The 72,089-nt window shown below is 34.3% G+C and overlaps 1 protein-coding gene across 4 annotated transcripts; it reads left to right on the forward strand.

Moving 5' to 3' along the window:
• Nucleotides 1-11,606: 11,606 nt before the first annotated feature.
• On the forward strand, nucleotides 11,607-16,581 carry LOC111892403 (ADP-ribosylation factor GTPase-activating protein AGD5). 4 transcript variants are annotated; one of them, XM_042901085.2, is made up of 12 exons: nucleotides 11,607-12,092; nucleotides 13,154-13,255; nucleotides 14,157-14,227; nucleotides 14,326-14,416; nucleotides 14,488-14,542; nucleotides 14,684-14,774; nucleotides 14,855-15,059; nucleotides 15,146-15,332; nucleotides 15,452-15,585; nucleotides 15,803-15,901; nucleotides 16,016-16,077; nucleotides 16,179-16,581. In XM_042901085.2, the coding sequence occupies exons 4-12, from the start codon at nucleotides 14,369-14,371 to the stop codon at nucleotides 16,330-16,332; spliced, it is 1,035 nt and encodes a 344-aa protein (XP_042757019.1). In that variant the 5' UTR covers nucleotides 11,607-12,092; nucleotides 13,154-13,255; nucleotides 14,157-14,227; nucleotides 14,326-14,368; the 3' UTR covers nucleotides 16,333-16,581. The 4 variants fall into 4 exon arrangements, with proteins under 4 accessions (XP_042757019.1, XP_042757018.1, XP_023744220.1 ...); XM_042901084.2 differs by having other exon boundaries at nucleotides 14,157-14,215; XM_023888452.3 differs by lacking the exon at nucleotides 13,154-13,255 and having other exon boundaries at nucleotides 14,157-14,215.
• The last annotated feature ends 55,508 nt before the right edge of the window (nucleotides 16,582-72,089 follow it).

A 72,089-nucleotide genomic window follows, 5' to 3' on the forward strand; every position in this document is an offset into this window, starting at 1 on the left:
CACGATGGTATCAACCTAGAACATCCGTAGACTGTTCATTTACCTCTGTTGCTAACAGCCGGGTTTAGGAATAGTTAGTCCCTTATGTATACCCACGATGGTATCAACCTAGAACATCTGTAGATTGTTCATTTACCTCTGTAGCTAATAGTGGTTGTCGGAATGGTTAGTCCCTCAAAGTATGATGTGGTACTAGGAGATAAAGTCCCAGTCTATCTCGTCGATGATGTGATTGAATCACAAGGTAAAGATAGAAAGGCGAACGATATAACCGTATCTAGACATATAACATGTAATAGTAATTTGCCATATAATGTCTATGTAAAAGTATTCATGTAAGAGTATTCTTTCATATAACATGTAGTCTGGACTCATGAATGAACTGACTCTGGTGTAATTTCTTGTAGTAGGGATAATGTTTTGTTTACTCTAAACTATTCCTATAATAGTTTACTAGAATGTAATTGATGAGTGTTCAAGTAGGTTTATACACCTTTGCTACCCAGGAGTATCGAAACTAAATTAACTGGTGGAACATTTATGACCATATATGTATACATGATATATAACTAATATTTAAACGACCTTCGGAGGAGTACCCGATATCCCACCAGACCACATCCAAATCGAGGAAAAGGAAACAGGGTGGATAGCCTTTCTAAGTCTTTTAAACATTTCTTATATAACTATACATATAGAGGCATGCAATTTATAATATAAAAGCATAAAGAAGTTTTGTAAAACCGTTGAAAAGTCTAATAAAGAATTTGTGACTTGATGTCAGTTTATGAAATGATTGAAAGTATTTTGTTTGATAAGACAGTTTAAGTACACGTAAAACCATTGTTTGAAAACACCTTTGTAACCGATTTTGAAAGGAAGCTTATAGTATGTAAGACAGTTTGATAACGAGCTTTAATCATGTAAAAACGTTTAAGAAAGTCATTTGAAGTAATATGTTTAGTGAAACTGTTAAACTTGTAGTAAATCCATTTGTATACTAGTTATAAATCACATAAGATTGATTTATTAACAAGAAGTATCCCAAAATATTGATGTTTTTCGTGCCAAAATAATCGTATGTTTGTAGTATGATAGGTGGACACATATACATACAGTATAAGCAGTGTGTTTGATTTATATATAAATAACAACACTTTTCATTTCAAAAGATATGATGTTATCGTGATACATTTTGCATACGAAAGTTTCTTTATAATAATTATAAATCACATGCGATTACGTTGATAAAAAGTATAAAACGAAACTTTATATAACATACGATAATCATCGTGTGTTTTACTTGTATTCCCCCCCCCCCCCTTAAAAGCATATAAAAATATTTATAAAACATTTAAAAGTGTGGATTATAGGGGTATGAACTCACCTGAAAGTTTGAAGATAGCGAGATGGAAAACCGGGCAGAGTTTCGTCTCGGGAAATGGATTTTTCTCGGGATTCTCGGGAGTAAAATCGACCCTCGGGTCTTGAGCAAAAAGGCCAGAGCTTCGGGTTTGAACGGGCACGGAAAACGAGGCAAGACCGCGAGAGAAATGAGAGAATTGAGCAAATTTTTCGGAAAGCCTCGCATCCTATTTATAGGAAGGCTGAACCGCCTCGGTACGCGGGGCGTATGCTCGTACGCAGCGCGTACGCGTACGTCATGCATGACCGAAGCCTCGACTGCCTCGGCTTCGGATGGGACGGGTTGCTGGGGAGGCGGGTCGGATGGGTCGGACGGGTCGGCGGGTCGGACGGGTCGGGCGCTTCGGACGGGTCGGACGGGTCTGATGCCTCGGATAGGGCGACGTGGACGATCCGAGGCCCTTGATCTCAGTACGCGGGGCGTACGAAGGTACGCAGGGCGTACTTCAGTCCTATCCGATGACTCCCCTTCGGATAATACCGGGGGTTTTTAATTAAATTTTATAATTATTTTAATTAAACTTCAAAAATTCATATCTCCTTCATACGAACTCCGTTTTCGACGTTCTTTATATCCCCGCGAAGGTGAGACTATGACCTACAACTTTCGTTTAGATTCCGTTGGCAAATTATGAAATAATTTTTATTATTTATTTATTAAAATGACGTGATTAAGAAATTTCTTTAAAAATTCATAACATCTTTATTTGACGTCGGTTTTTGCTAGACTTTTTACCGCTGAAATACCATTGACGAGACCTTTAATTCTCGTTTAGGTCATTTCGGCCAAAAGTCGCTCGATCTCCGATTCGAGTTTTACGTAACTTCGTATTGTCGTTTTTCTGACGGAAAAACTTAGAATGGTCATAACTCCTTCGTTATAACTCGGATTTTAGTGTTCCTTATATGCTTGGAAACCTTGATACGATTCCTTCTACTTTATTTAACCCAAATAAGATTTTAGGAAAGTTAAATTTTGACCTAAATTTGACTTGCGTCCTAACATATCGTCTTGAAATATCGGGTTGTCACATATTTATAGCAGAATCTTACATGTTAAAAATAAAAAAGTTATGGCATCTTAAAAACATTATACTAACAACTTAAAATATGTTTTTTTGATGAGTTTTGGAAGCTCAAAATCATGTTATTGTTTATTGTATTTATATAATTAATATATGTAAATAAATGTGTAATTAATTAACGGGGACCCCATCGGGGTTTCGGGGCGGGATTGCCTACCCCCGCCCCCGAAATTAAAACATGGGTTAACCTTTCCCCCGCCTCCGTCCCCGCCCCCGATTTTTTTTAAAAAAATCCCCCAAACGGGACGGGGACCACACGGGAACGAGGTCCCACGTGACTTTTTGACATCCCTAGAACATCTAAATTTCACTTCATTAGAGGAATTTATGATTTTTCTATGATTCATCATAGGAGTATACAACTAAGAAATTAAATTTCAGATCGGTTAATTTTTGGTCGAAACAATCTAAACGAGAATTGAAAATATCGTTAATAGGAGTGAAATGATATAAAGATAGTTGAAAACGGACACCAAATGAGAGAGTTATGCATTTTATATAGGCTTTAACAATCTAAGTCTGTGTAAAATAATAAAGTCAAATTTAGTCGACGGAATCTAAATAAAAGTTGTAGATCTTGTCGATAGCTACACGTTGATATAAAGAACATCAAAAACCGAGCTCGTATAAATAAGACACACAATTTTGAAAATCTAAAAATCGGCACGAGTGCGCACGTCACACATAGCTTGCATCCCGAAGTTAGCCACACAACCCCAACCATATCAGGACACGTGTTAACCAACCAATGGACTGACGTCATCATAGTGTGCAACACACATGTGTAATTTCCCTCCTATAAATAGCATTTCGTATGCAACCCCTTTCCCTCATACCTTAAAGTCTCTCTCTTGAATTCCCTCTACTGTAGCCCCATTTCCAAAGTAGCCCTGAAACCCCTGAGAGCCCAACATCTAGTAGCTAGTAGGCCGAAGTTCTTCCACCACGATTTCCGAACGTTTGCCAAAAAGACCTCTATAAGTTAAGCTACACTTTATCACTTTAAGTGTAACTTATATTTATAGTAATAAGTCGTTATTATGAACCTATAAATAAGATTTATTAGTAATTCCAAGTCGTTATACTAATTGATCTACTTACAGGAGAGGTGTCTAGAATAATCATGTTGGCTTGGTTATTGGATTTCAAAAAAGCTAGTATGCCAAAATGATCCTGCCTCTTAACTATCATGCCAGGTTAATCATTACTTGATAGATCTTGATGTAAACATTTAGATTAGTGAGGAATTTAGTCTATAATTATCACCAGGATTACGAACTAAACTAAGGCTTAGTACTTTATGCGTCTAGGTATTTTCAAAGTACAAAGCGAAGTGTTGCCGAAATCATCAGTTATCCACTCTCTCAGGTGAGTGCATAGTTACTTTCAAACTTACACATAAATACAAGTATTCTAAATGCTTAATTGATATGTATGTTGTATTTGCTATGTTTAATGTACTTGTACATGTAACATCATGTGTTTCATGTATTTTCAAATCCTTCCTTTGGTTTTAAATTATGTCATTTTGGTCCTTGGATTGTAAAGATGTATCCCTAAGAAGCCCTAATGGCAAAATTGTAATTTTAGGAGCAAGAGTTTTACGTTGAGCGTACATGTGAGTACGCTAAGCGTACTATGGCACGTCCTAGTACGTTGGGCGTACACATATGTACGTTGGGCGTACTTATATCCGAGTGAAACCCTAATTTTTAGGGTTTGAGGGGTATTTAAACACCTTTATGGATCATTTAGCCTCATCCTTTTCAACCTCCAAGCCCTTGAGTCGTTTTTGGCAAACCCTAACCCCATAAGAGAGTGTTTTGAGCTAAAAGTATGTTCTTTGTGTGATTAAGGAATAAGGATTGCATCAAGGAGGTTATAATTTGAAGCAAGCTTGTGGATCTTGGATCATCACTTTATTAGGAAGATCTAGAAGTTAAAAAAGTTTCTACCTTTATATTTTGTTTGCTTGGATCTCTCTTTGGTAGCTTTATGATGTTATTCTTGTCACAAAAGTCCCATTGTTATGCATGTTTGGTTTGGACGTTTTGGGTTGTTCTTTCAGGCCCTAGGAAGGGTTCTAAGTCATAAAAATGAGGTCCCTTTAGCTTTTTTGGATCCATGCTTCTTGAAGAAGGTCTTAATTGATTAAGACCATGTATTAAGGACTTTTTAGATGTTTAAAGTCATAAATTTTGTGACTTTATGACTCTGGGGTGCATTTGGACCATGGATCTGAAGTTTGGGCTTAAGTGCTTAAGCCATTAAGCACTTATTGAAGTTTTGGGCTCTACGAGGGTACATCCCATATAGAAGGGAGTACAGCCTGCGTACTCGGTGAACGTCCCCGTATTTCGGTCAATACAAAGTTTGTGTACATTGCGTGTACCTCCGGAGTACGCTCCGCGTACTCGCATGGTTCAACCATTTTCGAGTTAACTCGGCTTGGTTGACCGGCTGGGTTGACTCAGTGGGTTTATGGGTTTTAACTGTTTGACCAAGTTTGAATTTTAAGGGTATTTTGGGCATTATTGGGTTTTGATGGAATTTGTCACTTGGTGGTTGTAGGCATTTGAGTTGAGAGCTGAGATTCGAAGTCGGACCTTATCAGTTTTGTGCTACTTGGGAGATGAGTTTTCCTCACTATACTTTTGGGTCGAAGACACCAAGGCCAACCCATTGGTTTGATAACCTGATATTGTTGATACACTGAGTATGGAATATATATGCATGCTAGTTTTGATATGCTAGTCTGGTAGGTCTGTAGGACTACCTGTAATATTGTCTGTTTATCTGTATATGATATTATTTGTTATATGTCGACATATTGTGTGGGTTGGGTTGAGGTTGTACTACTCCATGCTGTAGCCAACAAACCCTAGAGCATACCAGTTATGAGTTGAGGGTCAGGGAGGGTATGCCAGACTCATATTGAGGGATCATAAGCATTCCAGATACGAGTTGAGGGTTGGGAAGGGCATGCCAGACTCGTACTGAGGGCTTAGTGGTAGTCAGTCCGATGAATGATCAGAACGGGGAGCAAGCCAGACATAAGCTGCGGGCCCAGGGGCAAGCCATACTTATGCTGTGGGCTTAGGCGTAATCCAATCTATTAGTTGTGGACCCATTGCATGTTGTTATTATGTTTATGCTATTTGCTCGTGTATTGGTATTTTGAGGGAACTCACTAAGATTTGGGATTACAGTTTTGAATTATGTTTCACGTACCTTAGAGGATCGCGGGAAGGCGAAGGCATGACCGTGCACCTCCTCATGTTTTTTTTTTCATGATTTTGGGATTTCTCTGATATTGACATATTTTGGAAAACTATTTGTAAACAATGATGATTTTTGGATTGTTATAAAAGTTTAAAGTTTTCATGACTTTTATGGTTGTTATAGTAGATTATGATTGTTATTTTATTTAATTGTATATTTATCATACTTATTAATATGATTGGGTAGTGAAGTATTGCGCGAAATAACAAATGACATGTTGTGATAGAGCTGTGTGAGATAGTGGTTGTGATAGGTTAGTGAAAGTCGTGCGAAATAATAATTCGCGTCTGCCATGTTTATCCAAAGTACTTTTGTACTGTCATGCTAAACCAAAATACTATTGTGCTATCGTGCCTGCCATGACTATCCAAAGTACTAAGGTACTGTCGTGTTTACACGAAGTATTATCATACCGCCATGCCTAATCATCTAAGAATTAAAGTTATTTGTTGATAAAGATCCTATAAGAAAGATCCATCGAGATCATCATATTATGATTAGTAAGTGAGAATAATATGAGTAGGGTAATTAGGTTATTTGAATGCTGAAGAATATATAATTAAAGATTATAATATTGTGGGTTGAAACCCTTATGTATCTCACCAGGTTTCCTAACCTGACCCACTCAATTTCTTTGTATCACAAGTAACTATATATGGACAATGATGTATGTTTCTATTGAGAGATTCAATGAGATGTTGGCCGTTAGTGTAATGAAAGGTAGTAAGTCTTCGTGTATGCTTATGTACCTTGTATTAGTTATGACATCCCGAGTTTTGAAAATATGAATGAAAAACATTTTTTCTAAAATGTTTTGATTTGATATTATAGCATATGAAGCATATTTTGGGTCCAATTCCGCAATAAAAGAAATACTATATTTTTAAATACACATAAATACATTTTTTAAAATGAGCGTAAATTTTGGGATGTCACACGCCGGTAGTCCTTGTGGTTTTAAAATCATGCATAATTGGTCCTTTTAGCTAACCCTGTTAAAAAAAGTTTATATATATATATATATATATATATATATATATATATATATATATATATATATCCTCCTTAATAAATGAAGGTTTTTTTGTCATATGTCAATCTCTCATGAGTTTTGATACTTATCATTTTATGGTATTTTTAAAATAAATATTATCCACTTGTCAACTTTTGGTTTGTTTCAATTTTTAAAATTAAACTCATATACTTATATATGTAAAGTATTAAATATCATATATATGATATTAAATTGCAATAAATATGGTTCTTCTTTTCTTATTTTGAAATTGTACATTAAAAATACTTTTTATTTACATTTTAATGTTTAATCTTTTTTTAAATCAACCCGTGTATTACATGAGTTTTACACCTAGTGTGTGTGTATATATATATATATATATATGAAATTACCTATTTACCCTCTTTATTTATTTTGTCTTTTTTAATAAGAACCTCTCTCTCTCTCTCTCTCTCTCTCTCTCTCTCCCTCTCTCTCGAATCAATACCATCCCTCTCGATCCTCTCTTCTCTCACCGAAAACACTGACTCCTATTATGAGTGTTTAGACTCACAACTCTCTAGTTGTTCTTGTCACCAACTCACCAATTATTAATGTCTAGACTCACAACACTTAATGTTGATCTTGTCGTCAACTCAAACCTTAGCTGCAACATAAAGTTGGTCTGTACGCATATTGACATTTAACACAAAGTTGGAATGCCTCAACCCCCACCACATATGTCTAAACATACATAATAATAGATAAACATACATTTCGACATCATATGTAATAGCTTATAAGTCTACCTGCCTAACAACATACCACATTTTGATCACATCCTAGCACTTTAGGACCCATACTATAGTAAATAGTATAGTGAGAAAACACACCTCACAAACAAAGCATGTAATCTCTACAGCTCGTACGAAATGTGAAGGTTGGTCCCACAACCTTCTAAATATTGACAAAAAGGTAAACCATAGACAATGATCTAAACCATAAAGTTTGACTTGTGGTCGGACTTTAACAAAAAGTCAAAAAGTCAACAATTAGTCAGAAGGTGCGTTACACATACAAACACACACCCTGCGTCTCTCAAAACAACAAAATAGTCGGGTCCTGGACTTAAACAGACACGTCTTCTGAAAACTTAAAGGCGAACCAGTTCCCAAACAGGCATGCCACACCCAGGCAGTCCCAACTTAATTTTTTTGACTTAATCCGTTATGTCCATGTATCTAGTTCTTAAATATGGTCATGAATGATGTATTAATGGATAAAGTTTCCAACTTTATCCATTCAAACCACCCAAACTCACTAGAGCTAAAAGCCAAAAACCCTAGTTTCCTAAAAGTCTAAGATCTCATTTTCAACATGAAAGGAGTAAAGAAATCTCTTTACATGCTCTCAAGCTCAACCAAAAGATCATATCTAAAGTTTATAATGATTCAAAGATCACGAAGTTGTCTAAAGTCCAAAGATTAAACCATTAAAGGGACCAAAACACTAAAAAATGGACTAAAACACCAATATCTTCTAATTTCAAATATGAGATATCAAAAAGCAAGGATCTTTCTTACTTACAAAGGTCTAGAAGATAGATAAATGTTAAGATCTTTGGTTGCAAAGCTCCCTAATACAATCTTGCAATAATCCTTCACTCTAGAATCACCAAAAGCACACCATTTAATTTAGTTAAGAAGAGAGAGGAGAGGCTTAAATCTAAGAAAGGGAGGCTATAGTTTCTAAAGAATCGTTCTAAGGGTGATGAATATTGAGAATGAACAAACTCTAGGGGTTAATGGCCTTTAAATACCCCCCCCCCACCCCCCCCCCCCCCCCCAAAAAAAAAAAACCTAAATTGAACAATCAGTCCATGGGCCTAAGCGCGCTGCACCCTATAAGTGGTGCCCCATGCTCACTTGCGATAAATTCTAGATTCTTAGTTTTAAAAATTTAACGAATTAAACATATTAAATTCAGAATAAATTAAGTACCAGAAAAATGGATGTTACAAATCTATTTGGTGGCTTGAAGAAAAAAAAACCAAAAAATATTAAATGTTAATGTGTGTGTTTTTTTTCCTAAAAAAGGTATATAAAAATGAGATTTTACTCGTATTAATCAAATTACAAAAATGGTCCACGTGGTATATTACATTTTTCATAGTTAGTCTAAGGGTAAATGAGTCTTTTTTGAAAATATTAACTGTCAAAAGTTAGATTTAACTGCCAAAAGACCAACCACATAACGTTTAGAAACCACAAGGATCACCGATGTCTAAGGGTAAATGAGTCTTTTTTGAAAATATTAACATCACAAAAGTTAGATTTAACTGCCAAAAGACCAACCACGTAACGTTTAGAAACCACAAGGATCACCGATGTTGTGTTTCCTAAAGATATCTTGAAAATGCAATTTTTGAGAAATCATAGGGACCATTTATAAAATTTATAAAATAGAATAAATTACAAATTTGTTCCTTAAGTTTTACATAAAATTTAAGTTCAGTTGAAATTTTGAAATTTTAAAGTTATAAAAATATCATTGTTTGCATTTCATGTTTATATGATCTATGTGCTTTACTTAAAATTACATGTTTAGTCCAAATTTCAAATCTAGTTTTTTTTTTGACAGGGATCATACTGTAACGACCCAAAAATACAACCCGAAAATTTCATTTTTAATATAACTAAAAATCATAAACTGAGTATAACATAATAAAACCATGCGTTGCGTAGCTCAAAACCATACTAAAATATTGTGAGAAAACTGTGTCACAACTGTATCAAAACATGTCTAAGAAAACTGAATCAACTCCTAGGATAAAACTGAAGCTGTGGTGCGTGCGATGCCATCATCCCAAGCTCTTCCCTTTGCTTGCGGAAGTACCTGAAACCAAAACTGAAACTGTAAGCACGAAGCTTAGTGAGCTCCCCCAAACTACCACATACCACACAATAACATATAAAGCACATACTGGGCCTTGCCCACTGCATCGGACCGAAGTCCGGCTAACCGGGGCCTTGCCCCCTACATCGGGCCAAGTCCGAAGCTGATTGGAACATCGGACCGAAGTCCGAAGCTGACTGGGACCTTCATCCCCTACATCGAACCGAGTTCGAAGCTGACTAGGACATCGGACCGAAGTCCGAAGCTGACTGAGACATCGGACCGAAGTCACCCACAGTTGACCTGACTCGCCGAGTTGGGCCGCCAACTCGCCGAGTCTCTAGTCTCATATCACAACCCCACTCGTGGCTACTCGTCGAGTATGGCATCGACTCGACGAGTACCCTCTCGATCCAAGGACTCAGACAATCTGCATCCGACTCGCCGAGTCATATGAACAACTCGACGAGTTGTTCTTGAGCTTAAGAAGATTGCCTTGGACTCGCCGAGTTGTATGAACAACTCGTCGAGTCCCTCCATTACTGAGTCTGCCCTCTAACTCACCGAGTCCACTCTACTACTCACGGCTTCCACTCGACAACACTCAAAAAGGGGAAAAACGGGACTCACGACTTGACTCGCCGAGTCGTTCTTCCGACTCGCCGAGTCACAACCATGCAACTACTCAAAACTCGATTCCGCTTGAATCCAGCGCATACAAATGATAGATCTGAGTCCAATAAGCTGATCTACCACGTAAAGTTTCCAACTTTACGTGTACATACACATGAAAAAGGAGATAAAGGCTAAAAAGGCACTTAGAAGAGTAGATCTAGGGTTCTTATGCAAAGCATCTTCAAAAAGGCAATAGATCCGGGCTCTACAACTCTTAAATGAACAGATCTAGAGATATCTCGACCTATTAAGGCATCCATACAACTATAAGGCTTGGAGAATGCATCAAACTAGCCCTAGAAGAGTTCTAATGGAGGTCTAAAGCATAAAACAGAAGGAATCCGAGAAATACCTCAATGAACTCTGATTTTGCCCTTGGATCTTTGCTCTACACCTCTTCTCCTTGCTCCTTTCTTCTTCTTCTTCTTCTTCAAGCCTTCAAAATCCACACAAAAGCACTTAAAACAAATAAGGGATGGATTAGGGTTTTCTCACAGCTCTCTGAGGGTGAAGGAGGCGAGTTTGGGGCACAAAGCATTGCTTAAATAACGAGCAACCCGGGGATTTAGGGTTTCTTCCAGACAGGCAGACTCGCCGAGTCCCGAATATGGACTCGCCGAGTCGCCTACTAACACGTGCTCGAAAACTCGACCCTACTCGACGAGTCAGGCCAAAGACTCGCCAAGTCCCTCAATAAAACTTCTAAATAAATGCCACGGGGACAACATACCAGAGACGGGGCGTTACACATACCTACAACCAAATGCCAATATAAAGGTAATATTAGGATAATTTAAAATTTTGTAGGGAACTATTATTTTTTTGTAAAGCATAAAGACCACATTTATAACTTACTCTATATAAGAATATAGAATGAATATAGTTTCATATTTAACTTTGGGGTTTTTTAATAGTTGTTAATTGAGTCAGATCTAATTGAGTTAATGTATGATTGAGTCAGACCTAACATCTTATCAGATCCCGTAAAAGGTATATTAGAGGCTATAAGACCGAATCAAAAGGATTCTAACTCCGATATCAAATAGTCTGAAACCGAGTTAGACACAACCTCTTAGCAGACCCAATACAAATCATATGACTCCTTGTATTGTTCCCGTGATTTGAAAACTTTTTGTGGTTTCTAGGAATATCAAATTTGATTCCTAATTATTTTTGTCTTTAAGTATGACTCGTGTTTTTTTGTTTTTTTGTTTTTTTTTTTTTTTTTTTTTTTTTTTTTTTTGTGGATGGTCATTTTGGCTCTCTCCGTCAAACTGGATTCATTAAGTGACATCACGGACAAAGCAGACGAGAGTATTTTGGTCATTTGACTTAACCTCTTCCAATTTAACGGAATGGGCCAAAAGGACCATCCACCAAAAGTATTCAAACCACAAGGACCATACTTGAAGAAAAAGAAAATTAGGAATCAAACTTAATACTACTAAAAACCACATAGACCATTTATGAAAACTAGTCTTTCGATTTTAATAATAAGTTGTAAAATAAAATAAAATATTTAAAAAGAAGAGAGGCCTGCATATCCACGCAAGCCCAAAAAGCTCCAAACAGACCAAGGAATCTCTCGTTCTCTCACGCGCAGTTTAACATTTCCCTTCGACAAATTCTTCTTCTTCTCTTCTTCAATCTACAATTCCACATAGCCACACAACTGATTCTGCAACATGAATCAGAAAGCGCGCGTTAGTAAAGAGCTTAATGAAAAACACAGAAAGGTTTGCTTTCTATCATTCGCGTTCCTTCTCCGTTCATTTTTTTTGTTTGCTTGCACTGTTTCATAAACCTTTTTTGGTAATTTTATATGGTTGTTTGGAGAAATTATGATTGATTTGGTGTTTAATTATATGATTTCAGTTTTGACTTTTTATTCCAATTTCCAAACGATTTTTATTGTGCATCCATTGCTTTGAAATCAATCAATTTCGCTTGTAAATTCTTATGTGAGATTGCCGTAGTTTCTGTATGATTTACTATATCAGCTGGTTCCCAAGGTTACGACTAAATCAATAAAGAAACGTTTTAGGAAAAACATATTTAATTTCTATAATTGCCATTGCTTTTTTTTTTTTTTTTTTTTTTTTTTTTTTTTTTTTCCATTTGTGGGGGTGTTTAAGAATTAAGATATTATTGTTTCTTAAAAATGGATATTTCTATGGCTGATTGTCGAAATTATCTGTGATTTGGTGTTTAAGAATATGATTTCAGCTGTGATCTTCATTAATTTTACCACCATCACATTTGCTTCAGCTCTCTATACACTGCTCTTCAATTATCAATTAGGTATTTAGATTCATATGTGCTTGGTTTATCAAACCTTACTTTTAGAATTCAGAATTGAGTTTTGATTTTTCAAATTGATGTTGATTCTCATAACATATCGTAAATTCATAATAAATGGTTTTAATTTTTGTGGATGTCCTTTTGTGCTCATTAAGCTATACTTGGGTGCAATAAAAGTTGTTTGAAAAGGCACAAAACCAAAACTTGCATTTCCTTATCCTACAACTTTTGATGCATGATATGTAATAATATCCTATTGGAATAGTTGGTTGAAATTTGGCAAGAAAGAACATTCTTTATGAGAAAAGTTGTCGTAATTCACTTGTCAACATAGTCAAAAGTTCCATCTTTTAGTACAACTACTAATGCATAGAGTACAAGTCATGAAGCATAAATGAAAGGTTTCAATTATTGGGTTGTTGATACTTGATAGGGTAGTTGAAATTTAAAGAGTAAATAATATAATGAGCAGTTGTCCAAATTCTTTTATCTACAGAAAGTCAAAATATCCAATTTTTATTAGAAGTACAACCACTTATGCATGGTGCACAAGCTGTAAAGTACAAATGAGAGGTTACAATAATTGTGTCTCTAGTAGGTAAAGCATCTTCTCATAGCAATAATAGACAACTCCAAAGTGATTATGCTATAGTGCTTCAGCTGTAAAAATTATATATCAAGAGCAGTTGTCCTAATTCGCCTACAAAAACAATGAAAAAGAAAAGCTCAGAATATGTGTCACACCTAAAATTGACTTTTGGCATACATATTTTACCATTTAGTAGAAAAAGTCGGAATCTTTTTCAGAAAACTGAAAAAAAAAGAACTTAAAAGAATTCTAGGAATTATCGATGGAGTTTGTTTTCTTGCAAATCGGCAGTATTAAGAATTCACAAAAGGGTCACATGATATATTAAACAAAGAGATAAAATCATTAATTAAATCAAACAGTTATGTGAGCTTCTTTTTTGTGTTTGTATTCAGTTGTGAGTTGGTAACATAGCTGTCAAAGAATGTCAGTTGATGCCAAGATGGTATTGTCACCAGGGCCCACTTTTTCAATGAGTTGTAACTCTTATAGGACACAACATCTCATAATTCATAATAGTAGTACTTTTAAGGAATATCAATTTGTTTGTTTTATTGTTGAAAATTATTGATTCTCTTTCAATTGTTGGTCTTTACTGCTAGGTAATAAGTAAAATCTTCTGGATGTAAATTAAGATTACCTTTAGTAATAACTAGGGACCAAACCTGCCAATATAGAAAAGTGTTGGGGTCAAAGTATGAAATACAAAACTTATTGTGGCCAAAGTATGAAACTTATTTGGATGACATAGCTATAATTGTAAAGCATAATTCTGTGTAGTGGGAAGAAATGAAAGTAGGATACTATAATTAACAAATCAATGAAAGTACATTGCTATTTCTTGCATTTAACTTTATTCTTTTAATTAAATTTTTGCTTAATTTACTTTCTTATTGGTCTCATCATGCAGATACTCGAGGGGTTACTTAAATTACCAGAGAACAGGGAATGTGCTGAATGCAAAAGCATGTAGGTGGCATGGTATTTTAACACAGTAAAAAGAGAAATTCTTTTGTTATTTTTCAAGAAAGTAATTAGATTTTATGTGGATTATTCAAAATGTTACATTATGATTTCAGGGGTCCAAGATGGGCGAGTGTAAATCTTGGGATTTTTATATGTATGCAATGCTCTGGAGTTCATAGAAGTCTTGGAGTACACATATCAAAGGTTAACAAGAACTTTTAATTATAGAAATTATTGAATCTTTTATTCATTTTTTTTTTTGTTTTTTTTTTTAGGTGAGATCTGCTACACTTGATACATGGCTACCAGATCAGATCGCATTTATACAGAGTAAGTTGTTAACATTTTTAACCATTGTATGTCTTTAGATTTTTCAAAGAAATCATTGTAATTTGTAAAATATTGCTTAAAATAAAAATAAAGGGTCGATGAATTTATAAAAAAAAAAAAGTTTATTTTTGGTTTTTGCAGGTATGGGAAATAAGAAATCAAATAGCTTTTGGGAAGCCGAGTTGCCTCCTAAATACGATAGAGTTGGGATTGAAAATTTCATTCGTGCAAAGTATGTTTTCTCTTTCTTGCTAAAATAAAAATAAAAATAAAAATAAAAATAAATAATAATAAATAAATGATTTTGATCAGGTATGTAGACAAGAGATGGATTTCTCGAGATCAGAAAGTTGAAACTCATTTGAGTATAATACGAAAAGAGAATGTTCCACTTTATAAACCCGGGACCACAACTAAGGCCATCGTTCTTTTCCCTGAGCCAAAACAGACCCCTCAACTTTACAATTTGAACAAAACAACACCTCCTCTTCCTTCTTCTACAGTTGTTGACCAACAGGTACTGTTTTGGTTGACTTTACATTATTCACTTATTTCAAAGAATTTGGTAGTAACATTGGTTCAACCCACATGCGATATGTCTAGGTCATTATACAACCAAAACAAATCGAACCCGAGTTTAAACCAGAGGAAAGTAAAGCTATTGTGGTTGTACCAGATCAAAAGGTTAATAATGACTATAATGCCACTGATCTTTTTGATATTCCCCCTGTCGATGCAAATGGCTTCAAACCTTCTTCTAGCAATGAGGATCCACAAGCAAAAACCCAAAGTAAGGATCTTTTCTGTTGTTTTAGCTTGTGCCATGTGTATTACAAGTTGTACCTTAAAGGGTACTTTAGTCTTTTTCACGAAGCGGATTAAAAGATTTCGTTGATGTAAATATTTCAGCGTTAGACAATGATGCGAAGAAATCAAGTAACAAAGTGAAGTCCGAATTTGAGGATCTTTTTGATGGATTAGATTGGGTTGCCCAAGAACCTTGTACACAAGTAAAAAACGACACCATGAAACTTTTCGAAAAGGTATTGCTTATTTTTTAAAGATATGACAATGACGATGGGCGTTTATGTCTTTTTGCACGGATGAGAGTTTGAGAGGTAGTCTATGTCAGATGTCCCATCTTTTTTGGGTTAGACAAGAAATTGCAATTTTTGTCCCATTGACATCAGCCCCTGTCTCCAAATCGCAATACAACCTGATCTGTTCTGACAACTTTATATTCTTTAAACTTTTGACTAGTCAACTACAATACAACCGCTTCCGGTCCCGCAACAACAATATAAGGTGATGGGTAATCATCAAAATGGCACCAACGGTTTCCACCGTCTTCCAAATCAGGTTCGATAATAATAAATACGATTTTATTCAAATTATCAAATTCATCTTGTAAATTATAAGTATTTGTATTCATTTCAATATCAAAGCTAAAATCAGTTTGTTTGACCATGTTAGCAAATCGGAAACATCAAATCTTCACAACCTATCGGGAATCCCGGTTTTTACACAACATCGAGGTATCTCATTGATATTAGTTCTAGACTCAGTCCAGTGCATGTCAAACACAGTAAAAGAATGTTAGAATATTTGTTTATTTATTTATTCTTTTTGTATGCAGTATGTATGGTGGAAGTCGAGTTGTCCCGAGTACAAAAACTTTAGGAGGAAGTAGACCGTCCACGACATCCGCGGGACAGCTAAGCCTTCCGACTCAATTAGGAGGTGATTACGACTTCTCGTCGTTAACACAAGGGATGTTTGGAAAACGATGAGCATATTTTTATTTTTATTTTTATCGTGGGGGTTTAAAGGAAAATAAGTCATTAATTATATAGAAATAGAAATTATAGTAAATTCAATTATTCCTTTCAAGTTGTATATCGGAAACAAGTTTACTTATTGGTTTTCATTTGGATTTGTGATTGATTTGTTTTGAATATACGAGGAATAATGTAACGAAAAATAGAATTCCTTTCATTAAAGGAAGAAAAGAAAATAGATGGTATTTAGTTTGGTTTTTCCGTCATACAACTTTTAAAGCATCGTCATTTATATCAAACTTTGCTAAAATGGTTATTACTTATTATGCCATTCATTATAGTTTTAAATTAAAAGATTCTTAAATGAAATAACATCAACCTTTTACACCCTGCGAATACTATTCATACTATCATACACCAAGATTGAACTCGTGTCGTACATATTTGATATTTCAACAATTATCAACTTCCTTATGTTGATTGTTGATGGGGGTGGAGGCACATTGGGCTTGGCTTTGGGTTTGGGCTTAGGCAAGAAGGAAACAATAAGCCAATAAGTAATACCATTTACCCACCCAAATATACTTTGCAAAAGTGTTCATATTTAGGGGTGTTTGATTTAGCTTTTTAGAGGCCAAAAGATCTTTTTGAAAAAGTTATGAAAAGTCAGGTTTTCCTGACTTTTCCAAAAAGTTGATTTTCCTTCTTTGCAAAATTCAAAAGTAGCTTTTAAAAGTCTTTTGTCAAACATCTTTTGCCTATGATCTTTTTCTAAAAGGACTTTTGGTCATTCAAAAGCCAAGTCAAACACCCCCTTAGTGGAATGATGACGGCATTTTGCAGAAAGAAAAAAAAAACACAATATGAACAATTTCACGATATAATTATTTCTTTTCTAAATTTTATTTATTCTTTTTAAGGTTTTGTGGTAGGGACCAGTCATCAAGCAATTATGTAATTTGCAATCGATCCCATTGTAGATCTGATGGTCATTTGTTAAGAGGTAAAATAAGCGGTCTATTTGTTAAATGAAAATTATATTTGTGATTATCACTTAAAATATTCTCCCTCCCACAACCAAAAACAAACATGATTTATTACATATTCGTTAAAATTTGTTGAAGTGGATTTAAATTACACAACGTGGAACTAGAAAAACATAATAACCTTGATCATAAGAAATTACAAAGAAACAAGTGATCAAATTTAGTTGAATACCTTAGCACATGATCTCAAAGATTGGAGATATTCTTCACGACAATACATTTCATCTCAAAACATAAACACTTAGATTTCATGTGTAAGTATGTATAATTTTTTAACCTTATATGTACAAGATAACAGATAATATATATCACTTCCAAAGCCTTTTGGGATAATATCCGATGGGGTTTATGAACAAACAGAATTAATGTAATTTTAAAATTTGTATTCAGCTTTTTTAATGGGTTTTCAAACTGAAAACCGAATGAATTATATTTCTGTATTATAAAAACAATATTATAAATTTGAATTCTGTTTTATACATAAACTTAAAAAGATTACACCAAATTAAAATTAAAATAAAAAAAAAACTCGGTTTACTTGGTTTGCAAGGATTCTCCCATGCAAATAAAATTACAAAGTCAAGTCGAGATAATGGACGGCGTGCTTTGACTTTTGTTTTTGAACCCGTCATCCTAGTAACGAAGGTTTAAATTTACTTGACATCTGTTACCTAGAAAATTTATAAAATTTCTTATCTTAAATCATATCCTCTTTATTTATGTAAACAAAAACGTTTAATTTAATTAATGTACGTGTTGTCATATTTATTTAGTTGATTAAAACGGTTTAAGCACCTAAAGATCTTTATTTTTTTTAATGCCATGCTTAATTTATTATCTAATAAAATATTAGAATGTATTAGTAGGCGAAATATTTTAAAATAACTCATTGATTTTAGGATTGAGAAAGTATAATTTATATATTTATATATTAGAATGTATTAGTAGGTGAGATATTCTAAAATAATATATTTTTTTTCTACGATACTAAACAATCGCTTTTAGAACTATGTTGCGTCTTTTTTTCTAGTACACCTTTAATTAAAACCTCAAAGTTTGAAATTAAGACATTCCTATGGATAGCCCAAGTTTTACCTATGAGCCAACAAAATGATAGTCTATAATTTGTATGTTAATTTTCGTATTTTTTTTCTTCATATAAAAGAATATGGAATATGATATGTAATGGATACTTTAATGTTGTAGAACAATCTATTGTAATAATGCTTGAAGGTTGATACGAAGGTTATGTCATGACGTAAAAAGAAAAAAGTCGGTCAAAAAGTCAATTTAAGTTAGTGTGAATTTATTCACTTGTTATCGTGTCAGATCATATCCAACGAACTTCTTTGAAAAGATGAAATGTTCAAATTTGTAGAATCTTTGTTATAAGTAGTAGCAATAAATGAATATATATATATATATATATATATATATATATATATATATATATATATATATATATAGGTGAGTTCAATTGAGAAAATAAAAAAGGTTGAGAATGGGGGAATCATTCTCAGCCACTCATTTAATTTAAGCATAAAAGACACGGTGACAAACTTGTAAATATCGTAATAACCTTCAATCTCAAATATGTAACTATAAAGAATTTGATAATTGTTCGTTCATCATCAAAAATTTTCCTCCAACCTTCAATAATCATCCAGATTTCTTCAACTAAACCGGAATTTCTTCGCTGTTCATGAAATTAGAATCGGAGTTCTGGACTCGCAGTCACAGTCGACATTGAGGGACTTGGAATCGGTACTCACAGGTTCCCAATCGGATTTTCGAAAATCAAAATCAAATTGAGAAATCGATCAGAGATATGATGTCGCATCTGAAGTCGAAATCGGAAGTATATGATGATTTTGGAATTGATAACTTGATGTTTTTAACATTTTTAAAATAGTTAACTTGTTTGCACTTCAACTGTTTGATGAAATGCATAAACTAAATTACTACGTATATTCACATATGAATATGTTTTCTCACCTGAATCAGTATATGATTATTAAAAACACAAAACAAATATGCAAGTCTGTATGTTATTCATATGTGAATAACATATAAAAATTATATATATTTGTCAAAATACCTTCATTATGATTCATAAGTGAATATACCTTGTAATATTCATATATGAATATACTGTGTAATATTCATAAGTGAATATATCATCTAATATTCACAAGTGAATATACTCTGTAATATTCACATGTGATATACCATGTAATACTATGTAATATTCACATATGAAATATCATTTAATACTCATAAGTAAATATACCATCTAATATTCACAAGTGAATATATTATGTTAATATTCACAAGTGAATTCATCGTATAATATTAAAATATGAATATACTATGTTTATTATATGCTATATTCATATATGAATGATACTTAAATTGTAAAAAAAAAAATCATACTTTTTATTCATAAGTAAATAACGAATGTGCTGTAATAAAACCTGATGCATTGTTATTCATTTATGAATAACGATAGCTGAAAATATAAAAAAAATAATTTTTTTATTTTATCTTAAAACTATATCAATATGGATGTCTATTTGTAGAGAATAAAAAATCATGAATTTTGGTATATTTAAAATCATTTTTTGATAAAAATAACTTATAAAAATTAAAAAAAATGAAAAAAAATTATGTTTTTGTATATATTAAGGTAATGATTAGCATAGTTTAAGAAAATATGTTATGTTGGAAAACACATGTGCATTAGTTTCCCATTTCCGCCGGTACGTTGGAGGCATTTGCGGCAAAAATAAATGATTGGCTGAGAATGATTCCCCCGTTCTCAACCTTTTTTTTTCTCAATTGAACCCTCTCCTATATATATATATATATATATATATATATATATATATATATATATATATATATATATATATATATACACACTAGATGTTTGCACACGTAAAACGACGGGGATAAATAGCTCTTTTAACGAATAGTTTTCTTACGGGAAAATAATTATTAGATTTTATTATTAGTTATTATGTAAAAATTACTATTTTTAAATAAAATGATTATGTTTAGACCTTATATTTATATTGCATCATTATTTGTATGATTATATATTTAATTTAAATTAATTAATACCGATGTCTATTTTTAACAACACAAAATTAATACCGGTGTCTAGTTTAAGAAATTTAAATTATTTATATACATGAACTTAATATTTTAAATTATCATTTTGATCCAAATTAGTTGTCTTAATAACTTTCTTTAATTCAAGTCTTCAAATTTTTGACAAGTAATAATGATATTTATTTATTCATAATTGATTTGTACAAAAAGCTTTATAGCTTATACCTCTTAAACTTCAAGATATGATTAATATGATTTATATATCCACTTCCTTTTTAAGACGAAACAACGTAAAATTTAGAAATAACTATACCTTAAATTATCAAATTACGTACCATTTCAAATTGAAAACCGATAGTAATAGATGTATTTTTTATTTGTTTAAAATTATTTGATAAAAATAATTGCTAATTTTTAAAAATGTAAAGTTACATAAAAACCAAAAAGTTAAAACTCTTAAAATCTAGTTGAATTAATTTTTGAATTAAAAGATTGTTGTTTAAAATTAAAATAAAAACCTCATATTGCCGAGCAAGTTTTTCTTTTTCTTTTCCGAGCTTTTCTTTAAAAGGAAAACGACTTGTGAGGATAATTACTTTTCGTCTTGTGTAACACTTGTAAATTCAGGTTAGACAAATAACTATAAGCCATAATAATAACTTTTAAAGAGGAGATTATTAAGGATAAATAATCTTAACCAAGTTATAATATATGTGTAACACCCCAAAAATCATAAAAATTTAAAACTTTTCAAAAACAACAATTAACCATCATTGTTTACAAAGAACCATTATTTCAAAAGTAAAATTATATCAGAGTGTCTCAAAAGTCAATGTCATGAAAATATGAGGATGTGAACGATCAGACATTTGTTTTTCTCACGATCCTATGAAGTACCTGAAACAATAAACTAAAACTGTAAGTCAAAGCTTAGTGAGTTTCCTCAAGTACCATCACACAACATAACAAACAAAGCATGAAAATATGAGCTTTCAATTTGACCGGGCCGCCTTGCAGGGCTTACATCATATCTGGACTGATCTACGGGCCTTCAGCCTGACTCGACTGCCTTGTAGGCCCGACAAGCTATCTGGACCTCCCCGGGTGTCTTGGCCTTCAACACAAAGCAGGACCGTCTCAACCCAACCACAATATGTCGACATATGTAACAAACAAACATAAGCACAAAACCAACAAATATAGATAACCATACAGATCTACTAACTAATCATATACTAGCATATCACTATCCTATAACCAGGATACATAATCTAGTGGGGCCGGCAATGGTACCTTCGGCCCACAAGTACAGTAAGGAAAAATCATCTCTTAGTCTGAACACAAGCTGAATAAATCTCTGCTCCTGTCACACCCCCGAACCAGACAGCGAAAACGTCCGAGGGCTCGTGTGACTATAAATTGAAATATCATCACAGTGATTATACATGAAACATAACACAATCATCACCAAACATTACATAGTACAACTAGTATTTTTCACATCAAGTACATTGTTGTACATTACATAATCAAAAACATAAATTGTTCGATGGTTGACTTTTGCATAAAAGAAATTCCAAATTTCACTTGATGATTCACCAACTTATCGATTATCTGAGAATACAAGTTATTTTGAAAATGGTCAACATATATAATGTTGGTGAGTTCATAAGTATGTTTGAATGAAAGTCTTTGTATTGTTTGTAAAACCCAGAAAATCTGATATTTTCTGTAATTAGTCAGAAAATGATGTGTAAAATTGAGTATAAATGCATGCGTGAATTTCATAGTAAAAAGATGTATAAGTAAATGGTCCATTATTTCCTTGTATTATGTCCGTTGTATGTAGAAGTTAAATAGCAGTATTTTTCTCCCAGAAAATCCGATATTTTCTGCTTTATAAAAATGTGGTAGTCCTTGCACATCGAATGCATTGTTTCGTATTAATATGATTTAAGAGTTTTGATTTCCATAGTGTTGTGATGGTAATGGATCTCTATGTGAGTCGTTATAACCATGCATGATAATAACTAAATCGCCTGTCTTGGCATTTTTCCAAACGCCGGTTTTTATCAAGGTTTTGTCACCCTAGACTGGCCCAGTCTAACTGTAGCGAACAGCTCAAGTGTGGGGGAGTCACCCCCGTATAGATCTATACACAAACTCTCGCTCTCCCTCTAGGAGACTCTGATTATAATTACAGGCTACGACCATACACTCAATGGTGTCAACCGAGAAGTCTCACTAGATCCCAATGCTTTGTCACATGAATATGTTTAATGTTTAACGTAGTTTGATTTACTAACACCTGATGATATTTGAATGTGAAAGACACGGCCCAACAAACATGAATAAGGAAAGTTGCGGCCCATTAAACACGTAAGTTATTTCTAGGCTTGATGGCATGCAAACGGACACGTTGAAGCCCATTAAACATACAATGAATATCTCCGGCCAAATTTAACATGCGAATGGGCCACTAAGGCCCAATAACATATACACATTTATTTAGACCCATTGGGCATGTCATTGGGTCACTAAGGCCCAATAGACATGAATTGAATATATTGGGCCCAATAAACTTGCATTTGGATCATGAAGGCCCAATAAGCATGTTTTACAAGTACCAGACCCAATATTTGTACCATTGTTCTATTTTTGTATGTTTGATGTGGTATAGTGTTTTTATATGAAGCATCACTTATGATTTTAAAATTAGGGATGTCAACGGGACCAAACGCGAGCGGAAATAGTTGCCCCCGCTCCTGCCCCCGATATCAGTTGTTGCCCCCGCTCCCGGTCCCTCCCCCGGTTCTCCCATTTACATAGCCCCCGGTCCTGCCCCCGGTTACCTCCATCGCCCCCGGTCCCGCCCCCGTTCCCCCTGTTCCCCCAGTTTATAGGCTTAAAATTCAGTTTTTTTTGCTACACAACTACTTTGGTTTAGGCTAAAAAGCCTATTTTTAATAACTTTAAAAGTTTAAAACATAATCTTTTAGAAACTAAAAAATTAAAAATCCAACATTACGAATCCAATATTACAAAACGACAATTCCAACAATCTTAAAAATATAAAATATGACAAATCCAATATTACAAATATAAAATACTTACATATCCAAAAATATATGATCAATTCACCATCTCTTCAATATCCATTAATTAGATACGGGAAAGTGAAACCTAACCTAAACCTAAATTTAGAAAAATCTATTTTGTATATGTATTTTATATTAAATATATATATTTTACAAAAATATACAACCGGGGCCCCTGCGGGAGTACGGGACGGAAATACCAACTCCCGACCCAGGTCCCGAAAATAAGTGGGGTTTAATTCTGCCCCCGATCCTGGTTCCGCTCCTGGTTTTTTTTTTTTAAATTTAGTATCGTACGGGATCGGGGTCCCACGGGAGTTTTTGACATCCCTAGTTAAAATACCCAACGTTTGATATATAACGATATTATTAGTTTATAAAAAAATATACCATTTTTAAATCCTTATAAAAATTTATGTCCTTGACCCAATGGTTTAATAATTGACACATTCGACTCAAAATATTTATTTGACCATTTCAGCCCCTTTTTCACATGAAATTACATTTTCTGCCCCTTCTTAGTATAAAATGACATTGTCAGTCCATTTTGATGAAAAATGACATTTTTAGTCCTTTAAGTCATTTTACTTGGCATTTTCGGCCCAATTATAATTTAAATTACAATTTCAGCTCAAAAGGCAATTATTGACATTTCCAGCCCTTATTTGGCAAAATTTTACATTTTTGGCCCATTTTCCGTGAATTTTACATTTTCGGCCCAAATTTCCAAAAACTTTGCATTTTTAACCCAATTTAGAAATAATGCCATTTTTAAACCTGATTTTGGTTTATTTACATATTTGGCTCAAACTTTTGATCAAATAACATTTTTAACCCCAAAATTTGATATTTTTGCAATTTGGGCCCAAAGGCTGTAAGGCCCAATATGCGAAATATTACACTTTTGGTCCTTTGGAAACTATAGTTGTTATAAAAACTCATTTTTTTTTATACAAATGTGACCCTTTTGATCCTTATAAAACCGTAGGTGTCACTTTTGTCCCAATATTTTGCTTATTTGTCAAAAATGGACCATATATAAGATTTTTGTTTTGTTTTTCACATCTTAGGCATGTATAACACTTTTGTCTTCATAGTATGATGTATAGAGTGTTATAGTTTATGAATCTCACCCATTTATGTTTAATTTTTATAGATCCATCGAGTTTTATCACACAAACACAACATAAACCAAGAAAGTCACACATAACATGCATAAAACACATAGATCTACACATTTTTCTTGAATTCTCCCCTAAAAACATGTAAAAACAAAAAACAAGGGGTATGAACTCACCTTTGCTTGTTGTTCTCGGTTTTGAAGAAGAAATGGAAGAGGTTTCGGCTCTAGCAAGCTTTCTTGAGTAGATTTCGAACTTAAAAAGTTCTAGGAAGCTAGATCATGAAATAGAGTATTTATAGATGAGAACTCTTGCATGAAATGGAGACAAATCACTTAAATGTGTTAGCAACTTACCTAGAAGTGATCTTTGTGGAAGAATTCTTGGACACACCCACACAAATCATGAAAATTTGAGAAGTAAAGAGGAGTTTTTGGAGAGAGTTTTTGAGACAAAATGAAGATGATGGGGGTATTGTGATGTTAGGCCGAGGGTAGAAGAAAAGAGGAAGAGAAAGGGTTGAAATGATAGGTGCATGGTAACCCACCATGCAAAAGTGAGGTGGCAAGTGCACAATTTATCCCTCTTTTTTTTACTTATACATATATATATATATATATATATATATATATATATATATATATATATATATATATATATATATAGGCCGATCAATTGGGCTAGGAGGAAGGAATGGGTTATCTTGGTTCATTCCATGCCTTTGCTCGAAATCATGAGGCCCAAGAATTATTTTTCAGCCCATTGGGCCCTTAGAATGGTTTACGGCCCAATAAAATCCATTAGGGTAAATGGAAATCATTTATGGCCCAATAAGGCCCATTAGGGTTAGAATGAATCATTCTAGGCCCAAATGGTCCAAAATGTTATAGATTTATGAACCGGGTCCATTTACAATCCAAATAGGGTTTCTAAGCCCAATATATTTGTATTGAATGTTTATTGGTCCATTAGGCCCAATAAGGAAATCCTAGTCCATAATAAACTTGAACCGGGATTTTTAGGGTTTTCAACTCATTATTGAGTATTTGAATACTTTGTATAGAGTTTTGAACTTCACTTGTGAATCTTGATTAAGTTTTGTTGTCATAAAATGAACATAGTGCATGGTATCAAGTTAGAGTAACAATTTTTATCATAGATGACGTTTACATGGTCACAGAATTTCCTGGCTAAAATGCCAGTTATGACATAATCCCCCCGTTAGAGGGAATTTCATCCCGAAATTCTTTTGATAACTAGGATTATGAAGGAGAGAATAGGTGAGGGTACTTCTGCTTCATTTGATCTTCGTGTTTCCATGTGAATTCCGGTCCATGCTTGGCGTTCCATCGAACCTTCACAATCGGAATGCGGCTTTGCTTTATACGCTTTACTTCCTTATCCAATACCTCGACTGGCTCTTCGACGAACATAAGATTCTTGTTGATCTCGATCTCTTCTAGAGGAATGGCAAGAGTTTAATCCAATAGGCACTTCTTCATATTGGAGATGTGGAACACAGGGTGTATGTTGCTGAGCTCGGCAGGTAGCTGCAACTTGTAAGCCACTGGACCAATCCGGGCAAGAATCTCGAATGGTCCAATGTATCACGGGTTCAGTTTTCTCCATTTACCAAAGTGGATCATTCCTTTACAAGGAGATACCTTCAATAACACTCGATCTCCGACTTGAAATTCTAATGGCTTTCGCCGCTTGTCAGCATAGTTCTTCTGTCGGTCTCACGATGCTTGAAGTCAAGCTTTGATTTGGATTATCTTTTCGGTCGTTTCACGAATGATTTCTGGTCCAGTGAGAGAATTGGCTGGCGATTGTCCTTTTGCTAGTTGGGTGTCACCCACCTCGGCCCAACATAGAGGCGATCTGCATTTACGACTATAAAGAGTCTCGAAAGGAGCAACCTTGATGCTCGTGTGATAACTGTTGTTATAAGAGAATTCGATCAAAGGCAAGTAGGTATCCCATGACTTTCTGAAATCAATTACGCAAGCTTGGAGAATATCCTAGTGTGTTCTGATGGTACGCTCGCTCTGGTCATTCGTCTGTAGGTGGTAGGCAGTGCTCATATCTAGTTGTGTTCCTATTGCGTTTTGGAGAGATTGTCAAAATCTTGAAGTGAACCTACTATCTCAATCCGAGATAATAGACACTGGCACTCCATGGAGTCTTACGATCTCCTTGATGTAGATTCGGGTCAGCTTTTCCATCTTGTAGGATTCTTTTATTGGTAGGAAATGAGCGGATTTTGTTAACCTATCGACGATTACCCAGATAGCATCCAATCCGTCTGCTATCTTTGGTAATTTGTTCACGAAGTCCATAGTAATCCTTTACCATTTCCACTCGGGTATCACTAGCTGTTGCAATAATCCCGAGGGATTTTGGTATTCCACTTTCACTTTGGCGCAGGTAAGACACTTGCCCACATAAGTGGCTATCTTTGACTTCATATTTGGCCAATAATAAAGTTGTTTGATATCCAGATACATCTTATCTGACCCAGGATGAATAGAGTATCGAGTCGTGTGGGTTCATGCATAACTATTTCTCTCTATCCCCCAATCTTAGGAACCCAGATTCTGTTCATGAAGTAGTGAGTTCCGTCCTCTTTGATTCCAAACCCCTTATCCATTCCTCGTTGTGATTCGCTAGTGACGTTCTCCAGTTTCAATGCATCCAATTGGGCTTCCTTGATCTGTGAGGTTAGGTGAGATCGAATGGTGATTGATCGAGTCTTCACGCGACGACTTGAATACTCTTTTCAGCTCAAGGCACTGGCTACCACGTTAGCCTTGCCTGGGTGGTATTTGATCTCACACTCGTAATCATTTAACAGTTCGACCCATCTTCACTGCCTCATGTTTAGTTCCTTTTTATTTAAAATGTGTTGAAGGATTTTATGATCGATGAAAATGGTGCACTTGGTACCATAAAGGTAGTGCCTCCAAATCTTCAAGGCGAAGACCACAACTCCTAGCTCGAGATCATGAGTGGTGTAATTTACTTCATGAGTTTTTAGTTGTCTGGACGCATACACAATTACCTTACCATGTTGGATAAGGACATAACCTAAGCCTTGATTCGAAGCATCACAGTAGACTACGAAGTCTTCAGTTCCCTCCGGTAAGTATAGCACTGGTGCACTAATGAGGGCTTGCTTCAAAGTTTGGAAGGCAATCTCTTTCTTCTTAGTCCAGTTGAAAGGTACGCCTTTTTATGTCAATGTGGTGAGAGGTTTGGCTATCTTAGAGAAGTTCTGAATGAACCTTCGGTAGTAGCCTGCAAGGCCCAAGAATTAGCGAATTTATGTTGGTGTTGTCAGAGTTGCCCAGCCTTCAATGGATTTGACCTTGGAAGGATCTACATGAATTCCTTCCTTACTGACAACATGACCCAAGAAATTTACACTGCGGAGCCAAAACTCACATTTGGAGAGTTTCGCATACAACTTTTCAGCCGCAGGGTCTCTAAGATCTTTCGGAGGTGTTGGGTATGCTCTTCTTCGCTTCGAGAGTATACGAGAATATCGTCGATGAAAATTATCACGAAATTGTCAAGGAATGGGTGGCAGACTCGATTCTTGAGATCCATAAATGCAGCGGGGGCATTTGTTAGACCAAAAGGCATCACGACAAATTCGTAATGGCCGTAGCGGGTTCGGAAGGCAGTCTTAGGAATGTCCTCATCTCGGACTTTGAGTTGATGATAACCAGATCTCAGATCTATCTTCGAAAAGTAACTAGCCCCTTGAAGCTGGTCGAATAAATCATCTATTCGTGGAAGTGGATACCGGTTTTTGATGGTGAGTTTGTTTAGTTCCCTATAGTCGATACACATCCTGAAGGATCCATCTTTCTTTTTGACAAAAAGGACCGGAGCTCCCTAAGGAGAGAAACTTGGTCTTATAAATCCTTTATCCAGGAGTTCACTCAGTTGGCTCGATAGTTCTTACATTTCAGTGGGAGCCAACCTATAGGGTGATTTGGCGACCGGAGTGGCTCCAGACACTAGGTCGATTCGGAATTCAACTTGTCTTTCTGGGGGTATTCTCGGAAGATATTTTGGAAACACATCCGGGAAGTTACATGCCACTGGAATGTTTTGAATGTCCACTTCCTCTTTGGTTTTATCCACCACATGAGCAAGGAATGTGTAGTTCTTCTTATGTAGACACTTTTGTGCCTTGATACACGAGATGAGACGAAGATTTATGTCGGGTTTATCTCCGTAGATTATTATGGTTTTGTGATTAGGGAGATGAAGGCGAACAACCTTCTCGTGACACATAATATCAGCATGGTGGGGGTTTAACCGATCCATGCCAATTATCACATCAAAACTCCTAATATTCATAGGCATCAAATCTATTTGGAAAAAGTGGTTGTTTAGTGTTAACATGCATCCTATATAGATATGTTTAGTCGATTCAGTCTTCCCATTAGCCATTTCCACCATGAAGGCTTCATTAAGCTTCTGGGGTTGTTGTTTAAGTAAATGTTTGAACTTATTACTCACACAACTTCGCTCTGCCCTACTATCAAACAAGATGCATGCATATGCGTTGTTAAGTAGGAACGTACTGGTGTCAACTGCAGGGTCCTGGACTACTTCACTTTGTCTCAAAGTCAAAAATCATCCTGGTCCTCCAACTCCTTTGTTTTTAACATTGGGGCAATTGCGCCTGAAGTGCCCGGTTCTCCCACATCCATTACATGTATGATTGGCCCCAGAATTGGCGTTGTTGTTATTGTTGTTGTTGCGATTGTTGTTGTTGTTGTTGTTGTTGTTTGGCGTCTGGTTCTATTGAAGCTGATCCCTATAATACTTTGTCGTATGACCTTTCCGGTTGCACCTTGTGCGAATCATTTCTCGACATTCCCCATGATGATGGAAGTTGCATTTGTTACATTTGGGGAGATTTCCTAAGTACTGTTTCAGGTTAGTCTGTGTGGATGAGGCTGGAGCATGTGGTGTGGTGACTGCTTGAGTAGAAGCATGGACAGTCATGGTTTGTTGTTTGTTAGATGATTCTGAGTTTTATTTTCCCTTCCACTTGTTGTTCTTCCCTTTCTTGTTCTGACCTTCTTTCTTAATCTCAACTTCTCCTGTTTTGGCACCCTTTTTGTTACCGTGATCATACAGTTTCTTGGCCATCGTTTTCGCACTATCATACATCTTAGGGTTTGCCGTAATGACATTCCCTTGGATAGGTGCGGTTAATCCCCAGATACACCTCTCAATCTTTTTCCCTTCCGAGGTGATCATTCCGGGACACAAGAGATAACTCACTAAACCTGGATATGTATGTGTCTATATCGGAGTTTTGAACCGTGAGATTCCACAACTCTTGTTCCATCTTCTGAATTTCGCCTCTTGGACAGTATTCAGCTAACAAAATCTCCTTAAGTTCTTCCCATGGCATTGCGTTCACCACCGGGAGTGTCATGGCCTCTACGTGGCCATTCCACCAGGAGAGAGCCTGATCAATGAATGTGCAGGATGCGAACTTGACCTTGCACCCATCTGGACACCCGCAAATTTCAAAAACTTATTCCACCTTCTCAATCCATCGCTTTAGGGCTATTACGCCTCCTGTTCCATTGAAGGTTCGAGGCTTGGCGTTGGTGAAATCCTTGTAGGTGCAACTTCTTACGGTTCCTTGGTTTGTTCCTTAATTTGTGCTTCCGGTTCCCTGGCTGTTGCCTTCTCCGTTGTTTCCGTTGCGAATTTGGGCAAGTATTGCAGTGACCGCAGCGGACACTGCTGCTTGGAATGCGACTGAGTTAATTTTTGGGGGCGTTGGTGTCCTGTGGTTTCCACGGTTTGGTCGTTGAGGAATCTTTCTGTCAAGGAATCGGAAAGATGTTGAGTACATATCGTATTCCGAGTTTAGAATTCCATAGACGCGGCGTATCGAGTGTGCATTTAAGTGATTCCATGTATTTACATAAAACAAGGAAATAATTCACATAGCTGGTAACAACATCATGATAAAAACATAAAGCATCTCCATTAATACTAATTGTTTTTAATACATGAAAATTTGCCAAAAGGCATACAGTACATGGGGAAACATACAATCTGGCGGCATGACGACCCTATGAATAGTGTAATCACTTAAACATATGGTCGATAGTACATAGAGTTGCGTACATATAAAAGGAAAATCATAATGTTACTAGTAAGTGGGGGGGGGGGGGGGAGGGTGAATCCTAATCGTGACGGGGTGCGTCTAACAATAATAGCGATATCATATCCCAAAATGTTGTGCTACTAAAGTAAGCCATCTCAGTCATTTCTCTAATGACCTCATCCCTTTCCCGTTCTGCTTGCACGACTCGCGTCTCCATTGCCAGCAGCTGTTGTCGAAGAGCGGAAATTTTCTCTTCCGAAGAGAGAGTTCCACTAGCAGAGTCCCTTGGCGGTATAGGGTGGTCCTGATGCACTTATGTGGAAGGGGGCTCGTCGAGAACTTTGTCGATGTCCTTATCATCCTCCTTATCGTCATCAGTCTCGTCAAGCTCGTAGTCCATATCTGTATACTCCTCACCCTCAAGTTTAGGGGCTGCCTCTTGCCCTACTACGGGGTCTTCTTCGATCTCTCCGTGAGCCACTAGGTTCTGGTAGAATTGGATGCCCTGATGCGCTCCATCCATGGTGGCCGTGCGAGAAATTGGGGGTGGGAAGTGTGTAAAAGGGGTGTGAGGCGTTGTAAAAAAACTTAATCACGTATTCATATAGTATTTCCAAAATACTCATATAATATTTTAATTATTTATGTTTGAATTCCTGAGAAGTTTTAAATGTTAGGTGAGTTTCGAGGTTAACTTCCCGCCATAATTACCCCCAAACACATGTCGATCATATTTTGAATAAATATAGTTGATCATGCTATATTTACCCCCAATATAACTACATGACTACCCGGGTTTAACCACAGTGTTCCATTTCCCTTGGAAACTTTTAATGTTATTGTTATAGTGTTTGCACTTTATTCAGAGCGTTTTAGTCCCATTACATTTGTAGTTGCATATCATGTATGGTTAAATATGCCGGTTCACTATAAACTATGCTCTGATACCAATCTGTCACACCCCGAACCAGACAGCGGAAACGTCCAAGGGCTCGTGTGACTATAAATTGAAATATCATCACAATGATTATACATGAAACATAACACAATCATCACCAAACATTACATAGTACAACTAGTATTGTTCACATCAAGTACATTGTTGTACATTACATAATCCAAAACATAAATTGTTCGATGGTGGACTTTTGGATAAAAGAAATTCCAAATTTCACTTGATGATTCACCAGCTTATCGATTACCTGAGAATACAAGTTATTTTGAAAATGGTCAACATATATAATGTTGGTGAGTTCACAAGCATGTTTGAATGAAAGTCTTTGTATTGTTTGTAAAACCCAGAAAATCCGATATTTTATGTAATTAGTCAGAAAATGATGTGTAAAATCGAGTATAAATGCATGCGTGAATTTCATAGTAAAAAGATGTATAAGTAAATGGTCCATTATTTCCTTGTATTATGTCCATTGTATGTAGAAGTTAAATAGCAGTATTTTTCTAATTATAACTACAGGCTACGACCATACACTCAATGGTGTCAACCGAGAAGTCTCACTATATCCCAAGGATTTGTCACGTGAATATGTTTAATGTTTAATGCAGTTTGATTTACTAACACCCGATGACACTTGAATGTGAAAGACACGGCCCAACAAACATAAATAAGGAAAGTTGCGGCCCATTAAACACGTAAGTTATTTCTAGGCTTGATGGCATGCAAACGGACACGTTGAAACCCATTAAGTATACAATGAATATCTCCGGGAAAATTTAACATCCGAATGGGCCACTAAGGCCTAATAACATATAAAAATTTATTTAGACCCATTGGACATGTCATTGGGTCACTAAGGCCAGTAGACATGAATTGAATATATTGGGCCCAATAAACATGCATTTGGATCACGAAGGCCTAATAAGCATGTTTAACAAGTACCAGACCCAATATTCGTACCATTGTTCTATTTTTGTATATTTGATGTGGTATAATGTTTTTATATAAAGCATTATTTATGATGTTAAAATACCCAACGTTTGATCTATAACGATATTATTAGTTTATAAAAAAATATACCATTTTTAAATCCTTATAAAAATTTATGTCCTTGGCCCAATGGTTTAATAATTGACACATTCGACTCAAAATATTTATTTGACCATTTCAGCCCCTTTTTCACATGAAATTACATTTTCAACCTCTTCTTAGTATAAAATGACATTGTTAGTCCATTTTGATGAAAAATGACATTTTTAGTCCTTTAAGTCATTTTACTTGGTATTTTCGGCCCAATTATAATTTAAATTACAATTTAAGCTCAAAATGAAATTATTGGCATTTCTAGCCCTTATTTGGCAAAAGTTTACATTTTTGGCCCATTTTCCGTGAATTTTACATTTTCGGCCCAAATTTCCAAAAACTTTGAATTTTTAACCCAATTTAGAAATAATGCCATTTTTAAACCTGATTTTGGTTTATTTACATATTTGGCTCAAACTTTTGATCAAATAACATTTTTAACCCCAAAATTTGATATTTTTGCAATTTGGGCCCAAAGGCCGTAAGGCCCAAAAAGAGGCCCAATATGTGAAATATTACACTTTTGGTCCTTTGGAAACTATAGTTGTAGTTTATATTCTTGACCGTAGAAACAAAAAAAAGATAATGATCAATTTGTGTTTGCTCTGTTAATGACTTAATTCAAGGTGCAAATTGTTTACCAAATTTGATGTTCTTGAACACCTATAAGAATTTCATGTACTTTTAACCAATAAATTATAATTTATTTTAACAATTTCCTGTTACCGATGTACTCCTTCAAATTTCTTTTTGTACTTTTCAGCTATGCACTGTTTGATATGGATAGGAATCAAAATCCTCAAGAATTAGTCTCACAGGTTGGAAAAACATTCGAGATCATATTGGAAGAGGCAAGTTCTTCTATCACAACTGTTATTATTAATCAAATTTATTTCTAAATATTTAAAACTTTTGTTTTCTTTCCTTATTGGTCTCTTGACATGCTGCTTTATGTATTTCAGACTAATAAAGTAAGGGAGGAGTTCCCTGAAGACATGTCTATAGAGTAGGCAATATCAATCATGTTTGAAAGAAACCCAAATCTAAGGTATAACCATCCCCCTAAATTCATAACACACTTCAATAACATAATGTTAAAGATATTAAAATTCATTTTGCACTATTTTAAATATTTGTTATAAAACAAAAGAATTAAGAACTTGTTATAATTGACACTTGAGTGGATTGAATATCTGAATAATGTTCTAAATTTGATGAGCTCTACATCATATACAAGAACTAAACAATTGTTATCTAAAGTTAGAAAATAGTGGTAGTTGTATATCATATCATCCATAAAGTTGTCTAGTAATAAAACGTCTTATCTTGGCGAATGGAAATTTGATTAGATTACAATGTCTTATATATAACTTTTGGTTGTTACCTGTAAGCCTGATGAGAAACAACTCCAGAGATCCAGTATCAGTCTTCCAAAAAGCGGTTGAAACGCCAGGTACGATTCTCTGATTCATATGGATTTGTTGTGGTAATTTAGTTTTAAGCTTTCAAAGTTAAGACTTCATATCATGTTTTCACATGACTTGCATGAAAGCATGAACATTGTTCCTTTTTACAGAATTTTACCATGAATGTTAACATCATATCATGTATGTTCTTGATGCAGGACTATGTAACCCAAGATGCTTAAAATCTGGTTAACCAACCTAAAGTATATGTCTTAAAGCCCCATTTGAATGTATGTGTGATGCATCACAAATATCATTCAGATTTTTCCATTCAGGTTCCTATCAAGCTGTAGTTGTAAGAGCTTTCTACAATTGCAGATTTCTTGGATTTCAGGTAATTCTCACATAATAACAAAAAGTTTATACAGAAAAATGTTGATGAATAAAGAGATTTACATGTGAATCACTTGTGATTCACATGTGAATCACTTGTGACACATGTGAATCATTTGTTATTTACATGTGAATCACATGTAATTCACATGTAAATCATGTTAATTATTTATTTTTTCTAACCATATAATTTATTTTAATTGCTTCTATATTGAGCTTCATAAATCACTTGTGGTTTACATGTGAATCACTTGTGATTCACATGTGAATCACAGTTAAATCACTTGTGACACATGTGAATCATTTGTGATTTACATGTGAATCACATGTAAATCATATTAATTATTTAGTTTTTCTAACCATATAGTTTATTTTAATTTGTTTCATTTTAGCAATATATCACAAGTGAATCACATGTAATTCACAAGTAAATCACAAGTGATTCACATATGAATTACATGTGATTCACATGTAATTCATATATAAATCACAAGTGAATCACATATGAGTTACATGTGATACATATGTAATTTACATATAAATCACATATAATTCACAAGTGATTCACATATGAATTACATGTGATTCACATGTAATTCACATGTAAATCACAAATGAATCATATATGAATTACATGTGATTCACATGTAATTTGCATGCTAACCACATGTAACTCACAAGTAAATTTCATATGAATTACATGTGATTCACATATAAATCATAAGTGAACCACATACAAATTACGTCTGTATGCACACATGTATTTTTGTGAGTTTTCTTGTATTAATAATTTTTTTTCTTATAGATTTGTAAGAATTTTTGGAAAACATTGAAGATATGAAAAATGATAAATTAAAAAAAATAAGGAACACGAAGACATAAAAACGCTTTGAAATTTTGTAGTATTTTTTGGTTTTTTTATATTTTATTTTATATCGGATAAAATACTCGTATTATTGTGTTTATAAACTATTAAATAAAAATGGATTTTTTATATGATTACTTACGAATATTATAGTATAGGAAATATATATATATATATATATATATATATATATATATATATATATATATATATATATATATATATATATACTTGAAAAATAAACATATATGCACCTAAAACGTTGATTTTTTTTGTTAAAAAAATTAGAGTTTTTTTTTTTAAATATTCTAGTTTTTTTTTAAATTTATTGATTTTTAAAAAGTTACTTTTTAAAAAAATACAGTGTTATAAAAAAATTACAGCTTTTTTGAAAAAATTACAATTTAAAAAAAAACACAGTTTTTTTAAGAAAATTATAGTTATTTTTTTTTGAAAAAAATGCAGTTTTATTGAAAAAATTGCAGTTTTTTTTAAATGCAGTTTTTTTTTTTAAAAAGTTACAGGCTTTTTAAAAAAATATATTTTTTTTCAATTAAAAAATGAAAAAAATCTTCATTTTTTTAAAAAAATCAATTTTTTTTTTTTAAATCCGAAATTTAATTTATTATGTTAATTTTTAGAACTTTTTATTAATATTTCCAATAACAAAAAAAAAATTAAACATTAAATGAGATCGTTAAAATGACGATTATGCCTTTAATGAATTAATTTTGATATAACGCTCCACCTTTAGTTATCAGGTTCTCGAAAAATTATGAATTGTCAAGGGATCTCAACCTTATATATATATATATATATATATATATATATATATATATATATATATATATATATATATATATATATATATATATATGTTTATTTTATATGTCCCTACTATTCATATAAATTGTTAAATCATAAGATACAAATATTATTTCACTAAAAAATGGTACATAAAACAATTTGATGGTACATTTAGAATTACCCAAAAGCTATTGCAGGAACTATTCATTTACTTTTTTTTTCAAATAGGTTGTAAAGTTGGAGGCTTTTTTTAATTTTTTTTTTCAATTAAAAAATGAAAAAATCTCCATTTTTTAAAAAAATCGAAATTTAATTTATTATGTTAACTTTTAGAACTTTTTATTAATATTTTCGATAACAAAAAAATTAAACATTAAATGAGATCGATAAAATAACGATCATACCTTTAATGAATTAATTTTGATATAACGCTTCATTTTTAGTTGTGAGGTTCTCGGAAAATTATGTGTCTCAACGGATCTCACCTTTTATATATATATATATATATATATATATATATATATATATATATATATATATAAAAGATGTTTATTTTATGTGTCCCTATTATTCAAATAAATTGTTAAATCATAAAATACAAATACTATTTCACTCAAAAATGGTAGATAAAACAATTTGATGGTACATTTGGAATTACCCAAAAGCTATTGCAGGAACTATTCACGAACTATTCACTTTTTTTTATATTTTTTTATATTTTTTAAATAACTTGTAAATTTATAAGCTATTGTTGTGGCATTTTCAATGATTGTGGTGAGTTTATGATTTTTAATCAATTTTAAATAGACAATTTATACAAACGATAATAAACCATATAATGATATGGGTCTCATAAATGATGAAAAATCTATTTTTTATGCCGATTTGTTCAACTTTTTAAATTGATAAGTTATGTTTATATGTTGTGAAAAGGTCAACAAATAAACTCGTAGTTTTGTAATAAATATTATCACACCAGTCTAGTAACAGTCAAGACATCAATTGCAGAACAATTGACCTTTTTACCAACTTTTCCTCTTAGGTGACATCACATATTAGCGATTGGTACCGAAAACTAAAACTCGACGTTTTGTTTATATTTAGATATTTTTATAAATTTAACCATTTAATTATTTAACAAGTTAAATGTTACATGTATTCACATATTATCATTGTTACCGGTTATTACAGGTAATAATAGATACGTAATATATTTAACAGGTTAAATGGTTAAATATATACAAAAAACTAAAATTGTTTAAATTTGAACAAAACAAAAAGTAAATTATATGATAAATCATTTTCTCCACTTTTAATAACACTTTTAATTTTTATATTTTTTTATTGTTTTTTCAAATGTTATTTTTAAACTATCCATAATAATTTATTATTTATTTGATTTATAGTCTTTTGATTTGACAAATAAGCTTTGTACTAAGTTATTTTTAGCAAAAACTAATTATCATAAATATTAATTAAGTATTGATTAATTTTAAACTTTATTTTAATTAATAAATATATTTTTTAATAAAATATTTTAGATAGCCTTTTTATTTTTTTCTTTTGTTTTTAAGTATGTATAATATTTTTAAAGTAAGTAGACCTAACAATAAAATTAAATAAATTAAATATGTAATAATAAATATGGAGGATCTTTTAAAAAAATAAAAAAATTACATAACAAATAAAAAACAAAAAATTCTATATAATGTAAATGTTTTAAAATTATTACAATTTTTTTATACTTTTTAATTAAAAGTTTATAAACTTTTAAAATTTTTTAATACAACGTTCTAAACAAGCATTTAACGAAAGTTTAGAAATATTTGTATAAAAGTTATAAAAAAATTGTATGATAATGTAATAAAAATTAAAAACTTGTAAGAAAATTTTAAAACATTTAGAAAATATATAGTTTAAAAGCACTTGTATAAAAATTATATGAAAGTTTAAAAAAAGTTTAAAAAAATATAAACAAAGTTTATAACATTGTATTAGAAAAACATATAAGAAAAAAATATCATAAAAATGTTGTAAGAAATTATAAAAGTCTTCAGAAATTTGTAGAAAAAAAAATTATTCACATTTAGACAACTTTTTTTGTACACATTTAATTATGGTTGTAAACAAACTGAATATTCGTGAACCACTCGGTGAAAAGTTCGTTTATGTTCATTTATTTAATAAATTAATAAAAATGACAAATTGCCTTTCGTTTAGTTAAACAAACGAACATGAACAATGATCTCGTTCGTTCAGTTATGTTCGTGAACATTCGTTTATGTCCGTTCATAAAAGTTCCTTTTGTATTGATATATCCTTAATTGTGTTTTGTTACATTACTATAATATATATTCATATATGTTCAATTATCTTTGTTCATTTAATATGTTCACGAACATAAAAGAATGAACACAAACAATGTAATTTGTTAAACGAACGAAGATGAAAAAGAAAACTCGTTCGTCTATCCGTTCATGTTCGTTCATTTGTTCGGCTAACTTAAACGAACGAACATGAACAAGCCTCCTTTCATGTTAATTCGGTTCGTTTACAACCTTATATTTACCATTTAAGTTGTTAAATGTATTCAAATGTTATCATTGTAATTTGAGATAGCAGGTGACAATGGTAATATGTGAACACATTTAACAAGTTAAATAGTCAAATATATACAAAAAAAAATTGTTTAAACGTGAATAAGATATGACATCTCCATTTTTACGGTCAGAAAATACTGATTTGTTTATGCTTATTAAATCATAATATTTTTTAAGAAGATTTATTATGCAACATTTGTCCCCAAAACATGATAATAATATTATCAAAACATTTTCAATGAAATGTGTTTTATTTATAAAACTCGGGATATCATCGTCAATACAGAAACATAAGCATAAACAGAGACTTTCAATGTCTCAATATACTAATGGTCTACATCTTCTTGAATCTCTGATGTATCATTATTCGAGTATCTTTATTTAATAACTTGTGATTCAAATAAACTGAGTGGATCAGGTTGGGAAACCCGGTGACTACATAGGGTTTTCAACCCACAATAATATAATTTATCTCTTTATATAATTTACACCAAACAGCTAACCCAATTTCCTTTTCTCGTTACTCTCTCTCTCTCTCTATATATATATATATATAGATATATATATATATATATATCGCTCTCTCTCTCCCTCTCTCTCTCTCTCTCTCTCGGATTCTACCCTAACGGTTACACATTGATAAGGTAACCAAGGAAAAATGTAGTACTCAAATGAATCCACAATCCGTACTCACAGTTTGTGTGATTTCATTAACACCTATAGATTGCAAGTCTGCTAGTGTTCCATTGGACTGTCTATAATAGTCTATGGTCGTCATCAATACACTGCTTGATTACTGATCTCTGTTGGGCATGTTCTCTTTTCCCTATCTTTGGTATGGTCTCGCACCATTAATTTATCTCTGGTATGTTTTGTCACAATTATCTCTTTTTTTATGGTCTCTCACCATTATCTCCACTCTTTGGTCTCTAACTGTAATCTCATTTCTCTTATCTTTTTCTACCCGTCCTACCTAATACATTATGAGTATGATAATATATATATATATATATATATATATATGTGTGTGTGTGTGTGTGCATATAAGTTGAAGGTAACTATGCACTCACCTGACAGAGGCAGGTGACTCAAAGTTAGGTCAGCGCTTCGCCTTAACACCTAGATATTTCCTTGATGTGACCTAAGGATTATTAATATAGAGTCTTAGTCTAATGATCCATGTGACTAATAATAGTCTAGATCCTCACTAATCTCAGTGTTTACATCAAGATCTATCAAGTAAGGATTCGCCACGCATGATAGTTGGGAGGCAAGATCATTTCGGCATATAGCTTTTCTGAAATCCAACAACCAAGCCAACATGTCCATTCTAGACACTTCTCCCGTAAGTAGATCAATCAGTATAACGACTTGGAAAATTACTGATAAATCGTATTTATAGGTTCATAATAACGATTTATGACTATAAATATAAGTTACACTGAAAAGACTAGAGTGTATGTAACATCCCAAAAAATTTAGATAAATATTTCATTTTTAATTCATTTCAAAACATCCAGTAACCTTGTCAAAATAACCAAAAGTGTTTCATAGTGTAACAATATCAGAGTACAAATCCCTAAATCATGTAAATGTGGAAAATATGGGCAGATGTGGTGCGATCAAATCGGACCCTTTCATTTCGAGCTGAAGGTACCTAAAACATAATCTGAAAACTGTAAACACAAAGCTTAGTGAGCTCTCCCAAAATATCCCATACCATACATACATAACAGTCAAACATATATGGGTATATTTCATCACCTTCAGACTCTTTCAACCGTTACATGTCGACATGTTGTGTGGGTAGGGTTAAGGTTGTACTGCTCCGTACGGTAACCAACAAACCCTGGAGTATGCTAGATATGAGCTGAGGGCCAGGGAGAGCATGCCAGACTCATACTAAGGACTCCTAAGCATTCCAGATGCAAGCCGAGGGCCAGGGGAGCATGCCAAACTCGCACTGAGGGCTGGTCATTTAGATTCCAGTCTTAGGAATGAAGGGGCAAGCTAGTCATAGGTTGTGGGCTCGAGAGCAAGACAGACTTGTGTTGTGGGTTCGGAAGCAAGCCAGATGTGAGTTGTGGGCCTGTACGGGAAGCCAGACTCATACTGTGGGCTCAGGGGAAATTTAGTCTATACAGTTGTGGACCCATTACATGCTGTTATTATGTGTGTTGTTTGTTATGTATTGGTATTTTGGGGGAACACACTAAGCTTCGGGCTTACATTTTTGGATTTTGTTTCAGGTACTTCGGATGATCGCGGGAAGGCGAAAGCCCTATCATGTACCTCCTCACATTTTATGATTTTGATTTCTGGGATACTCTGATATGAAACTATTTTGAAAACATTTTGTAATAAGTAATGGTTTTTGCATACTTGAAAAAGTTTTAAACTTTTATGAATTTTATAGATGTTACAAACTTAGATCCAAAGCAATTAAGGTTTCATGATCACATAGGAATGTAGATATGCTCATAACCCAACAGTGGTATCAGAGCCTAGGATGTTTTTTAACTGAACTGTTGCAAGAGTGAACCGTCCAAAGAACAAGAAAGTCAAAATTTGTTGTCTGGAGCATGAACTCGATTAGTTCAATATAAAACTCGACGAGTTCACTTGCCAACTCGACGAGTCGACTCGTTAGTTTCCAGATTTTTCGATTTTTTGATAAATTTTTTAATAAGATAATTACCATAATTCGTTTTTATTGCTTAAAATTGAATTTTTTGAACGGTAACTTGATATCCTTATCAAAACTAAAAGATTTAGTTAAATATGGATAATAATAAGATTATTTTAATTTGAAATTTAACCTAGTGTTTTTGAAAAGTTTTAAAATACACTCTTATGGTTTTATAGTTTAAATTTGAAATTAAAAATTTTAATTTTTTGGAAATTTAAATGGTTAAACCCTATTATTTTTGAATTGTTTAAAAAAAATACAACATCATGGATTTTATTAAATTAATTAAGTGTTTAATTAAAAGAGAATTGATAAATCCATATATGGTTTAAGTTTAACTAAATTACAAGTTTAAATTATTAAAGGATTAAACCACTTAGTATTTTAAAAGTTTAAAATACACCCTTATAATATATAAAATTAAAAGTCTAATATATTAAATATGTATAAGAAAAGTCAGTCTTACCGTTAGTATGTCTCATTCACGAAGTTGGTCTAGAAGGGGTGTTTAAGGAAGCGACCTGTAAATTGACCGTCATTGGGTATCCACTCTTACCCACCGCACTCTTGAATAGTGGAGGGTCGTTATCCGAATGGGTAGGATATGAATCTAAATCCTCATTAAAAGTATAATGAATTATAAAGTAACTAAATGCTTTTATAAATTCTCAATCTTAGTTACTTTAGGAAAATGTGAATTTGATGCTAACCCATGAAATTGCACATTGCACCTTATTGGTCGTTAGTGGAGCATGAGTGGTTAACCGACACACTAATATGGGACTAATAAAGGATGGCAATGGGTAGCTCATAAATTATCATTGATCAACGGAGCGTGTGTGGTTAACCGGCACATTGATTAGGTGATAAATGACATCGAGAGTACCAAGCTAATTTGCATGGTTATTAACACCTCGTTTGTGATCCTCGGTCTCCTAGTCACAAACTTAAAGGGCATAATCGAGATAAAACATGTCATTGAAAAGTTCAATGAATCTTAAAAGATCTAGGAATTTCATTTAAAACCTAATTCGTTTAAAATTTTGTTTTCATGGTGGAATTGGTAAATCGTCATTTACCTACATTCAAATAATTTACAATTGGATTACGGAATTTCTCTTCCAAATTGTGAATTATTGTGTTGGGTCCTAGTCTTAATACTTCATTTGGGTGTTATATTAAGGATTAAATCAACTAACTTGATTTTCTCCCCTTTATAGATGACGAGTTCAGACAAATATGGTCTTCCTCATCCTTTTGGAAAAAGCTTTACGTATGAAGATGATCTTCCATGTGTCGATCAAGGTGAAAGATCATTCCCTTCTTCGTGCATTATTGGAACTAGAAATGATAATTCTCTTCCTCCACCTCCGTCAGTAATTCTTCCTGACCCACGTTTTTGTCGACTTGAAAAGTTCAAGGTCATTCAAGCTCATATTGGCATGCAAACACTGAGATTGAAGGTTTGTGTGTGCACATGTCCTCAAGATGAAGTCGCACATTGACAGATTGGGAATGTTGGGTGTCATTTTCCCAAAGGAGATGGTTGTTGACTTGGTTCTTCAATCGCTTCCCGAGTCGTATAGTCAATTCGTTAAGGATTACTAACATATTTGCTAATTGTTGTTGAAGAAGCAATGCTTTGACGTACTGGTCAAGCAAGTTTGTTTGGAAGATCTACCTCCCAAAGTTCCATGGGCGTTGGTGATGGCAACCATGATAGTCTAGAAATGGTTTCGACTCCTAAGGGAGGGAAACTGGCCAAGGTCGAAAAGTTTGACCGCAAGAGAAAGGCCAATTCTAAGATAGTTTCACGTGTCACTCCGAAAGAGTCCATCTGTCTATATTTCCGATTGAAGGGGCATTGGAAACGAAGTTGCCGAGACTAATTGGGAGATCGTAAAGATGGTAAAGTTAAATTGTATGACTCTACTTCAGGTACATTCACTATCTAACTCTATTAAGTTCCTATTTATAGATTCTTAATACACGATGTGTTAATCACATTTTCATTTTTTGTAGGATCAAAGAAATAAAGGAATCTTAAGTGGAAGTAAAGGTTGATTCTGATCTGAAGAAATGGATTTCAGTCACATGGTTCAAAATGATCGACATATGGAGTTGCTACTTAGTAGTTATGATAGATTGCTTAGGAATATTTAGAGACATAGTTTTCATATGTATTTGCATTGTAAGGAAAAGTTTTTCGCATTATATCAATAAAATAATTTTGATTTTATCTTATTTTACGCTTCCTTTCAATGGAATTTATGAAAATTGGTGTTTGTATTTCTATTGTTAGCAATGTTGAAAATGGATTTGATTTTTATCGCTTGTGGTGGTGTCATAATTTACCAAGTGAGGAAGGATTCTCATCACCCAAGTTTTAATTGGACAAAAACTTGGAATCATGTGATTTAGATTGTGTTATGTATGAGAATCTTGATCTTTGATGAATTGAGACTAATTCCTTGTTCACATGTATATGTGAGTCAAGTGAAGGATTAAAGGATCTAGTACACATTGATGTAAACTGGTCAGATCCACCACAAAGTACGATAAAGTCTATTCATCATGATTTACTGTTGATTCAGTAAATATGGTTATGCTTACAAGATTAAGTATAATTTTGATACCTTGAAAAAGTTTCAAAGTATAGCAGAACGAATAAGAAGAATCCATTGGACAGAAAGATAAAATTTTCTCCAATCTAAAAGGAAAGGAGAGTACTTTAGTATCGTGTTTTATGATCATCCTAATGATTATGAAACCATGTCACAATTGATCTTCTAAGGACACCTTAGTGCATATACATGACTGAGAAGAGGAATCAGATATTGTTGAGATGGTTAAATAAAGAAGATGAGTCATACTTCGTTCCAAAGTCAAGGTTTAAAGTTATACTCTAATTACTCAAAGTTGTACCTTGAGTAATATGTTCTAAGTAGGTTTACAACAACTCATGAAATGTGGAGTAGAAATGTTTTCTTACTCTTGCACATTTGAAATTGGTAGTTGTGATGTTTTGGTTCAAACAAAGGCCAACTAAGACCAATTATATGAAGTGTTTTCTTGATAAGAACCGACACTAAATCTTGAATATTTGCTTGTTGAGAAATGTTCTTTGACAAAGAATCTTATATGTCAAGAAGTTAGTAGGAGTCTTGTTGATCTTGAAAAGTTTCAAGAATAAACCTTTTAGTAATCACTAGCACACAACTTGAGGTTGATAACCTATCGTGTTGACATAATCTTGTTTATGTGCCCATTCTATTTAAGTTGACTATTCATGTGAGTTCTATGAGTTCTCATTTGATTGCATAAGGCAAAGCACCTTGATCAGTGAAAGTACATTGATTTGTAAGGGTGAGTTGTTCAATAACTTGGAAGCACTGGTAGGCCCTTGTGCTACCGGATGTCAAGAAATTTAGATTAAGCAAGTTCAGTCCATATGAATTTGAATTTGTCACAAACCTTGTCTTATGATAGTGGTTGGAAATGACAAATTAACATGGATAGGAACACATACATTATAAAATATAAGTGGCAAGAGGTTTCTCTACTTCATGAAAATGATTGTGAGGAAACGTTTTTGCTAGTATATTTTAAAGGATTGATGAATATCATTAGAGTTAGCAGTTGTGATAATTGCGTTCTCGAATTTGAGTATGACTACGGCATCCCTTTTCATAGTTCGAATTATGAGAAATGCTAAATAGTTTGAACATTCGTGACTTATTGCTATAAGTTCTGAGAAGGTTTAGACACACACATAAGCTATCTAATGAAAGGTGTATGAGCTTGAGAAGTCTAGATAAAGACTCATCGAAGCACCATGTATCAGAAATCTGAACTTTGGTAAGGAAGTCAATAGGTATTGATTTTTAGAAGTCCACCTGATTTCTGAGTACATGTCAAAGCTAGTAGGAGCATAATTGTTATGCTGGTAAGAACATAATTGTTATGCTAGTGGGAGTGTGATTATTATGTTAAGTGTTGCAAGTTAGCAATGCTATTTATAAGAAACAAAGTTCTAAATTTGCAAAGTCGCAAAATTTGGAAATTTTTTTCGCTATAGTAAGGCTTAAGGGAGAGAGCATTTATACTTAATTTCAAATCTAAAAGTTTAGATTGCAATTTTAATAGAACTTAGTCATGAACGTATAAGAATATCATGTTGAAGTGATTCAACATAGGAAATTCTATATATGGAAATATTATAGCGAGAGACTGGTCTAGTATCATGTGTTTATGTAAGTCATTATTAATCGTATCCCATTTGCTTAAGAAATTGGATCGATTGCATATGTTATAATATTCGTCTGTTCTGAATTTTTCAAATGTCTAGCATATTAATAGGGAAAAAAGGACTAGAACTGGATATGACTAAAGTTGTTAACAACTGTTAAGGACAATCTGAGGTTCACTAAAGATTGGTTGCTTGTGGACAGTTGGAAATATAGTATATTTTTAGAAGAACCATATTGATTTGTTCTGAATAGAGGTAACTCTTGTTTAGAATTGATAGTCATATGGAAATATGGAAATGTTTCCATTATGGGAGTTGGATGTTCAGATCTATGTGTGAGTTAGTAACTTTAATGTAAGAAGGATGTTCAAGGAATGCTCTTTGAATTTGAGACTTCATTTCCATGGAATTGTTTTGCAACAAATATCCAATGGAATGTTTTGTAATATGAGTGGCCAACTCTTTGTGACTTTGGTGCCTAGACATTACAAAAGGATCAATGCATATTGGATTGGGTTATTCTTGTGTTTCACTCCACATGTTTTACTTCCCGAATAATAAGATTATTCAAACATCCACCGCCGATCATACTTTTGTAAGTAAGTAGTGAATTAAGACTATCATGAATCTGACTATATATTGTCTAAGTGCTTAGACATAGCAAATTTTTTCTGCAGTGTTCATGAGTACTCCTGAAATAGGAATTTGAGTATTGGATTAACCCACGCTCAAGTATTACATCATGGATTTTATCATGAGTAATTTTGAGATGATAATATCTTATATTCTTGAAACGGAGACATATGAGTTGTTGTTTACGAGTCGGTTGTGCATTGATAATATGTAAACGCATCAGTAACTTGATGTTATAAAACATATTGTTGTGTGTGATTTGATGAGTAAATTGTGCAAGCATATGAGTCGAAGTTTATCCGTTCCTTTTACCCTAAATGGGATGAAAGTGATATTTGTGGGCCCGTCGATGATTTAGTGATGACAATCTAAGCACTTGGCCAAGCCTGGACTGATTTGATTTGTTCAATTAGTCAGTCGTCATAAATCGAAAATCGGGAAACAAACCTTGGACAGAGAGAATGGTTATCATCCATGTCTCGTGTCCATACGATATATTGTAGAACGGAGGAATATTTGATCCCTTATCTAAGGACACGTCACTGATAAGATCATAGTTCAACAACGGCTTTTGAAAGCTACGATTGCTGGTCAAATTTTGAATTCATACTTGCAATAATAGTTATTAGACTTATCCAAGTGGGAGACTGTTGGATTAGGTGTCTAAGCCCATAACTATAATTAGTATGTACTTGATTTGACAGTAGCATGGTCCTTTTGGGTTGCCTTCACTCATGCAACTTGACAGGATGACTAGTGGAGAGATAGTATGATTTATTATTTGAAATAATAAATTGGTACTTAAAATGATTTTATTAATATATTATAAGATTAATATATTATTTGGAAATCATATTATTAATTGGTAAGTAATCAGAAATTAATTTGATATTAATTTTGGGATTAAAAGGAACTGATTAATAATGGATGGGTTGTTCTGCAAATCATTGATAGTTGTAGAATTGGACTATTAGACTCCTTAATTAGGAGTGGACGAAATCCTATAGGAAGGCCCTACAGATTTCGTACAAGGCCTCATAAGGAGGAGTCAATGGGTTGCTTAAGCCTTAAGCAGGAGTTAGGGTTTCCTCCAGAAACCCTAGTAGTCCGCAGCTATATAAACCCCTTCATACACTAGGAATTTTGGCCCTATGCTTCTTTGAAGAACCCTAGCCGATTTCGTTGTCTCTCCAACTCATCCTCTTGAATTAGGTTTTTGTGACTCCATTAGAGGTGCAACAGTTGGGGCACTAAGCTTTCAAGAGTCAAGGATCTTCAAGGATTGTTCTTGTTATTACAATATAACAAGTGAGGTAATATTCCAACCCTAATTTCATATGAATTTTGATTCTTGTATGCTAGATCTAGGCTTATTGCTTTGGTATTCAATTTTCATGTTCAATTAGTGAAAAAGTTAGATCCAAAGCAATTAGGGTTGCATGATCACATAGGAATGTAGATATGCTCAAAACCCACCACTTAAAAGTATGTGTTTGTGGTGCCTTAGAAGCAAGGAGAAGATAGAAGCACCAACATGGAAGATCAAGACCTTATAGATCTAGGAACACCATACCTCCAAGCTTCATTTTGAGGCATAAAGTTCTGAGCTTGATGATCCTATCACTAGATCTTATTTATGTTGAAATAATACGCTTATTAGCCCCATATTCTTGGTTCTTTTGGGTATGAGTTACCCTAGACCCAGTGAGTTGTCCTTTTGTACGTTTTAGGGAAGTTTGAGTGATAAAAATATGATATTGGCTCTTAGTTCTTCCCCATGCATGAGTTTGGTTGTCTTAATGGCTTAAGATGTTGGGTTTTTAGTGTTAAATACTTAATGGCCATGTAAGATCATAAAGTTGGAAACTTTATGGTCAAGGACAACATTTGGGACTTGGATCTGTAATTTGGACGCGAGGGCTAAAGTATTAAGCACTTAATGAGTTGGGAAAGCATCCAACTGTGTACATTGGGCACATACCATATACCGGATGGTACGTTATTCGTACGCGGTCAAGTCCCCATATTCTGGTCAGCGATTGGTATGTCCCACGTACATCTAAGTACGCCCCGCGTACAAGGCTGGGCCGACTCGACTAGTTTGTTGAGTTTGACCAAATTTGACCAATGGGTATTTTGGGTAATTTGGTATTAATTTACGTTGGGTAATAGTTTGAAAAATAGGTGTCATGCAGAGTCATTTTTCAGAGCCGTCACAACTGGCATTTTAGCCAGGAAATTCTATGACCATGTAAACGTCATCTATGATAAAAATTATAGCTCTAACTTGATACCATGCAGTATGTTCATTCTATGACAAAAAAACTTAATCAAGATTCACAAGTGAAGTTTAAAACTCTATATAAAGTATTTAAATAGTTAATAATGAGTTAAAAACCCTAAAAATCCTGGTTCAAGCTTATTATGGAATAGGATTTCCTTATTGGGCCTAATGGACCAATAAGCATTCAATTCAACTATATTGGGCTTAGAAACCCTATTTGGACTCTAAATGGTCCCGATTCATAAATTTATAACATTTTGGACCATTTGGGCCTAGAATGATTAATTCTAACCCTAATGGGCCTTATTCAGCCATAAATGATTTCCATTTACCCTAATGGATTTTATTGGGTCGTAAACCATTCTAAGGGCCCAATGGGACGAAAAATAATTCTTGGGCCTCATGATTTCGAGCAAAGGCAATGATTGACCCAAGATAATACATTCCTTCCTCCTAGCCCGGTTGATCGACCCATATATATATATATATATATATATATATATATATATATATATATATATATACAAGTATGGTGGGTTTCCATGCACCTATCATTTCAACCCTCTCTCTTCCTCTCTTCTTCTACCCTCGACTAAAGATTACGACGCCCCCATCATCTTCATTTTCTCTCAAAAACTCTCTCCAAAAAATCCTCTTTACTCCTTAAATTTTCGTGATTTGTGTGGGTGTGTCCAAGAATTCTTCCACAAAGATCACTTCTAGGTAAGTTGCTAACACATTTAAATGATTTGTCTCAATTTCATGCAAGAGTTCTCATCTATAAACACTCTATTTCATGATCTAGCTTCCCAGAACTTCTTAAGTTCAAAATCCACTCAAGAAAGCTTGCTAGAGCCGAAACCTCTTCCATTTCTTCTTCAAAACCGAGAACAACAAGCAAAGGTGAGTTCATACCCCTTGTTTTTGGTTTTTACATGTTTTTGGGGGAGAATACAAGAAATATGTGTAGATCTATGTGTTTTATGCATGTTATGTGTGACTTTCTTGGTTTCTGTTGTGTTTGTGTGATAAAACTCGATGGATCTATAAAACTTAAACAAAAATGGGTGAGAATCATAAACTATAACACTCTATACATCATAATACGAAGACAAAAGTGTTATACATGCCTAAGATGTGAAAAACAAAACAAAAATCTTGTATATGGTCCATTTTTGACAAATAAGCAAACGATTGGGACAAAAGTGACACCTACGGTTTTATAAGGATCAAAAAGGTCACATTTAATATAACCTGAGCTCATAACTTATTTTCAAGATATGATGACATTTGCTTTTCTGGTGCTGGAAGATATTTCGGTAATTATATCGCATTCAAGTAGGGATGAGCTTTAGAACCGGACCGGTCCGGAACCAGAACCGATTTCCCTATATTATAAGAACCGGGAACCGGACCGCCGGTTCTAGCATCGGTTCCGGTTCCGGTCCCAGTTTTTCGGTTATTTTTCAAATTAGAACCGGTTGAAATATTATAGATGATATGCTATCTTCCGGAGCTTGTAAATGATTCAATACTTAACAAAATTAAGACTTTTTACATTCTAAATTGAAGTACAAACACTAAATTACACGATGAAAAAAGAATCAAGTAATTCCGACTTCATATGAGTGAGTTATGCGCATTTTAAAAGCCGGACAGATTCCAAAAAAATGCTGAAACAGAAAATACACAACATTGATATGCTGTCTTCCGTGGTCTATAACTCATTCAATATCTAACCAAATTAAGTGTTTCTATAGTCTAAAATGAACTACAAACACCAAATTACATGCTGGAAAGAAAATTTAATAATTCTGACGTCATATGAATGAGTTATACTCATTTAAAAAATGGGACAGATTCAAAAAAAATGATGAAATAGAAAAAACGCAGCATCGATAATCTTTCTTTCGGGGCATGTATTTGATTCAATATCTAACCAAAACATATGTTTGTATAGTCAAAAATGAATTCAAAACTCCAAATTACATGTTGGAAAAAAAATCAAATAATTCCGACTTCATATGAGTGAGTTATGCGAATTTTAAAAAACGGGAAAAATGTTAAACCGGTTCCGGTTTTTAGAACCGGGACCGTTTGTCACACCCCAAAACCGGAACGGCGGAAACGTTCTGGGGTGGATGACGTCATGTCAAGTATCACAACATATACAATATAGTAATCAAAGTACAACAACCATTGCATTAATAGCAATAGTTTTACATAAGTTACATTTAATAGAGACATCAAAGTATTACAGAAACTAGTATAGACGCAGCTTGGTTCTAGGCTGGCTTCACGAAAGCTCTCAGGTGTACATGTCTATTGCTGACCTGAGAATACAAGTTATTTTGAAAGCGAGTATCAGCATTTTTATAAATGCTGGTGAGTTCATAAGTATTTAGTGTCATTTGTGTAAGTAAGCATTTTATTCAAAATAACTTTATAAAAAGTAGTAGTTTAGAATCTACGGTGTATTAGAATCCTTTCCAGAAAATCCTATATTTTCTAAATAAAAGCAGTCTTCTACCAAGACTCGACAGAGTTATGTTTTAAAGAGTAATTTTCCTTGAAATACTATCATTACCAAAATACGTTATTTGATTTTAAAGGAAGTAGGAGAATATCACTAGTAAAAACATTAGGGAAAATAACATATGCCTCAGCAGAAAATACTGCTGACTAAGGCAAAAGAAATCATAGACTCCAGGAGAGTATCGAATGAATTGATATGCCTGGCTCAGTCTAACATAAGGAAACACAGACCCCCAGACAGTATCAAATGTACGATATGGCTAGCAAGGTCTAAAACAAAGAAACGCAGACCCCAGACAGTATCAAATGAAAGATACAGCTAGCAAGGTCTAAAACGAAGAAACACAGACCCAGACAGTATCAAATGAAAGATACAGCTAGCAAGGTCTAAAACAAAGAGTGATCCTAAGAGTGTTGTTTTAGAAATACGGTGTTAATTCTCGTTACCTTAAGGCCATGAATTATAAGGTAAACATGGAGATACTCGTAACCATACTGGTTAACAGCGCGCGGTACCCTTCTCCTGGGTACTTCGGAAGGTTTGAGATAAGAGGGACGGCTGACGGATCGCATTAGGTTTTATTATTTTTAGTTTCAGAAGAACCTTTATCTACCGAATTTGGCTACGGTGAAAGTTCTTTTTACACAACACTAAGGATTTACACATGGGTGCACTACGTCAAACCATGATTGATAGAGGTGTCGAAGTTGGCATACATCGACAAGACATAGAATGAGGGTCGATAGGGTCATGTGCTGAACGGGCACACCAGTTCTTGGCGTCTTGGGTTTCGTCCCGTGTATCACTGTCGTGGATACTTGGACTGATAGAGTCGACGCGGAACTATAGAGGGTCCTGAGTGTTTCTGAGTAGAGTACCTTTCATGAATGGATTCTCACGAGGCCTTTCTATAATCGCCTAACATATACTAGTCATGTATAATTAAGGTGGAGAGGACTGTTGACTGAGCGACTCCGCCCTAAATCCACAACCAAACGAGGGACATGAAATGAGGCAGCATTCACTCACTCTAGGTCTATCCATCTCAATTATACATGGTCGTAACGTATATATCTAGCCATTATAGTTTTACCTGATGAAATTTTAAATTTTATAACAATGCTGCGACTTTCGCCTTAATGGGGAAGTATTTACATTTAGAGTTAGCCTTCTAATGTTTTCGGTTAGTTATTTGAGATTGAGAGACGTACCAATATCTACCGGGTTCCTTGATGCTTCTCCCTAAGCATTAGAGTCAGACTCCTCCTGTGCCTTTGTTGTTTCCTTCGGTTGGACAGTCCTTCTTGAAGTGTCCAATCTCACTACATAGACGACAAACTGGATTTGCCGCCACATTGGTGGTTGATGTGATGAACTTAATCGGGGTTCTGCAGACTTGAGCAATATGCCCCTTCATGTTTCACCTAGCACAAGAGAGTTCCCGATAGATACCAAGATGATGGTAGCTACACTTGCTGCAGTGGGTAAGGTTTCCTAGGTATGGTCTTCTTAAAGTTGGGATGGAAGGGCTGGCAGGGGTACTGACTGTCTTAGCTCGTTGCCCTTCGGGAGGTCCTTGAGCCGAGGTACTTCCTTCCTCGTTCTTGAGCTTTCTCTTTAGTGGGGTTGGCTGGGTATGCAGGTGTTGGTTGCTGCTGTGCATTACTAGGATCGGAACTCCGATAGGGCTCTTGCTAACATTGGCGTTGTTAGCATTCAGATGAGCCATGACAGCTGCTACGGCTGCTGAGACTGCAGCTTGGAACATAGCTTCATCGAATAGGAGAGTAGGTTTCTTGCCAGTGGATCGGTTACTCTTCTTCGGAGGCATGGTTTTCTTACACAGAAGGAACACAAGCCGACGAGAGGCGATGGTTAACCCTTAGACGTATCTATCCTTACTGTATTAGGCATAATTTTTCCCGTGCCTCGGATATTGGTTGTCTGAGTGTCGACCTACATCCCTATGATGTATTCCGGGTATTCAAGGTAGGAGTATGAGTATCGGAAAAAGCCATAAGATGGGAGTCGTTCCTACTAAGTTACCTTTATACTGGGAAAGGTTTCACTCTCCGGCTTGGGAAGATCTGAGAACAGTTCGGAACAAAGACCGCGGGAAGAAAGGCTCATGAAGACTTATGGCTAAACATTCTCAATAGAGGTCTGGGGATCCGCTCTAATTGTATTACTTGCAATGGGAAAAAGGCGATTTACCTAGCACATAGCGTGAGTAGTGTAATCACCAACTCACTAAATTGTATTATTTTATGGGTGTATTAGCGTGATGAAAACGAGGAAAAGACACTTCTCGGGTTCCATGTACTGGCTCCCTCTGTTTTCCTCGTATCTTTGACTGGGACCGACGTTGGTTTCCTGCGGGTAGTTACCTAGGGTTCTCTTCTCCTATAGACATATTGAATTTCTACTCCGTCTTACTTCCGATTCCGACTTTGGGTGTCATCACTTCGTGATGGATGACTGGAAATCTCGGAAGTTTAGGCGAATTTCCCACCATGTTCCTAAAAAGATATAGACACTTGGTGATTTCAATAGTCTCGACCTAGTTCATTTATTTCCGAACTGGAAATCTTCTCAATGAACCTCTTCGGGGTCTGAATCAACTCTTCTGCTGAGTACTAAAGTGGATAGGGTTTTCTACAGGGTTCGTGCGAGAATGGAAATGTATAAAGAATCCTAAGAGATTATTAACATTTCACTGGGTGATCCATATCGAGTCCTGCTACAATTACATAGGGTACACAAATCATATATAGCTTAGATCCGATAGGCCTTCGAATACGTGATACTACTCTATATCCACATCCCAACGAGGAAAAGGAAGTAGAGCGAAACCACACATTCTTAGTCTACGGGATCCTTATTATATATAACCTTGGGAGTATACCCACTGTAATTGTAGGTATATCAATAAGGATCTTTTTAGTTCTTCACACAAGGTTATCTATGGTTCCTAAAATACCCCTATGGTATTTTAATTTCTTGTTTGTTTCTTATCTTCTAAATATGATTCTGGGATTAATGTGAGTCTTTTAGTATTCCAAAATACTCCCATAGTATTTTAAACTTTATGTTTGGCTCTAGCATTCCTAGTTGGTAAGTTTCAGACCTGTTTCAACACCGCTATCACTCCCAAGCACACGTTCATCGCATCTCGAATAAATGTAGTTGATCAGGTTATATTTATTCCAGCTTACGATTACATAACTGCCCAAGTTTGACGGTAATGCTCAACATCCGAAGACTTTTATTCTTGTTCTTCTTGTGATACTTGTGTTCGGGTGTTTAGATTATGGATGTTTTTATACTTTGGTAATATATGGTTATATTTTAAAGTATAATTTTGGTCAGAGTGTTTTATACCTATGTATTTATAGGCTGTATATCTTTTATGAATTGATATACTTAGCTCACTATAAACAATGCTCTGATACCAATCTGTCACACCCCAAAACCGGAACGGCGGAAACGTTCTGGGGTGGATGACGTCATGTCAAGTATCACAACATATGCAGTATAGTACTCAAAGTACAACAACCATTGCATTAATAGTAATAGTTTTACATAAGTTACATTTAATAGAGACATCAAAGTATTACAGAAACTAGTATAGACGCAGCTTGGTTCTAGGCTGGCTTCACGAAAGCTCCTGGGTGTACCTGTCTATTGCTGACCTGAGAATACAAGTTATTTTGAAAGCGAGTATCAACATTTTTATAAATGCTAGTGAGTTCATAAGTATTTAGTGTCATTTGTGTAAGTAAGCATTTTATTCAAAATAACTTTATAAAAAGTAGTAGTTTAGAATCTACGGTGTATTAGAATCCTTTCCAGAAAATCCTATATTTTCTAAATAAAAGCAGTCTTCTACCAAGACTCGACAGAGTTATGTTTTAAAGAGTAATTTTCCTTGAAATACTATCATTACCAAAATACGTTATTTGATTTTAAACGAAGTAGGAGAATATCACTAGTAAAAACATTAGGGAAAATAACATATGCCTCAGTAGAAAATACTGCTGACTAAGGCAAAAGAAATCATAGACGCCAGGAGAGTATCAAATGAATTGATATGCCTGGCTCAGTCTAACATAAGGAAACACAGACCCCCAGATGGTATCAAATGTACGATATGGCTAGCAAGGTCTAAAACAAAGAAACGCAGACCCCAGACAGTATCAAATGAAAGATACAGCTAGCAAGGTCTAAAACGAAGAAACACAGACCCAGACAGTATCAAATGAAAGATACAACTAGCAAGGTCTAAAACAAAGAGTGATCCTAAGAGTGTTGTTTCAGAAATACGGTGTTAATTCTCGTTACCTTAAGGCTATGAATTATAAGGTAAACATGGAGATACTCGTAACCATACTGATTGACACTAGAGTACTTGACGCCCTGCAAGCGTCGGAATAAATGTGACATTTGTCACCCCTTGGCTTGGTAGGACATGGACTGTAGCTAGCAGTCAGGGTGCGGGAGTGTCAGTCCCGTATAGATCTATACACACAATGCCCGCTCTCCCTACAGGAGACTCTGGTTACCAACTCGACGATAGGGAGATCCGTGTCTTGAAGATGCATCTCGAATAGTGAATTCTGATGTAAGTGCTGGACTAATGGTAGAGACTCACAACTGAACTGACTCTTTTGGTATTAGCGTACTAGAAGGAGTGAATAGAGCTTCCTAACTATTCCTATAATAGTTACCAGTGTCCCTAATCTATGAGTGACGAGTAGGAGGATGCCCTTGCTACCCAAGGGAAATGAACTGGCAGATGTAAACCTTTATGTCTATACATGTATACATAATATATAATTAATGATTAAACGACCTTCGGACGGATATCCGATCCCACCAGACCACATCCAAACGAGGAAAAGGAAATAGGGCGAACTAGCCTTCCTAAGTCCTTTAAACATTATTTATATAACTATACAAGTACAGACATACATTTAACTAAGTAGAAACATTTAACGAAGTAGAAGTGTTTAACGAAGTAGAAACGTTTAACGAAGTATAAGCTCTTAACGAAGTAGTAGCATCTAACGAAGTAGAAGTATAACGAAGTAGAAGCATAAAAGCATGGAAGAAAACTTTGACGAAAACTTTGGAAAACCTTTACACTTAAGAAAATCATGACTTGATATCCTTTTGTAAAATAAGTTTGAAGACCTTTAGAAATCCTTGACAATCTTTCATAAAACAAGTTTTGAATACAACTTTGATAAAACAATATAAGTAAAGAAAAACCTTTGTTTAAAATACTGTTGTAACTGGTTTTGAAGTAAAACATACAACGCAAGAGACAATTTGAGAAAAGATTTAAACAAGTAAAGACGTTTTGGAAAACCATTTATAGTATTATACTTGGTAAAACAGCTGACAGTGTAATAAATCCTTGTGCATGCAGGTTATCAATCACATGTGATTGATATGATAACTGGCACGTTTTAACTCGTATTCCCCCCATAAAGGCATGTAAAAACATTTAAAAGGTTAATTCAGGGGTATGAACTCACCTGTTGTAAGTGGATTGAACGAAAGTGTCGGTTGGGTGCTCGGTGTCAAGTAAAGACTTGAACACACTTAGTGACCTATTAACATATGATGACATATGTTTACATACAATTAGTAAATACAATACTAATTAAACACGTATACGCATCCTAAAGTGCGGAAAACACTTTGGTTAAGTGCTAGGGGTATCCCGGGTAACATCTAAGGGAGTGTATGCCCTAGATAAGGAGTTTACTCTTCAAGAGTAAACTCTTTATAGAGTTCACGTCCCTAAGACCAACTCCCCATGAGTTTATGGCCGTAAACTCATGGTGGGGGTGTTCTAGGATGCTAAATGGTCTTATCTCACTCATAGAATTAGGCTAGGTCCAAATATAAGGCATATGAATGGGTTTAAGGCAACAAATGGACCATCTAAGGAGTTCACGACCCTAAACAAGGAGTTTACGGCCGTAAACTCTCACTAGATCATTTCCTTCATAGATCTAAGCCTTAAATGATAGAGTATAAAGTTCTAAGCATTATTCCAATTCAAATGGGGGTGCTAGGGCATCATATGGCCACCTTTTGGGAGTTTAGGGCCCATGGACCAATCCTAACGGAGTTTAAGGCCGTAAACTCCTATGTCCAATGATTCTTTGATGTTTAATGCCTTTACTTCAATGGTGGTTGCTTCTATACATTTTCCAAGGCCATAGGAGGTGTTTGAGGGCATTTCTAACACCTTAAAAGGTGTTCACGGCCCTTGAAGAGGGGTTTACGGTCCAAGAGTGTTCTTGGGGCGTAAACTCATGTTTACTCTAAAAAATTCAAGGTTTTAGTGTTCTAAGCTCGAAGGTGTAAGTCCACAAGCCATATCTAAGCCCTAGGGGTAGTTTAGAGGGGTTTTGGGGCTTAAAAACCCCACTTAAGGGTGTTCACGGTCCAAGAAAGTTCTTGGGCCATAAACACATGGATTTGCCCCTATTTGATGTCTTAAACATGAATTTGTATGTTAACTAAGCTACACAACAAGTTAGGATAGATTACTTACTAGTTTGGGGCTCGGAATGGGCGTTTTTGGCTCGAAAACAAATTGTAAAGAGAGTGTAGAGAGAGAGTGGAAAGAGTGTGAATGGAGTCCACTCCCCCTTATATAGGGGTTGAGCTTGTGGCTCAGTGGAAATCTACCCGATACTGACGTTAAACGGGGCTTTTGGTCGCACCCGATTAAATGGTCGTATTTTGACTTGGTTGAAACTAAAAATTTTCAAGGGAATATTGTGGTGTTTCTAATTTATTTCAACCGTTACAAAGTCATTATAAAAGTCCCAAATTAATTTACCTCTTCCAAAAGGTTAACAGACAATTAATAAAGCGAGGCTTATTAACGGAAGGAGGGGTTAAAAATGACGAAATAAATTTCGGGTTGTCACACCGTTTTTCATAAAAATGGAGAACTGGTAACCGGACCTTATTACCAATTCCGGTTCCGGTTCCTTTCCGGTTTCGGTTCCAGCGGTTCTAATGCTCATCCCTACATTCAAGTATATAAATAGGAAGTAAAGTTGAGTGTTAATCTATTATAATGTTATTCTAGTGACGTTTCGCAGCTTGTGAAGTGCTTTCCTTTTGTTGAAATGGTGTTTGGGAAGGGACAAAAATTGTCACTAACTCCTGAGAACTACTTGTTCAGAATAAGAAATTATTCCAATATTTAGAAAATGAAATTCATTAAACATCAATGGTGTCTGTTTGCTAAATATTCTGATGATTTTAACAATAATCTAACACAAAAAATTGCTTGTTAAGTTCATTGAGGATTTTAATCAAACAGTTGGTGTATGATCATAAAATCGGTTGTTAACTTAGAAAGATAACATACAAATTATGAAAACCAAGAAAAAACTCAAGAACACAAATATAGGAAACGTATTCTAGCATAATAAACACCAAGATAGACAACAAATTGTAGCAAAATAATCAACGAGATAAGCAAGAAATTCTAGCATAATAATACCTGAATACATGAGCATTAACAAGTGAGAGAAGCGCAGGGATGAATTAACCTCATGATTTGTCAATTGTACACTAGCCATTGACATCTGGATCTTGCTTTCCATCTTAAGAAAGCACACTATCCATCTGCTATAAACAAACACTAGCTGGACCTAAATGAATTTCCATGGTCATATGCTTGACTTTCTGATCCCGGGAGCTGATCAATGATGACAAATCGATGCTTACAAAAACTTGATAGATCATTGTTGATCGATCTCGATGAATCGATAATCATGAATCGGGCGATTTAGGGCTTCAAATATCGCAATCGAAGGTGAACACGAACATTGTCGATCTATAGGCTCGTAAATTCTTCACCGATGATCTGGATATGAAAGATTGTTGATTGGTGTAACCGATGTTCATTGTTTACAGACGTAGAGGTGGACCGATTAAGGGAGGATAGAGACGAGGGGAAGAGATACGGTGGAGAGAGAGAGATAGAGAGAGAGAGAGAGAAAATCAATCTGATAAGGAATGGTGATCTAGAGATGTATGTGTATGAGTCAATTTCTATAAACCTAAAATGCCCCTAATTCCATGTAATTCTGATGCCCCTGTCCTTTTATTTTTCCACTTATTTACAAAAATGCCACAATGCATCTTGACCATCCCTTGTTTTGATTCAATGCTCCACTTTTAGTTCTCAGGTTCTCGAAAAACTATGAGTTCTCAAATGATCATCTCTCTCTCTATCTTCTCTCTCTCTCTCACTCTCTCTTTCTCTCTCTCTCTCTCTCTCTCTATATATATATATATATATATATATATATATATATATATATATATACACTAATAAAAGAGTAGTTCTTTTGCCATGTGTCACCATGTTAGGCATTGTAATTAATATCATGACACTTGTCAATCTATTAATTCTCCATTTCAAATTTCAAATTTCAAAATTTAAATCACATTTTAATAACATTAAATTAATAATATTAGAATAAAAATAAAATAAAATTTATACCAATTATAATAAAATAAAATTTATACAAATTATAAGATGATATATATTTTACGTATTTATTTGAATCAACGATTATAATTTTATATATAACTAAAAAATATCTTTTAATTAATAAGTTATTTAAAATTATTAATTAATATTTTTGAGTTTTTATTTAGAAAGTTTAATTAATTTTCTAACCGTGGTTCCCACGGGTTATAAACTATATATATATATATATATATATATATATATATATATATATATATATATATATATATATATATATATATATATATATATATATATATATATATATATATATATATATATATAGTGAGGTTCAATAGAGAACCATAATTAACAAGGAATCAAAGAACCAATTGTGAGCGTCGGAAATCATATCACATTCGAAATCATAATGATCAACGACCAAGGAAATCGACGTACACTTTTATATTGGACGCACACATACTAGATTATACCAAAAAATTCACCTCTTTACCAAAAAAACCCACCTCTTTTTTTTCGTTTAAAATTTTTTTTAGGCCACATTTTTTTATAAAAAAAACTAAATGTCGTTGTTCTTGATTTTTCGTTCTCTTTCCATACAGATCCATATTGATATATAAAAAATATTTTTTTTTTCGAAAAAAACCCACTTCATTTTATTAGTTTTTTCAATATTTAAGTTTATTTTTATCAAAAAAAAATAATAATAATTATACCAAAAATATTAATTTTTGTACTCTATAAATAAACATCAACACCGATTTAAAAAAAAAAAAACCTTGAACAATGTAGATTTACACTATGAGTCTAAACTGTAAATATTTTAATTTTTAACATTCACATTGTGAAAAAACTCTAACAGTTCAGATTCACATTGTGAATCTGACTTACTATTATGCACACTGTAAATATGAGAAGGTTCACACAAAAAATTTTTTTTATCAGTGTAGATTCACACTGTGAATCTAAACTATAAATATTTCAATTTTTAACATTCACAATGTGAAAAAGCTCCGATCAGTTCAGATTCACACTGTGAATCTGACTTACTATTATGCACACTTTGAATCTGAACGGAAATATCGTTTTTTTACATGAATATGAATCTATATTTAAAAAGTACAAAAAAACTTGAATTTTGATATATTTATTAATTTTTTCTATAAAAAAATAGACCTTAACTTTTCAACAAAGAAAATGAAGTGGGTTTTCGAAGAAAAAAAAGTTCGTTTTTTATATATCATCATAAATCTCTTTGGAAAGAGGACGAAAAATCGTGAACAACGGTTTACTCGGGTTTTTTTTTCGATAAAAAACATGGCTTAAAAAAGTTATAAACGAAAAAAAGAAGAAGTGAGTTTTGTTATAATCTAGTACATGCGCGTCCATTGTAAAAGTCTACAACTTTTCCTTTTGCCATTGATCGCTTTAAATTTCTATGCTTTGGAATGGCTCATTGGTTCCTTGATTAATAATTGTTCTTTGTTGAACTTTTTCATATATATATATATATATATATATATATATATATATATATATATATATATATATATATATATATATATATATATATATATATATATATATATATGTATGTTCATGTGAGACAGTCTAATTTTGTGAGAGCGTGAGACGCAATCATAGCCGCTCATCCTAGCTACTCATTTAGTAGATAAAAAAAACATTTTTAAAATGCAAAATAATTGAAAATTTTCGAATTTTTTTTTCAAATATTTTTTCTGAATTAAATTTTCCAAAAGAAATTTAAAAAAATACAAAAAATAAAAAATAAAAAATATATTTTTTTACATATTCTAGTAAAATATTATAATATTCTACATATCTGACAAATCTAATAGAATATTTTAATATTTTAAAAATCACATTAAAATATTTACAGTCTGCTATTCTATTAGAATATTTTAAATATTTTTCAAAAAAACGGTAATTTTTCTTTTAATTTTTTAGGTAATAATCTTATAAGAAAAATCTCGTATTTAATCCATCATCGTATTAGTTGGTAGTAAACCATGTCGAATTAATTGGAATTCAACAAACTTTGTCTCAGTTGGGGCACATATCTACCACATTATCTGGAAAATCTCATTGTAATTATCCAAAACTAAAAAGTATCGCCAGTTTATCATTCAAAACGCAAAAGTGGTCATAAACTACATTCGTGAAGACTCCAACCAAAAATAACGATATTTTTCATAAACATGTGGAAAACAATATAGAACAAGTATAGCTAACAGCTTTCTCTTTTTTTTAAAGATAATTAAAAACATACTCTAAAAAGATTTGAGTGTATTTTATATTCTTCCACAAACAAGTAGGTTAATCTTTTAACCATTAATTATAGTTTCGGTAGAAAAAAATCGTATACATGCTAGAAATACAAAGACGCTATATATGCGCGAGGCAGAGTTTTAGAAAACTTTCAACGGTTATTTTACAAATAAAATAGAGATACAGTTTCTATACTAATTAAGTTTTGAATTTGCTGTTATATATATTTGAATTAAAATTTTTTTCTGTATAAATAAAAAGTTAACATGGTTCACAACAAAAATGGATATCACGAACACAACATGTGATTTTGATTTTTGACAATTCAAGATGCTAAAAACTTACTACTCAATGACAACCTTTTGGGGCATTTAGGGATATATACATTTTTTTAAACAGCATGGTTAGATTAAAAGACTAGCAAGGAAGTAATATAAAACATATTTCAAATTAGAAGAAGGTGAACAAGGGTTGGGTAACTAACTAAAGTTCATCTTACAATTTTTTGCACATATTAAAAATCCAAAAGTGCGAGTGGGAATGATGTCGTCAAAAGTATCTGCTCACTTAGGCTTAACCATTCCAAAAAAAAAATTGTTTTGAAACTTCTACAGTACCCAAAACACAGTAATAATCACCTCATCAAAACACTTTGTTTTGCATAACATTCAAGTTAGAATTATATGTTTAAATTAAAAGACTATCAAAAGTTAGACATAGGACAGAAAATATCCCACCAAATACCAAAAAGTGAAAGTCCACGTGAATCTCATATCCCCTCATTCATTAATATGCAAAATATATATACCAGACAATACAAGGAAATATACAAAGGGCCTTGGGCCACAGCAAACCAATATGGGCTAGACTATATATATATATATATATATATATATATATATATATATATATATATATATATATATATATATATATATATATATATATATCCGCTAAATCCCTCGCAATCGTAACGAGAGGTGAATAATGAACTCTCACACTAGATCGGAACTCAATAAATAGCGATGATGGAATCCCTTTAGTGCAAATTTCAGCATACTAAGATGGGGTTGGAACATGGAGCACCCGAATGTCACCTATGACAACTTTCTCTCGAATAAAATGAATGTCTATCTTAATATGTTTGGTGCGTTGATGTTGCACCAAATTCATGGGGAGATAAATTGCACTAAGTTTATCGCAATACACAATCGTAGCCATTGTTGGAGAAAAGTGAAGTTCATGAAGAATGTTACAAAACCAAGAGGTCTCGGCTACAATGTTAGCCACACCGCGATATTTTCCTTCGGTACTGGAGCGGGAGATAGTAGCTTATCGTTTAGACAACCATGAAATAATATTCATACCAAGAACAACACAATAACTTAATGTAGATCGACGAGTTGTAGGGCACCCCAAGTCTACATCAGAGTAAGAAATAAGATCCGGAGAGGAAGATGAATGAATTTGACTGTCATGTTTGACGGTACCACGTTAATACCGTAAGACACATTTTAACGCGTGCAAATGTGGCTCTTGGGGTTCAAGAATGTAGAGGCATATTTGCTGAACAACAAACACAATATCAAGATGAGTGAATGTAAGATACTGAAGAGCACCTACGAACTGAGAATTAAAGTGAAATCGGCAATTGGAGACATCAAAGCTTGGATTGACTGTCAACTGAAGTACAACATGGATTAACATGTCAGTTAGCGGATATATATATATATATATATATATATATATATATATATATATATATATATATATATATATATCCGCTAAATCCCTCGCAATCGTAACGAGAGGTGAATAATGAACTCTCACACTGGATCGGAACTCAATAAATAGCGATGATGGAATCCCTTTAGTGCAAATTTCAGCATACTAAGATGGGGTTGGAACATGGAGCACCCGAATGTCACCTATGACAACTTTCTCTCGAATAAAATGAATGTCTATCTTAATATGTTTGGTGCGTTGATGTTGCACCAAATTCATGGGGAGATAAATTGCACTAAGTTTATCGCAATACACAATCGTAGCCATTGTTGGAGAAAAGTGAAGTTCATGAAGAATGTTACAAAACCAAGAGGTCTCGGCTACAATGTTAGCCACACCGCGATATTTTCCTTCGGTACTGGAGCGGGAGATAGTAGCTTATCGTTTAGACAACCATGAAATAATATTCATACCAAGAACAACACAATAACTTAATGTAGATCGACGAGTTGTAGGGCACCCCAAGTCTACATCAGAGTAAGAAATAAGATCCGGAGAGGAAGATGAATGAATTTGACTGTCATGTTTGACGGTACCACGTTAATACCGTAAGACACATTTTAACGCGTGCAAATGTGGCTCTTGGGGTTCAAGAATGTAGAGGCATATTTGCTGAACAACAAACACAATATCAAGATGAGTGAATGTAAGATACTGAAGAGCACCTACGAACTGAGAATTAAAGTGAAATCGGCAATTGGAGACATCAAAGCTTGGATTGACTGTCAACTGAAGTACAACATGGATTAACATGTCAGCATATTAGCCTGCTGAAGAATGTCAAGATGGTACTTCTTTAGAAACATACTCGTGGAAGTGTGATCGACCGAAATTCCGAAAAAAAAACAGTTAAGAGCCCCAAGGTCAGTCATAGTAAACTCTTTGCTAAGAGATGAAAGAATCTGATGTAAAAGAGCCTGAGAAGATGTTGTGAGAACAATATCATCAACATAAGGTAATAAATATATCATGGTCTTCCCAGTACAGTAAACAAACAAAGAAGAGTCACATCAACTCTGAGTGAATTTAATGTTCATGGCATACTGCACAAATTGTTGATACCATGCTCGAAGAGCTTGTTTCAGACCATATAACGACTTTTAAAGAAGACATACATGCCTCAGATGATTCGAGTCATGAAAGCTAGGGGTTGATGCATGTATAATGTCTCTTGGAGATGACCATGAAGAAACACATTCTTCACATCTAGCTGAAGAACATGCTAATGATGAGGCACAACGATGCTAAGAATAGTATAAATTGTAGCCGATTTGACCACACAACTAAAAATTTCATCGCAATCAATGCCCAGGAGTTGACTTTTCCTATTTTCAACCAAGCGTGTTGTATACTTGTTTAATGTGCCATCAACATTTCACTTCTTTTTAAACAACCCAACGGACCAAACAATGTTACCCTTCAGTGGTATCAGAACAAGAACCCATGTTTTGTTAACCCTCAAAGCATTATATTTGTCTTGCATTGATTTTAGCCAGTGAGGATCATTTAATGCATGTAAGTAAGACCACAGAGTGAGGGATTCAGTTTGAGTGAGGAAATTAAGATGATGGATAGGTTTGGAAATATCGTGTTTAGATAAAATGAGCAAGTGATGAGAAAGAGTGGTGTTAGGAGAGGGATTAGTGGTGAGAGAGGTTTTTGAACTTAGAGGAACAACTGAAGAGTGGTTTTTCAGGGAGGGGGGGGGGGAAGAGGATCGGCGGTGGCAGCAGTGGAGGAAGAACTTATTGCTAAAGGGATGTTCGTAAGAGTACTCAACGAGACAGGGGCTGTTGGAATGGTGGAAGTACAAAAGAGTGTGAGCAACGGAAGAGGAGTTGGAGTGGTCATCAAGAAAGTCATATAACGGAGGGTGATTAGGGGTGAATGATCCATACGGAAACATAGTTTCATCAAAGACAACATGTCGAGAAATTATGATTTTCTTTGATAACATATCTTAGCATCAGAAGCCACAGTGGTTGGATGGGTATCTAAGAAAGATACATGGAGTAGTACAAAGGACAAGTTTGTGAGTTAAGTTGAGGTGCGGATAACATAGGCACCCAAAATCACGTATGTGATTGTAGGTTGGTATTTTACAAAAAAGTTTGTGATATGGAGTGTCATTATTAATGGTAGTGGAGGGAAGAATATTAAGAAGCTGACACGAGGTGTGAAGAGTTTCCACCCAAATTTATGGGGGAAGATGAGAGTGAAATTGAAAGGTTCGAACAATGTTATTTATAGTGAGTAACATACGTTCAAATTTACCGTTTTGTTGAGATATGTAAGGACATGAAAAACGGATTTTGATGCCATTAGAATCACAAAGAGAATGAAATTATGAATCCCCCTCCAAGGTTGTCACATTGAAAGGATTTAATCTACGGGTTAAATTGATTTCTAACAAGGGAACGGAAACGAATAAATTTGCTAAAAACATCGTCTTTTGTTTCAAAGGTAAACCCATACATAATGCGAGAATTGATCTAAGATAAAACATAGTATTTTAAACCACCGAAACTAGATAAAGAAGATGTCCAAACATCGGAATGTATTACATCAAAAGGAAAAGAAAAAAAGAATCAGAAGAACTAAATGGAAGTCAAACAGGTTTTCCCGCTTGACACGCTGGACAAGGAACATTAGACTTAGTTTTATTATATTTAATAGATTGACTAGAAAGTAAAGACTTAAATACATGAGCATTGGGATAAACAAGGCGATGACGCCAAAAAGACTGATGACAACTGCAAAATTTTGAGGAGACGAGGAAGTAATTGGGTAGAGATCACTAGAACTATCACAACGAAGAAGAACCTGTTTGGTCAGGAAATCCTTCATAAAAACCATAAGCATCAAACTCAATTGAACAATTATTATCACGAGTACATTTTCAAAAAAGAAACAAGATTTTTAATAATTTGAGGGGTAATCAAAATATTGTGAAGGTGTAATCTGCGATAAGGATTATGAGTGGAAAGGGTGGAGGAATCGGATTTAGTTACATCTAATGATCCATAACTGAAATAACCGAACAAATATTGCGTTTAGGATGAATAGTTTGAAGTATACCTTAGTTTACATGAATGTGTGACGTAGCCCATGTATCCATGAACCAACCGCCATTTGTTGGGCCACAAAGGTCCATAGCATTGAAAATTTCTAGTAACATAGTTGCTTGGTCGGAAGTAGCCAGAAACGAGGAGTCGGTCCAAACAGGGGATTGGGTGGAGGAATGAGCAACAACGTAGGCATGTGGTCTACAAGTATTATCGGGCCTCCAGGTGGGATGTAATGAATAATCGCGAGCATGCTAATTCGACATGGGCAGGAGGCCTGCGTTTTGAATTTTTTTTTTGACCAGAAGTGGGGACGAAGCCCACTAGAATCCTACAAGAGCAGTATAAGGGTTAGAGTGGTATTGTCGGTCATCGTGAAAGTGTGGCCGACGACCACCACGACTGTTTTTTACCACCGTGACCACCTTATCTCCGATGGTTGTTGTTGCGAGAATTGTTGCCATGCGTGGAAGCATCAACCATTAAAGAGTCGACGAGGAAGCATGGAACGTCGGAAAGGGGATCGATGACTCAAGTTGGTTAAATAGGGAAAACTTGATTCATGTAATATTCTTCGAGAAGGAGTATGGAACTCATCTCAAGGAACGTCGAAAACGGAGATCGATGACGAATCATGTTTGCGATTTGATCAAAACATGGAGAGAGCCCATTGATTGGATAGATGATGAGGTTCTTTTCCAGTACCGGTGACTCGATATTCTCCAAAACCTTAGGTATTCCTTTTATGTGTGATCAGTAGTCGGTTATCGTGGAGTCACCAAGGGAAATGGTGTTAGGAGAATATCACCCAAACTACACAAAACAACAAACGAAAAGAAAATTAGTTGAGGCTTGTGTTAAACACAATTTCCTTAAAAAAAATTCACCCTATATAGGCATTTGTTTCCCAAGATAAAACAACGGAAAACGATTCTTCAGATTGCCCGAACCCTCACTAATCCCGGAAAATACCTTGGTTGCAGAAGGAGGAAGAAGCAGAAATGTAATTGGAAGAGAGAAAAATACGATCCAATCATTTGGTATCACCCTATCAGTGAAAGAGATGCAATATTTATATTGCAAAACGTAACTGATATGATTAATTCAAAATTGTAACTGTCAAGAATAAATGGGCCAATTAATCAAGATATCAAAACCAAAATATGCCATTTAATTTCGGGTTTATAACTATTTAAATGAAAAGAAAAAAATGCAAAAAGGTCCTTGAACTCTTTTGGCCGACAGGTGATGCATACATATGCACACAAGTTTAGTGGCCCAAAGCCAAACTGGCTCGCATTTCTACCCCCTTCGTGCGCGCACACGAAAGAGTCTTGGTTCTATAATTCTTACAAAGTTAGCTAGGATTTGTAGTTATATACCCATTTTCTTTTCATTCTCCCACCAATGTGGGATGAGTTAAAAACCCACTTAACCCATATATTATTCTCTTACAACTACCTTACCTTGTCAAGTAATTTATCATTCCATTTTAATCCGTTTGAGACGTGTGATATATCGAGACGAAGGTATCATGGAGGAGAACATGAATATACAATCATTAGTCCGTTTTGATAATATTTAGAGACCAAAATACGTGCTAAAAATTAGGAAAAAATCATTTTTTGGAAGTTAGTAAAACTAATTTTCCAACAATCCTCCACATGAATGAAAATTGCTTCAACGCAAGTTGCTTAGGTAAAATCCAGTAGTTGAATCATGTATAGGATAGGTAAGTGTTACCCTTTGAACCTTCTCTTAAGATAAATATTTATTTTACTAGTAGACCAGTAGACTTGATGTCCTTGAACTGTTTTGGAATTTGTGTAAATAATCAATACATGTCCTTGGAAGTTGTTTTGGTCAAGAAACATTCGATCGAATTGATCACACGAAGATAGATTCTACAATCTAAAGCTAAAGGATGTTGCTAGCAGCTTTGACCCCCTGTCTGTATTTAGACCATATCTCATGAACCGTAACTCCGATTGACGAGATTCAAAATGATCTAAAAACTAGACGAAATTTTGGATGACTTACGCAAAACATGCGATCGAAACTCTTGTCCATGCGATCGCATGGAGCCTTTATGCGATCAAATTTATGCTCACAACTTGTCTTTGAGGTTTTTTCATGCCAAAAATTCACCTGGGAGAAAAAATGAAAACATGTGATCATAACTTTTCCGTATGCGATCAAAACTTTGCCAAAAAGTTCCAAAATAGCATTCTACTTCATTAAAGGGCCCGAGATGTGTTGTATTAAAAACATGTGATCGCAACCTTGCTACATATAATCATATGTATTGCCTTTTTTCTGCTAGGCTTATGAATAGACTAAGATGACATTCCAGTAAGGGGAATTGGTATGCTAGTCGATTCCTGAAGTTCCAGATGACGAAAATATGATTTTGGAGGCGTTTCTTCTCCGATTCCAACAATTTCTGGATCTGAAGACTGTGGATCATCTCCTTTAGTTAGGTTAGTAAGATTAGTTGTTTGATGTCTCTTTTCATCTGTTTTCATCAGATTTTAGCCATGTCTGGCTAAACCCTTAGTTTTTATTTCTGTAATAGACTAGCACTTTTCATGTGATTGACCTTTAGATATGGTTTTTGACTTGTGTTTCTATCTAGATTCTTCAGTTTTGTTCTAAATGAATGTTTGGTTTTAAATTCATGTTAGTTTGATTGCCTAATTAGGGTTTAATCATTCCAGTTAATCGATTAATATAATCCATAATTGTTCTAATTAATTAGTAATAAGTTACAAGTAATAAATTGGTTCCGTGTTTGGGATTTGAATTTATTATAAACTGAGAAATCGTATCTTTACACTTTCGAGCTTGTGAGAAATATTGGATATTGCTGGAAATTTTACATATAAATTAATGCAATTTTTCAGATTTAATTAAGAGCTTGTTTAATTGAACAATAAAAAGTTAGGGTTAATTCAAAGAGCTTGTTTTGATTAACTAATTTAGGTAAAAGAGATTATACTAGAGCTTGTTAGTTTTTCTCAGTACCAGCTTAGATAGAACATATCTCAAATAATCAGATCTGGGCTAGTTGCATGATTAGGAAAGTCGTAGTAAAACTGAAATCATTTATAATATTGATTTTCGTTTAAATTTAATATCATTTCAAAATTTAGTTTATTTAGTTTAATTCAAAATCCATTTCTTAATAATTTTTGTTTTGACTAGAATGTGCCTGATGCAAAAAGGCATTGACTTTTAGGCAGTGTCCATGAGGATTCAACCCTGCTTCCGTGTGCTATATTTTAGTGCAACCAGCAGTGATAAACGATCAATAGTGATAATACGCGCACGACAACCGGTCCTAACAAAGTGGCACCGTTTCAAGGGACACGATGCATTCTGATTGTTTTATACCAAGAATTTTTCGTCCAGGTACACCTTTAACTTTTGATCCAGAAATCGAAAGAGCTGAATGGAAATTGAAAAAAGTAGCAACAAGAAATAAATGATCAGCTGGTCTCTTTGGTTCACCATCCTCCCTAGCTCCAGAAACCTCCGCACCACAAGGCACTCCCTTGTGGAACGAACCAGATCCATTTTTTCCAAAAATACCCCCATCTTCTCCTTAAAACAACCCTTAAAACATACTCTCCACCACCCTTAGTCAAATCTGAACCCACATATTCGTCAGAATCCAAATCTGAAGAAGCAGGCATGAGTGGAGATGAGAAATCCTTGGGACCAAACAAGGAAGACAAGGAGCTTTACATACTTACTTGGAAAGATTCAAGAAGCTTCTGGTTCGGTGTCCCTAACATGGGATCAACGATTATCAATTTTATAATTGTTTTTGTGAAGGCCTGGCACCCATGGAGAGGTGCCTGATAAATGCTTCCAGTGGTGGTTCCTTGGTGATATGACACCAACTGAAATCAGAGAGCTGATCGAAAAGTTGGCGATCGAGTCTAAACATTCCGGAAATGAAGACGAGTGGTATCCATATCAGCCAAGGGGTGTCAAGGAAATCAGCAACACTCATCTGGAGTCTCAGATATCTAAACTAACAAAGGCTGTTCTTCTCCTAATGAAAGAAAAAATAGCTGCGAAGAAACCATGTTGTATCTGTTTGAAGACGGAACATCCAACATATATGTGTCCGTTACTGCAAGTGGATACAACTGCAATAAAAGTTGTTGGAGGCTATCATAATAATTACCAGAATAATTTTTAGTAGAAGCACCAATATCAGATCCCACCCGGATTTCATCAGCAGTGAAATTATCAGCAACTGGGCTTTCAGCAAAATTCTCATTACCAACCCAACTGTCAGAATCCGAATTGTTAGAATCAATCTTAAAATCAGCAACCCAGCATTTCCAATGTGGCCTTAGAAGATATAGTGAAGAGTCTTGCCATGAGAACACAAGCATTCCAGACAGAAACTAGAGCCAGTATCAAGAATCTAGAACAGCAGGTGTCTCAACTCGCCACTTCTGTGGGACGTTTGGAGTCTCAAGAGAAGTTACCGGAACATACTGAAAACAATCCAAAGCACAATATGAGTGTTATTTCCTTAAGAAGCGGGAAGACTTATGGAGGCCAAGCTTATCAGAACCAGAAAACAAAGCTGATGAGGAATTTGAAGAAGTTCTGATAGAAGAAGGAGATGTGGAAGAGACAGAAAAAGAGCTGAAGCTGAAGAGTATGAAGAGGTTTCGGTTGAAGAAGAAGTTGAAGAAAACAAAGAAAAAGAAACTCCAAAACCAGTGAAGACAAATCTGAAAGAATATAAGCCCTTACCTCCATCCCCATCAAGACTGAAGAGTTCGACGCGCGAAAGAGATGATGAAGATATTATGGAAATTTTTCGCAAGGTTGAAGTAAATCTTCCACTTTTAGATATTATCCAACACATCCCTCGTTATGCCAAGTTTCTGAAAATTTTATGCATTTCAAAAAAAAAAAAAAAAAAAGAAACTGAAAGTTAATGAGATTGTAAGGATCTGGGGATTTTCTCAGTTCCTTGTAAATTGGGGAACCTTAGTTTTCCAAAATCCACGCTTGATCTAGGAGCTTCATTTAATG

Source organism: Lactuca sativa, chromosome 4 (assembly GCF_002870075.4).
Source record: "Lactuca sativa cultivar Salinas chromosome 4, Lsat_Salinas_v11, whole genome shotgun sequence".
NCBI classification, from domain to species: domain Eukaryota; kingdom Viridiplantae; phylum Streptophyta; class Magnoliopsida; order Asterales; family Asteraceae; genus Lactuca; species Lactuca sativa.

Coding starts and splice junctions, on each gene's coding strand:
- LOC111892403 (XM_023888452.3), top strand. CDS start 12,042: ATGAATCAGAAAGCGCGCGTTAGTAAAGAGCTTAATGAAAAACACAGA. Junction 14,417..14,487: donor TTGGAGTACACATATCAAAG/GTTAACAAGAAC, acceptor TTTTTTTTTTAG/GTGAGATCTGCTACACTTGA. Junction 15,060..15,145: donor CTACAGTTGTTGACCAACAG/GTACTGTTTTGG, acceptor CGATATGTCTAG/GTCATTATACAACCAAAACA.